The sequence below is a fragment of the Canis lupus genome, chromosome 2 (genome assembly GCF_003254725.2).
Source record: "Canis lupus dingo isolate Sandy chromosome 2, ASM325472v2, whole genome shotgun sequence".
Taxonomy (NCBI): Eukaryota; Metazoa; Chordata; class Mammalia; order Carnivora; family Canidae; genus Canis; species Canis lupus.
Window position 1 is genome coordinate 50,570,897 of NC_064244.1, and position 72,089 is coordinate 50,642,985.

At 41.9% G+C, this 72,089-nt stretch overlaps 1 long non-coding RNA gene across 1 annotated transcript; it reads left to right on the top strand.

The window, feature by feature from the left end:
• Nucleotides 1–16,453: 16,453 nt before the first annotated feature.
• LOC112660383 (uncharacterized) lies at nucleotides 16,454–25,617 on the top strand. Its single transcript, XR_003136879.3, has 3 exons — nucleotides 16,454–16,961; nucleotides 18,177–18,308; nucleotides 23,364–25,617. It is a non-coding gene; the product is annotated as an uncharacterized LOC112660383 (long non-coding RNA).
• Nucleotides 25,618–72,089: the final 46,472 nt, after the last annotated feature.

The following is a 72,089-nucleotide window of genomic DNA, read 5'->3' on the forward strand; positions in this document are numbered from 1 at the left end:
TGTGTGGCAAAAGAAAAGGACAGAGGTTATGGCATCTGGGGGAGGCCCACGCCCCATTTAAAGGGGGCAGCCACTGCTTGGCACCAGCCCATTGTTTTTTCTTTTTCTTTTAAATTAAGTTTTAAAATTTGATTCCAGTACAGTTGATATACAGTGTCATATTAGTTTTGGATGTATGATACCGTGATTGAACAATTTCATATATTACCCAGGTGCTCATCACAGGAAGTGCCCTCTTTAATCACCCAGCCAGCCCACCTCCCCACCTCCTCTCTGGTAACTACCAGTTTGTTCCTTGTAACCAAGGTAACCATCCATTTTTTTTCCCTATAATTGTTTTCTATAGTTATGAGTCTGTTTCTTGGTTTCTCTCTCCTTTTGTCCCCTCTCTCTTTTTAGCAAAAGAAGAAAGAGAAAGAGAGAGAGAGAGAGAGAAAGAACGAAAAAAAGTTAACTTCAATAACAAAAAATAGATGTAGCATAAGTTATCTAATCAAATAATAAGTTAATGGTTAAATAGGTTATGCTAAATCTGTATGAATGGAGATGATGTTTACAAAGGGTTTTTAATGATATGGAAATAGCGCTGTGTGATGTCAAGTAAAAATAAAGATACAGACATGGTGCATGGAGACATGGTACATATCCCTACGTCTATATATAAGTAGAAAAATAATCCTGATCTTGAGATTACTTTAATATTTATACTTTTCTACATTTTGTTTCTTAAATTCAACAGATGAGTGAAGTCACATTGTATTTGTCTTTCTCTGACTTATTTTGCTTAGCATTATACTCTCTAGAGCCATCCATGTCATTTCAAATGGCAAGATTTCATTCTTTTTGATGGCTGAATAATATTCCACACACAGAGAGCCCCGTCCCGGAGGAGCAGGAGCTGCACCGACCTTCCCGGGCGGAAAGGGGCTCGCGGGGAGGTGGAGCAGGACCCAGGAGGGCGGGGATGCCCTCGGGCTCCCGGGGACACTAACAGACACCTGCGCCCCGGGAGAGTGCGCCGAGCTCCCTAAGGGCTGCAGCGCGCACGGCGGGACCCGGCGGGACCCGGAGCAGCCAGGAGGGGCTCGGGCGGCGGCTCCGCGGAGGTGACTGCGCGGCCCCGGGAGCAGCTCGGAGGGGCTCGGGCAGAGGAAGAGGCTCCGTGCAGAGGGGGCTGCGCGGTTCCAGGAGCAGCTCGGAGGGGCTCGGGCGGCGGCTCTGCCGAGGGGGCTGCGCGGCGGCGGCCCGGGAGCGCGAATCCACCAGCGCAGGCCCCGGAGCACAGGGCGCCGGGACACAGCCCAGGATCCGGCCTCCCCCGGGACAGGTAGAGGCCGGGAGGGCCCAGGACAGCGAGGACGCTCCTGCCCCAGCTGAGCAGATCAGCGGCCCCGCCCCGGAGCCTCCAGGCCCTGCAGACGGAGTTCCTGCCGGAGCTGACTCCAGGTTTCCAGAGCTGCCCCGCCACTGGGGCTGTTCCTCCTGCGGCCTCACGGAGTAAACAACCCCCACCGAGCCCTGCACCAGGCAGGGGCACAGCAGCTCCCCCAACTGCTAACACCTGAAAATCAGCACAACAGGCCCCTCCCCCAGAACACCAGCTAGACGGACAACTTCCAGGAGAAGCCAAGGGACTTAAAGTACACAGAATCAGAAGATACTCCCCGGTGGTTCTTTTTTTGTTTGTTTGTTTTTGTTTTTGTTTTTGTTTTTGTTTTGTTTTGCTTTTTGATTTGTTTCCTTCCCCCACCCCCTTTTTTTCTCCTTTCTTTTTCTTTCTCTTTTTCTTCTTTTATTTTTTTTTCGTTTTTTTTTCTTTTTCTTCCCTTTTTTTTTCTCTTTCTCTTTTCTTTCCTTCTTTCTCTCCTCTCTTTTTCTCTTTTTCCCAATACAACTTGCTTTTGGCCACTCTGCACTGAGCAAAATGACTAGAAGGAAAACCTCACCTCAAAAGAAAGAATCAGAAACAGTCCTCTCTCCCACAGAGTTACAAAATCTGGATTACAATTCAATGTCAGAAAGCCAATTCAGAAGCACTATTATACACCTACTTGTGGCTCTAGAAAAAAGTATAAAGGACTCAAGAGACTTCATGACTGCAGAATTTAGAGCTAATCAGGCAGAAATTAAAAATCAATTGAATGAGATGCAATCCAAACTAGAAGTCCTAACGACGAGGGTTAACGAGGTGGAAGAACGAGTGAGTGACATAGAAGACAAGTTGATTGCAAAGAGGGAAACTGAGGAAAAAAGAGACAAACAATTAAAAGACCACGAGGATAGATTAAGGGAAATAAACGACAGCCTGAGGAAGAAAAACCTACGTTTAATTGGGGTTCCCGAGGGCGCCGAAAGGGACAGAGGGCCAGAATATGTATTTGAACAAATTCTAGCTGAAAACTTTCCTAATCTGGGAAGGGAAACAGGCATTCAGATCCAGGAAATAGAGAGATCCCCCCCTAAAATCAATAAAAACCGCTCAACACCTCGACATTTAATTGTTAAGCTTGCAAATTCCAAAGATAAAGAGAAGATCCTTAAAGCAGCAAGAGACAAGAAATCCCTGACTTTTATGGGGAGGAGTATTAGGGTAACAGCAGACCTCTCCACAGAGACCTGGCAGGCCAGAAAGGGCTGGCAGGATATATTCAGGGTCCTAAATGAGAAGAACATGCAACCAAGAATACTTTATCCAGCAAGGCTCTCATTCAAAATGGAAGGAGAGATAAAGAGCTTCCAAGACAGGCATCAACTAAAAGAATATGTGACCTCCAAACCAGCTCTGCAAGAAATTTTAAGGGGGCCTCTTAAAATTCCCCTTTAAGAAGAAGTTCAGTGGAACAGTCCACAAAAACAAAGACTGAATAGATATCATGATGACACTAAACTCATATCTCTCAATAGTAACTCTGAATATGAACGGGCTTAATGACCCCATCAAAAGGCGCAGGGTTTCAGACTGGATAAAAAAGCAGGACCCATCTATTTGCTGTCTACAAGAGACTCATTTTAGACAGAAGGACACCTACAGCCTGAAAATAAAAGGTTGGAGAACCATTTACCATTCGAATGGTCCTCAAAAGAAAGCAGGGATAGCCATCCTTATATCAGATAAACTAAAATTCACCCCAAAGACTGTAGTGAGAGATGAAGAGGGACACTATATCATACTTAAAGGATCTATTCAACAAGAGGACTTAACAATCCTCAATATATATGCTCCGAATGTGGGAGCTGCCAAATATATAAATCAATTATTAACCAAAGTGAAGAAATACTTAGATAATAATACACTTATACTTGGTGACTTCAATCTAGCTCTTTCTATACTCGATAGGTCTTCTAAGCAAAACATCTCCAAAGAAACGAGAGCTTTAAATGATACACTGGACCAGATGGATTTCACAGATATCTACAGAACTTTACATCCAAACTCAACTGAATACACATTCTTCTCAAGCGCACATGGAACTTTCTCCAGAATAGACCACATATTGGGTCACAAATCGGGTCTGAACCGATACCAAAAGATTGGGATTGTCCCCTGCATATTCTCGGACCATAATGCCTTGAAATTAGAACTAAATCACAACAAGAAGTTTGGAAGGACCTCAAACACATGGAGGTTAAGGACCATCCTGCTAAAAGATAAAAGGGTCAACCAGGAAATTAAGGAAGAATTAAAAAGATTCATGGAAACTAATGAGAATGAAGATACAACCGTTCAAAATCTTTGGGATGCAGCAAAAGCAGTCCTAAGGGGGAAATACATCGCAATACAAGCATCCATTCAAAAACTGGAAAGAACTCAAATACAAAAGCTAACCTTACACATAAAGGAGCTAGAGAAAAAACAGCAAATAGATCCTACACCCAAGAGAAGAAGGGAGTTAATAAAGATTCGAGCAGAACTCAACGAAATCGAGACCAGAAGAACTGTGGAACAGATCAACAGAACCAGGAGTTGGTTCTTTGAAAGAATTAATAAGATAGATAAACCATTAGCCAGCCTTATTAAAAAGAAGAGAGAGAAGACTCAAATTAATAAAATCATGAATGAGAAAGGAGAGATCACTACCAACACCAAGGAAATACAAACGATTTTAAAAACATATTATGAACAGCTATACGCCAATAAATTAGGCAATCTAGAAGAAATGGACGCATTCCTGGAAAGCCACAAACTACCAAAACTGGAACAGGAAGAAATAGAAAACCTGAACAGGCCAATAACCAGGGAGGAAATTGAAGCAGTCATCAAAAACCTCCCAAGACACAAGAGTCCAGGGCCAGATGGCTTCCCAGGAGAATTTTATCAAACGTTTAAAGAAGAAATCATACCTATTCTCCTAAAGCTGTTTGGAAAGATAGAAAGAGATGGAGTACTTCCAAATTCGTTCTATGAAGCCAGCATCACCTTAATTGCAAAGCCAGACAAAGACCCTGCCAAAAAGGAGAATTACAGACCAATATCCCTGATGAACATGGATGCAAAAATTCTCAACAAGATACTGGCCAATAGGATCCAACAGTACATTAAGAAAATTATTCACCATGACCAAGTAGGATTTATCCCTGGGACACAAGGCTGGTTCAACACCCGTAAAACAATCAATGTGATTCATCATATCAGCAAGAGAAAAACCAAGAACCATATGATCCTCTCATTGGATGCAGAGAAAGCATTTGACAAAATACAGCATCCATTCCTGATCAAAACTCTTCAGAGTGTAGGGATAGAGGGAACATTCCTCGACATCTTAAAAGCCATCTATGAAAAGCCCACAGCAAATATCATTCTCAATGGGGAAGCACTGGGAGCCTTTCCCCTAAGATCAGGAACAAGACAGGGATGTCCACTCTCACCACTGCTGTTCAACATAGTACTGGAAGTCCTAGCCTCAGCAATCAGACAACAAAAAGACATTAAAGGCATTCAAATTGGCAAAGAAGAAGTCAAACTCTCCCTCTTCGCCGATGACGTGATACTCTACATAGAAAACCCAAAAGTCTCCACCCCAAGATTGCTAGAACTCATACAGCAATTCGGTAGCGTGGCAGGATACAAAATCAATGCCCAGAAGTCAGTGGCATTTCTATACACTAACAATGAGACTGAAGAAAGAGAAATTAAGGAGTCAATCCCATTTACAATTGCACCCAAAAGCATAAGATACCTAGGAATAAACCTCACCAAAGATGTAAAGGATCTATACCCTCAAAACTATAGAACACTTCTGAAAGAAATTGAGGAAGACACAAAGAGATGGAAAAATATTCCATGCTCATGGATTGGCAGAATTAATATTGTGAAAATGTCAATGTTACCCAGGGCAATATACACGTTTAATGCAATCCCTATCAAAATACCATGGACTTTCTTCAGAGAGTTAGAACAAATCATTTTAAGATTTGTGTGGAATCAGAAAAGACCCCGAATAGCCAGGGGAATTTTAAAAAAGAAAACCATATCTGGGGGCATCACAATGCCAGATTTCAGGTTGTACTACAAAGCTGTGGTCATCAAGACAGTGTGGTACTGGCACAAAAACGGACACATAGATCAGTGGAACAGAATAGAGAATCCAGAAGTGGACCCTGAACTTTATGGGCAACTAATATTCGATAAAGGAGGAAAGACTATCCATTGGAAGAAAGACAGTCTCTTCAATAAATGGTGCTGGGAAAATTGGACATACACATGCAGAAGAATGAAACTAGACCACTCTCTTTCACCATACACAAAGATAAACTCAAAATGGATGAAAGATCTAAATGTGAGACAAAATTCCATCAAAATCCTAGAGAAGAACACAGGCAACACCCTTTTTGAACTCGGCCATAGTAACTTCTTGCAAGATACATCCACGAAGGCAAAAGAAACAAAAGCAAAAATGAACTATTGGGACTTCATCAAGATAAGAAGCTTTTGCACAGCAAAGGATACAGTCAACAAAACTCAAAGACAACCTACAGAATGGGAGAAGATATTTGCAAATGACATATCAGATAAAGGGCTAGTTTCCAAGATCTATAAAGAACTTCTTAAACTCAACACCAAAGAAACAAACAATCCAATCATGAAATGGGCAAAAGACATGAACAGAAATCTCACAGAGGAAGACATAGACATGGCCAACATGCATATGAGAAAATGCTCTGCATCACTTGCCATCAGGGAAATACAAATCAAAACTACAATGAGATACCACCTCACACCAGTGAGAATGGGGAAAATTAACAAGGCAGGAAACAACAAATGTTGGAGAGGATGCGGAGAAAAGGGAACCCTCTTACACTGTTGGTGGGAATGTGAACTGGTGCAGCCACTCTGGAAAACTGTGTGGAGGTTCCTCAAACAGTTAAAAATATACCTGCCCTACGACCCAGCAATTGCACTGTTGGGGATTTACCCCAAAGATACAAATGCAATGAAACGCCGGGACACCTGCACCCCGATGTTTCTAGCAGCAATGGCCACGATAGCCAAACTGTGGAAGGAGCCTCGGTGTCCAACGAAAGATGAATGGATAAAGAAGATGTGGTTTATGTATACAATGGAATATTACTCAGCTATTAGAAATGACAAATACCCACCATTTGCTTCAACGTGGATGGAACTGGAGGGTATTATGCTGAGTGAAGTCAGTCAGTCGGAGAAGGACAAACATTATATGTTCTCATTCATTTGGGGAATATAAATAATAGTGAAAGGGAAAATAAGGGAAGGGAGAAGAAATGTGTGGGAAATATCAGAAAGGGAGACAGAACGTAAAGACTGCTAACTCTGGGAAACGAACTAGGGGTGTTGGAAGGGGAGGAGGGCGGGGGGTGGGAGTGAATGGGTGACGGGCACTGGGTGTTATTCTGTATGTTAGTAAATTGAACACCAATAAAAAAAAATAAAACTGTAAAAAAAAAATATTCCACACACATATTTTTTTTTTTACCTAGTGTCAGTCATATTATTCATACATATATATGTACCATATCTTCTTTATCCATTCATCTATTGATAGATACTTGGGCTGCTTCTCTGTCTTGGCTGTTGTAAATAATACCAGCCTATTGTTTTGATGAGAGAATCCAGGCCCTTGTTCCTAGATCTCCTGAGGTTTCAAGAGAAGCTATATTAAAAATATACAAAATATCCCAATAAAAAAAGTATATTTTAAAAGAGGAAAGCAAAAGAAAACACCAGGCTGATGAAAACAAAACATGTCCATGGCCTCATTATGGCCCGTTGGCCTCTGCAGTGAAAGAAGATTGTCCCCCCATCCCCCAAAGATGTGTCTCTATCCTAATTTCCAGGGCTTGTGAATATGTTATGTTACATGGCAGAGGAGAATTAAGGTTGCAGATGGAATTAAATTGCTAATTAGTTGAATTTGAGATGAGGAGATTATCTGGTATTATCTTGGTAGATCCAACGTCATCACAGGGATACTTAAAAGTGGAAGAGGGAAGACGGAAGAGTTGGTGTCAGAGTGATAGGTGTGAGAAAGAATCAGTGCAATGTTGCTGGTTTTGAGGGTGGAAGGAGGCCAGGGGCCAAGGAATGTGTGTGGCCTCTGGAAGATTGAAAGCACAGGTTTGGGACATCTAGTTCTGTCCTTGAGGTGTTTTTGGAGCAACGAGCCACAGGATCTCTGGTCAGTTGTTATTAGCTTATCATGACAGAGATCACACAGTTCTCACTGTCATCTGTAAGACCGGCTCTATTTCTCAGCCTCCTTTGCAGCTGGGTTGGGGCCACAGGGTCAACTGGATGTGAGCACGAGTGGTATAGGCTATTTCCAGGCCTGATGCTTCGATAAACCCAAATGATCTCTAGCTCCAATCTCTCTTTTTCTGTCTGTCTCTCTCTCCATGGTGACCCTGGAGGCCTTGCATTCTAGATGAATTTAGCTACAAAATGGAGGAAGGCTGTCTCATCTGTGTGGTGAGCAATACATGAACTTTCATTTTGTTGAACCAGTAAGATTTTAGGAATATCTGTGGCAACATTACCTACTCAGCAGTTACTGAGTCCAACCATGAACCAGACAGGATGAAGGGAGTGACAGATAAGTGACAGATGTGGACAGATAAGTGACTTGGGAACCCAGGACTTGGGAGCATGTGCGTGCTGGTTCAGAGCAGGACCCTGATTTCCAAGTGTGACCTATAAACCACAATAGGACCTGAGCATATGTAGGGGGAAACAGATGGAACACTTTTAAACCTTTAATAGGCATACATTTATTTGATGATACATTAGAAAAAATTTTACCATGTGTGTGTGTACGTGTGTGTATAATTTCACAGATACTCTTTGCTTCGAAATAAATTAAAGGTAGACTTAAAGAAAAATATTAAATTGTAAATATGTAAACAGTACGTGGGAATGGAATAAAACTGTGAAGGTGGCATTTGAATTGCTGAAATTTAGGGACCATGAAAGTAGGCCATAGGAAAACACAGCAGGCTTGGAGTATATTTCTGAAAAGAATGGGCAGCTGCCATGGCTTTTGCTATGGGTAAGTCACATATTTAGCTCTAACATTTTAGGACTTAAGGGGGATCTAAAATAACCAGCTTCTTTTTGCCTTTATAATGACGTCTAACTTCCGCAGGCTGGCATTCAAGACCTTCTAGATGTCTAGCATGTAACAGTAACTTAACTTGCCAGTTGAATTTCTGTTGGCCTCTGTCCATGACTCTACCACTTAATTCCACCCACCTTGCAAGCCACAGCTCAAATCCCATTTCCTCTACAGAGCTTTACCTTACTGCCCCCAAATAAAAATGATCTCACCCTCTTTAAAAGTCTTAGGGCAGCTATTCCGGGTAAGAACCAGACATACTGTCTTCACATAGAGTTATTTGTATAAACATCTTGCCTTCTCATTTTACATTGCCAGCTCCTGGATAAGACTGATCTTAGTCTTACAACATTTCTTTGGATCTTGCATGCTTCCAGATAATTTTCAGTAACACACAATCAACATATTTGTTGTAAGTTTTTGTTGTAAAACATCTGTTTCTCATGCTTCAGAGATTTTCAAAGCACAAGCCAAGAATTGCTGGATGTAACAGCATGGAGTTGTCCTATGACACGAAGGTAATTTAATGAGCTTTCTGTCTGAAGAAACTTCTAGGCTGTAATGAAGACATCTATCGGGAGTGTCATGAGGTTTGCTAGTACCTTGTTTATTCAAATGGTCATGTTGGTGAAATGTGTTCAGGCAGGATGTTAAAGTAATGGTAGCTGCTGGAACAAATAGATTTCAAAATTAAATAACAGAATTTTATTTCTCACTTAAATAATCGTCAAGGCAAGCCAGCTTTCCTCGTCGCAGTTCCTTGGGGACCAAGATTCCTTCCAGTATGTGGTTCAGCCATTTTCTTCGGTCACACGATCATCTGCGTCCAGTTGACAGAAGATAAAAGGGAACGTGAAGCAGGTACTCCCACTTTTCAAAAACCCTGCTTAGGAAATCCGCACAGACGATTCAAACTCACACCCTCTGGGTGCAAACTTGTTGCGTGGTCACATTTAGATGTCAGGAGGATAGGAGATGTAAGCCCTAGGGGCTTCCTAGCACAATTTTAAATTCTGGATGGGAGAGCACGGACTCTGGGTGGATGACTTAGCTATCTGCTGCAACAGCAAGGCCCAAGTTTAGCTGCCACTTAATTTGATTTACAAGGAAATGTGGAAGCATTTGTCAAATCATAGCAACAACAGAGGAAACGCAGTGGAATATGATAACCCGAGAAGTGAGTAAAACATAAACAAAGTCCATCTGGGTCCCTTAATTATCATCTTCATCTCTTTAGGAGATGAAGACAGGCCTAGCACAGGTACTGCAGCCCAAGTGTGTCGAATTCTGGAATGGGCAAGCGCGGTGGAGTGTGGCTCTTCTAACCTGTGGGCTTCTCTGAAGAGTCATTTTGGGATTTGGGCCAAGTGGAAAATAGTGCCAGGCACTTCCACCTGACTGCTGGCCAGGCTCTACTGCTCTGTGGCCACTGAGTGTAGGAGAGAACTGATAACTCTCACTGGCTTTGAGGGAGAACACTGTGTTTTTTCATTACAATTTTCTTTTTATTTTTTTTAAATTTTATTTATTTATTCACGAGAGACACACACACACACACACAGAGAGAGAGAGAGAGAGAGAGAGAGAGATGCAGAGACACAGGCAGAGAGAGAAGTAATCTCTACTCAGGGAGCCGGACGTGGGACTCGATTCCGGATCTCCAGGATCACGCCCTGGGCCGAAGGCGGCGCTAAACCGCTAAGCCACCCGGGCTGCCCTTATTGCAATTTTCTTATTCGAACTTTGTAGTAATTTGGTTTAAGAGGGAATATGGCCTTAGTAGACTAGAAAATGAGATGTGGAAATGACCCAAGACCTCCCATGAGTGTGTGAGTCAGGACTAGACCCTACATCTTCTGACTCTAAATTCAAGTCCCAATTCATTACAATACAATCTCCCTGCCTCCCCACCTCCTCCGAGGGTAACTCCCCACCTCCTCCCAGTGACTTTTGGTAAAAGTGCAAAATAGGTCATTCCTGTCCAGTCTTCTAGGTTCTTTCTTCTATGACCTTTTGCCCTTGCAAATATCAGTTGCCTATTTTTTTTCTTTTTTTAAAGATCTTATTTATTTCTTCATGAGAGACACACAGAGAGAGGCAGAGACACAGGCAGAAGGAGAAGCAGGCTCCCTGTGGGGAGCCCAATGTGGGACTTGATCCCAGGACTCTGGGTTCATGACCTGAGCTGAAGGCAGATGCTCAACCACTGAGCCACCCAGGCATCCCTCAGTTGCCTAATTTTTAAGCAAAACTTGCTGTTGTGTGCTAACTTGTGCCTTTCCTGGAGGTATTGGCCTTTTTTCTTGGCCTAAATATAAAGAGATGTGGTTCTATTAGTAGACATCCTGTAGGAGGATGTTGGTGAGCATGTGGGCCCATCTGAGGACCCAGGAAACACAATTAAACAATCACATGCTCCATAAAGCTAGTTATGGCCTCAGCATTGTCTTAACCATAATTTCTTGCCAGAGCATAAATCACACAAGTCAAATTTTACAGCAACAAAGGATCTTAGAAATCACCCAATCTAGCTGTTTATGTTTGGGTAATAAATACACGAGTACTTGAAAAAGCAGTTACTTCCACTCCTTTGCGATCAGAGCAAGGCAATTAAAACAATAGGACAGGGACACTTGGGTGGCTCAGTGGTTGAGCATCTGCCTTTGGCTCAGGGCATGATCCTGGGGTCCTGGGATCGAGTCCCACATACGGCTCCCCACAGGGAGCCTCTTTCTCCCTCTGCCTGTGTCTCTGCCTCTCTATGTCTCTTATGAAGAAATAAATAAAATCTTTTAAAAAAAAACCAATAAGACAAAGTTTCTCCCTATCAGATTAACAAAAACATATCCGATATTAGCAGGCATGTGGGAAAATTTTGCTCTCTCATACACTGTTGCATGAGTGTAGATTGGTAGCAACCTTTTGGTGGCAACAGTGGCACATTTCAAAACAAACACTGAAAACAGTAAAAAAATTAAAAAGCAAAAAATTCAATGGATCCCATAAATTCACGGGCAAGAATTCCTATGCCTTGGGAGGATCCCGTAAATTCATGGGCAAGAATTCTTATGCCTTGGGAGGTATACAAAGTTCTGTGATCATGAATGATCATGAAAAAACAGAGAAAATTTAAATGTATTTCAATAGAGGAGTGTTAAATTCATCATAGAACATTAATATTGCTATATTGTGGGATATTATGAGATATTGTGGGATATTGTGGAGCTATTAAAAAGAATGAGTTGGAAAAGTAAAATGGTACAGCTGCTTCGGAAAATGCTGGTAGATCCCCAGCAAGTTGAACAAAGAGTTACCATATGACCCAGCAGGATATAACCCAGAGCACTGAAACGTATGTTCACACAGACACTTGAACATGAACGTTCACATCAGCATTATTCCTAATAGCTGAAAAGTGAAAATGGCCCAAAGGTCCATCAGCCGATGAATGCATAAGCAAAAGGTGGTATATCAGTCCATACAATAGAATACAACTCAGCTATAGAAAGGAAGGAAAGCATTGATTCATGCCACAACATGTGCAAACTTTGAAAACATTGCACTCAGTGGAAAAACCAGACACAAAAGGCCATATATTGTATGACTCCTTTATGTGAAATGTCCAGAATGGGCAAATCCACAGAGGTGGAAAGTAGAATGTTCATTTCCAGGGACTGGGGAGAGGGAAGGAATGGGGAGTGACTACTGATGAATTCTGGGTTTCTTAGGGCAGCGATGAAAATATTCTGGAATTAGGTAGTGGTAGTGCTGATGGTTGCAAAACTTTGTGGTTGCAAAACTTTACTATATTTACTTTACAATATAGTAAAAGCCACTGAATTGCTTACTTTGAAAGGATGCACTTTATGGCACGTGAATTATTTTTACAAAGTGTGTTAGATCTATTTGTCTAAAATAGAAGTTTGTCCCTGATAGACTGTAGGGTTAAAGAACAAGTAGTTGAACAATATATGGCCTACTTATGTAACATGATATAATAAAACAAACCATATCAGTTATGGTCCAGCCAGAAAGATATAAAGCCCTATAAATATTATAAGAGAGCGAACTTAATACAGGGAATTCTTACAAAGGTGAAAAGCACATTGACACTAGAGAGACTAAGTGAGGAGAGTGTTAGCAGAGCCCAGGTGTTAGGTCACCCATGTGGAGGTTGGTTCCATGGGGGGCTGAAGCCATGCAGGAATTGTTCCCACTGCCAGAGATGCCACTGGAAGAAGAGTGATGGGGAGAAAGACCTTGGCTTCTGTCCTCCCAATCTCCAGTCTTCTCCTATCTCTACTTACTGATCATTTCTACTCAGCAGTTGGAGGAAAGGGAGGCTAGGGCACATTGTAGCTCCTGCAGTACAGAATAGAGCAAAAGAGGAGCAGAGAGCGGATGTTGAGCAAACAGGCTTGCCCTATTGAGTATATTTCTTTTGCAACCTGGCATCCATTCTGTTCTATCTGACAGGAGGCATGTGTCATAAAAAAAACCAAAAAAAGTTCTCACCCTCTCAACAAGGGGACAGCCAAAGTCCCATCAGTTGTCATTATCCATTTTGAGTTCAGCTTTCCAGTTGATATGATCATTCCCAGAGGTGTGGATGTGGCTTCTCATAGTCTGGTGGCTCATCAACTTAATTGTAAAGTTAAGCACCACCCACACTTATCCTAAAAAAACAGGAGAAAATGAAAGAAAGAAGAATAAACTGAATAATATAAACATAACAAAATATTCCTAACTGCTGGAGTCATCATTTCTGTACCTGGTCATGAGACTATATTTGATATTTTTCACAGTTAATATTTATCAGTCTGCCACCACCCATCCCCTATTGCCTTACCCTTAGCCTGGACTCCACGTGATCAGGGTTCTTGACCCATGGAGGTGACTAGAATCACAATTCCTAGAGGTTCTGAGTCTTAGTGGCCACATCATTATTGAATTGCTGTATTCTATTGATTTTCATTTGGATGCACTAAGAGACATCCGAGATTATCCTCTGGGCTCCAGTGATGGCTTCTTTCAACAGCCTCCCCTTGGCAGTTGAAATCAAACCCATTCTCTGTCTGTTGATTCAGGTACAAAGAAATCCAAATAGCTAGATGGCAGTCTCCCCTTCCTCTTCCCTGTGGAAGACTTGGGGAAAATCTCCAAGATTGCAGGGGCAGGAAACAAACCTCTGGAAATGGATATAACAGGGAATGGGACTAATCCTCAACTCTTGGTTCTCCAACCCATGTGGCCTGGCTCACAGGAGAAAGAACACCAGCCATTTATTGCAGTTTAAAACATATATAATAAATAAATAAATAAATAAATACATATATAGCATCCTACAGGACAGGACCCATGCTTGCGGGTGTTGTCTCCCATCTGGCACTTGACTGGGTCTGTAACAAACCATTCTTCTGGGCAACTGAGGTATATGTTAAGGTCACTGAATTAATTCCGTGGGTGTGAAAACATCCCTGCATTTCCTTCACTATAAAATGTATTACCTGCTCAGAATGTATGAAATACCATGTTGATAAATGAGGCATTCCCTAAATCCATGGACATTGGCTCTGACAAATATGCAAAGCTCATTGTACCAGGGAAGTTGGGGCACCCTGATGTAAATGAATGTAGGCAGTTGCCCAAGTTTCAGTCAACCAATCAAAGAAATGGTTGGAACTGTTTTCAGCTGTGTGATTCAGAACCTCAAGTCTGGAATCTTGAGTGTGTCCTTATTGACAAATTCAGCTTCATCTAATATGATTTTCTTTTTCTAGTTCTTTGGCTGTCACCCTTAGAATCTGATTGCACACTTGTTCCCCAGGTTCCCACTCCCAAGAATTAGCAAGATCTTACTTTTCCTGTGGTGTAGAAAGTATCTTTTCCCAGAATGCACCTTATGATTGCGCTCCCAGAGTACCGTGGGATGGGATTCCCATTTATCTCACTGTCCAGAGGCAGTAAGAATTAGTAGCACTGAGTCTTGAGGAGACTAGTATCCCATTGCAAGGAGCTTCCTGGGGTAAGATCATTATATTACAGAGACTTTGAGTAGGAGAAATCTTGTTTCCACAGATAGGGGAGGATGGACTGCCTCCATAGGACAGGGAGGTTCAGAGGGTTTTCTTGGTTCAAGGTTCTTTTTTTTTTAAAAAAAGATTTTATTTATTTATTCATGATAGACATAGAGAGAGAGAGAGAGAGAGAGGCAGAGACACAGGCAGAGGGAGAAGCAGGCTCCATGCCAGGAGCCTGACGTGGGACTCGATCCGGGGACTCCAGGATCAGGCCCTGGGCCAAAAGCAGGTGCCAAACCGCCAAGCCACCCAGGGATCCCTTGGTTCAAGGTTCTAAGTGTGTCAGCTCATCCAAATGTCCCCTCTCAAGGGTCAGGACCCCAGTCATTCTCAAATAACGCCCGACATTAACATATGAGACAGGGCTAGGTTTTGTGTTCAGCTTGCAATGTGATTCTGCAACTCGTGCGATTAGAGTTGGAGCCAAATGTTCCCACGTGTCTACCCAGTGGCTACTAGAACTGAGAGCTTCTTTCAAAACCACTGACGTAGCTCAGTGGTTCTGTACCTGTGTCTGAGCTCATAGTTTCCTTTCGTAAGCTCTCCGCACCTTTGGAAGCAGTAGGTCACCTAAGAGCTTAGACCAGTTGAGGACAGGAGTTAATTGATTTTTCCCAAAGCCTGTGGTAACTGGCCTATTATCGCAGGCCAACTACGGGTGGTCATTTAAGTAAGGAGACTGCTGCCGCCTGCCACGTATTACTTCCATTTACAAGGTGATCATCACTATATTCATGATCTTACAGGTAAGCAACCCAAACCAGAATTCTATTATGAGCATCTGTTTCTTAAAACCACTCTGCAAGCTACAGGAAAATAGGAAAATAGAAGCTTCTCTAGTTTTTATTTATTTATTTATTTATTTATTTATTTATTTATTTATTTATTTATTTTATTTATTTTAATTTTTAAAAAATTTTTATTTATTTATGATAGTCACAGAGAGAGAGAGAGGCAGAGACACAGGCAGAGGGAGAAGCAGGCTCCATGCGCCGGGAGCCCAATGTGGGATTCGATCCCGGGTCTCCAGGATCGGCCCTGGGCCAAAGGCAGGCGCCAAACCGCTGCACCACCCAGGGATCCCTTTTTTTTTTTTTTTTAATAGAATGAATCTACAATACGATGAATATCCTGCACACCGCTGAACTGTACACTTAGAAATGGCTGAGGTGATTTTATAAGTGACTCTAATACAGAGAATTGGCTTCGTGAAGTGGAAAAATAGAGGAACAAGTAAAAGATTTTGAGCTCATCTGGGGATGAGTGACAGTGGGAAGCTGTTCCCTTCTCTCTGCTAGAGGCATGAGGAGAGCAGAGGGTGACAGGCCTCAGAATCAGGGTCGCGCTCTGGGAGTTGACAGCCGCTGGCCTGTCACAGGGGCTCGGAAGCTACGGAGGTGATGCCCCAGGAAGCCGAAGGAGACTTCTTTCCACCTCCTTCCACCGGGGCCTTCCATTGGCAGAGCTGACAAGGCGCCGCCCAGAGGAGCACAGCAGGGGAGGGACAAAGAGGCAGTTGAGCTGTCCATGCACCTCTTTTTAGGTCTGTAGCAGTGCAGAGTCTGGAAGCAATAGAGCCCAGTAACCAACTGGACGTATCCGTGAGAGGGGTGCAGAGGGGTGCAGAGGCTGCGGAGCGCCCGGCCGCAGGGCCAGGGCCAGAGGCCGCTGAGGGTGGGCAGGCGCGTCTGCCAGAGGAGGGGGGCGCGGGCTGGGGCTCTGGGGTGCCCAGGGCTCTGCACGACGCCCTGTCTTCTGTGATGCAGCTCTGCCCTGGTGTGAGGCGGTTTGATGGCCTCTTGGGCTGGGGGGCAGAGTGCGTGCTGGAAGGGCTGAGGGGCAAGCGGAGGAGAGGAACAGCCGGATACAGACCCACCCCTGCCTGTGTGTTAAATCCCAGCCCATCTGTGCTCCTCAGGATACAAGAAGGTGGTGGTGGGGGGAGGGGGCAGTCAGGGCAGGAGTGTGGCTGCCTCAGAGTATCTGGGCCTCCTTCTGTCTGTCTGTGTCGGCTTCTGCACGTTCCCCCTCAGACTGGCAGTTGACAATGTCTTTTACAGCAACGCAAACCGGTATCCTACCGGGTCAAGGCCGAGCGGTCATTAAGTGGCCGCCTCGGGGAACTGGGTGCAGCACTGTCATCCAACTGGAGCCTCGCTGTCAAGCAGGCCCAAGGCCAGCCACAAAGGCGCGGTTGTTTCACGGCCCAGACTCCACCGCAGGGAGGGACGGAGGTGCCCTTGGAAACCCCAGCCTTGGCTCTGCGGAGCTCAGCGTTTGGCCTTCATTGAACTATGTAAATACTCATTTTTTAAAAAATGTAACAATGAGGCAATTGCTTGAGCAGAACACACACACACACAATATATATATATATAGTGTGTGTGTGTGTGTGTGTGTGTGTGTGTGTGGCTTTTTCTCCTCTATGTTTAAGGGGTCATGGCAAGGCAGTCCTCAAATACTTTGCAATCTTGGGGGTGCCCAGAATAGGAAAAGTGTCTGCAGGGTAGGAAGGAGTCCCCTCACGTTGGCAGGCCTGTGGAATCCCTCCAGGGCTTAATTACCCTGCTCCTAGGTTCCTCCGTGGCTGGTCAGGAGCTGGGGGGTGAGGACGGTCTGAGCCTGTGCCTTTCCATTATGACCCCAGTTAGAGAGGAAGTGGCTGTTCCCTGGGCCCCAGGGAGACCGGGGAGTGGGGGAGGGAACGGCCCAGCCTCCCCCAACCCCGGCGAGGTGGCCTACTGAGCCCTGCCCGTCTGCCACGCTGCCTTGGTTTTAACGAAATTGGGCCCTGTTCATCCCTAATTATCTGCTCCGGCCTGGCTGGCTGACGTGTTTATTTTGTGGCTGCCAGACTTGTGGAGACGGGTCTTTCATAAAGAATCACATTCCTTTCAAGTTTAGTTTTCTTTTTGCCCATCATTTGTTTTTGCAAACATTTCGGGATTAATTGAACACTCTTTCCCCTTCCAACCAAAACACATGCTCGCCTTCCCTGTGCAATATGGCAATCTTGGCATTTGAATATGTGCACTCTTTCGTTTCTGAGTCGCCAGTGCTGACAAAAGACTGGTCTCAAGTCACCCCGGGCTGCTGTGAGGGGGAAAAAAATGGTGCTTCGTTTCAGATTAGCCTCTTCACTTTCTGTCTCTGAAAAGCTCATTTTCTATAAATCTAGGTTTGGCTATCTTTGGGCTCACCTCGAGCATGCGACTGCATATCTTTTGCTCATCTTTTTAATTATAACTATGGGTTTGAAAGCCTTTATATAACATGTCATGTTTTGAGTAACTGAAGAAGAGGAAAAGAGTCAGCTCTGGGCATCTTTAAAAGGTGTCAAGTAAAAATCATTCTTCTCTAACAGTTTTGCTATTAAAGACTCCACTGGAGAAAAGGAGCTAGGAATCGAAATGAATCGTCTTCTTTATTTCAACTATGGCACACCTCATTAAAAAAATAAAACAAAACCCCAAAACTCATAATTCCATTTTCATCTTCTTTCTCCTTCTAGTGTTGCTTAATCCTGGCTGCTCAGGAAGGTCACCCGGGGTGTTAACAACTGTATGCAGGTGTGGTGACCTAACAGCATCCCAGAGATGGTCCCGTTCCACCCCTGGGGACTGCTGCCTTGCCTGTGATTAAGGTAAGGGTCTTGCAGTGTGGAGGCTGTCCTCCATTATCCAGTGGGGGCCTCCAGGTAATCCCGAGGATCCTTCGAGGTGGAAAAGAAGGCAGAGGAAGAGAATAAGAGGGATTGTAACTCTGGAAGGAAAGAACAGAGATGCAGTGTTGCTGGTTTTAAAATATGAACAGGGGGGTTGCCTCTCAGAGCTGGAAAGGGCAAGAAAACAGATTTTCTTTGAAGTCTGTAGAAAGGAACAGACACCTTGATGTTTAGCCTGTGTCAGACTTCTGACCTACGGAATTGTGAGATAGATCTGTGTTGTTTCAAGCCATTAAGTTTATGGTCATTTGTTACAGCAGCAAGAGAAAACTAATGCGTCATGCAAATTCACCCTGGTCTGATCAAATCCCAATTTGGGGAGGTGAGCCCGGGCATCAGTAAGTTTTCAAAGCTCTGCAGGTGATTCTCACATACAGTGGGATCGAGTACCAGCGAGCTGCACTGTCTCTGTGTCCTTACCCTTCCATGCTCCTGGGTCCCCTGCAATCTGGCCACTGCCCCCACCACTCATCTGAAACTCTTCTTACACACCAGCCACCTCCTTGTTGACAGATCCAGTGGTCACTTCTCCCCCTCACCCCACACTTACTTTATTCAACATTTGACACCATCAGCCATTTCCTCATGCTGGCTCCTCTGTTTGCCCTTTTACCTCTCTGGTCTTCTTGGTGATTCTCTTTGGCTACTGCTTTGCTTCAGCTCAATCCTTAGTGTTGATGCTCTGAGGGTTCCATCCTCAGGTCCCCTCACCTCTCACTCTGGACACTGTTCCAGCAGTGTTTCCTTTGTCACTCTAGCTTCTATAATGATCAATACCTAACCCACATCTTTTACCTAAATCTTGTTTTTTTTTTTTTTTTTTGCTTTCAAAACCATACGTTCAACAATCTCCTTTAAACTCAATACATCCAACACCAAACTCATTTCCCCCACTTTAATTCCCCTTTTCCATGTATGGCATTATTCTCCACGCAGAAACATAAGCCAAAACCTGTGAATCATCCTTTGTCCTCCTTCTCCCTCACCTCCTCCTTCCCCAAGTCTAATTAATAACGTCTTTCTATCTACTCGGTATTGTCCTGGCTCAGGTTACTTTCTTCTCTCCCTGATTATCACAATGGCCAAAGCCATTTCTCAAAAGTGAAAATATCGTAACTCTACATAAAATATTTTAACGTGTCTTTCATCCTTAGGAATGAACTCCGAGCTCTTCACTTGTCTTGAAGACACAGTGTCCCTCGCTCCTGTTTTCCTGTCTAACATCATCTCCTCCCATTCTTGGCCTCTTTCTACCTGCCCACCATCTCTCCAATTCTGCGCTCCAGCCATTTGGACCTACTTTGGTTGTTAAATTTATCATGCTTCCTCTTGTCCCAGACTCTGCACATGCTCGTCTTTCTGCCTTGAACACAATCCTTTCCCACTTCAGGACTAGCTAAGTCTTCCCCGTGAGTCAGCTTCAGCTTAGCTGTTGCCATGGACTTTTGTCATTTTTGGGTGCATTCAGCCTTTCTTTAGCAATCTAATTGCTTTCTGGATAATTAACCCTTTTTTCCCTTTTGTGTATCCTTGTTAGATGGTAAAATGAAATGTCCGCTCCTATCACAGAACCCGAAGGGAGTTAGCTCTTTCTCTCATGGCCCCAGTATAATCAGGTAGATGAGCTGTGACCTAAGCTGCTCAATCAGATGTTTTCTTCCAGGACTTTGAGTCTTGTATAAATAGTGCCAGATGAAAGAAATCAGAGTTCCTCCCTGCCCCTGGCAGGGCTCCCCCTGGACTGTTCTGGCTCCGAGACTCTGCCTGTGTTCTAGTTTCTAAGCTCTTCAAAACCGCCTTGATTTGTCTCCATACACCTGTTTCTCTAGCTGCTCCATTGATTCTGCTTGTATTCAATACCCTTTCACTAAATGTCCTAATTTTTAAGTTAAATTTGGATTCTGTTGTTGTTGTTTTTAATCTATAAAGTCTTTTGTGGCTCCTTAGACCTTCTGTGGGCTTATCCTTAGTATAGTCCTTACTACAATGTATTAAAATATTTACATTTCTGTCTGTCCTACCAGACCATAAACTTCTTGGGAGTAAGAATAATACCTTGTTCATTAATTGTACACCCAGAAGCACAGACAGTGGCTTATATATAATAAACATTTAATAAGCAATTGAGGAATATGTGAGTGCAATTCATTCTTTGATAGGAATAGAATAAATGTGGAAAAGACTCATCATCTATTGATTTCAGTGTTTTCCAAACAGGCTATTGTCACCTTATATATTGTCACCAGAAAGTTTAATTAAGGCTTCCATATCTACCAGGTGGCAAAAACATGCTGATTGTTTAATTGTGTGTGATCTGCACAATTAAAGCCCAAACCAAATCGGATCAGATTCAAACTAAAAATACCAAAACAAAGACTTCCCCTTCTGGGTAGATATAGAAGACCTATTTTTCTCTGTTCTACCCCTCAGAACAACAAACCTTTCTGGGGAAAGCTCACTAATCATTAGGAAATGAAAATCAAAATCGCAAGATATCACCTCACCCCTGTCAGAATGGCTATCATCAAGAAGATGGGAAATAAGAAGTGTTAGCAAGGATATGATGAACCTGGAGCTCTTATGCACTGTTGGTGGGATTTTTAAATGGGTATAGTCATTATGGAAAACAGTGAGGAGGTTCCTCAAAAAGTTCAAAGTAGAACTGCCATATGACCCAGAAAGTCCACTTCTGAGTATATATCTGAAGGAAACAAAATCACTATCTGAAAGAGATAGCTGTCCCCTCAAAATCTTTGCAGCATTATTCACAATAGCCAGGACATCGAATCAGCCTAAGTGTCCATTAATGGGTGAATGAATGAATAAAGAAAATGTGAGATACATACACACATGGAATACCAGTCAACCATAGAAAGAAGGACATTCTGCCATTTGTGATAACTTGGAAGAAACTTGAGGGCATTAAGCTAAGTGAAATAAGTCAGAGAAAGACAGATAGTGTATGATCTCATTTATATGTGAAATCTAAGAAAATCAAATCCCTAGAAACAGAGATCAGATGTGGGGTTGCTGGACGGTGGGGTGGAGGGGGGTGGAGAGGGGTCTGGGCACTGAGGAATGGGAAGGTGGCCAAAAGGTATGAACTTCCTTACAAAAAAAGATAAGATGAACTTCACAACATGATGACTATAATTAACCATGCTGCACTGCATAATTGAAAGTTGCTAAGAGACTCGATCTTAAAAGTTCTGATCACAAGAAAAAAAGTTGTGAACAGGGGAGGGGATGGATGTTAACTTATTGTGGTGATCATTTCATAATGTATATATGTATCAAATCATTACATTATATGCCTTAAAATTACACAATGCCATACATCAATTATATACCAACAACACTGGAAAAAACATAAAAGTGTAATAGTATTCATTAAAAATCATGTGTAATTAGTCATTAGGGAAATGCAAAATCATAGTGCAACACATAGCCATGAGAATGGCCAAAAATGGAAGTGTGGAGGAATTAGCATTCTCATGCATTGCTGGCAGGAGTGTAAATTGCTACAACCAGTATGGTAAATCAGCAGTTTTTACTGAAACTAATCACATACATGCGTTAGGACTCTAAATAAATGGAGGGATGTACCATGTCTCTGGATTGGAAGAGTAGGTTCTCCTCAAACTGATATACAGATTTCATGTAATGTCTATCAAAAGCCCACAAAAACTTTTTGGGTAGATATAAACAAAAATTTTTTAAAATTAATATGGAAAGGAAAAGAAATTAGAATAGCTCAAACATTTTTGGAAAAGAATAAAGTGGGAGGGGGTTGCCTGGATGGCTTAGTGGTTGAGCATCTGCCTTCAGCTCAAGTTGTGATCCTGGGGTCTTGGGATTGAGTACCATATCAGGTTGCATGCAGGGAGCCTGCTTCTCCCTCTGCCTATGTCTCTGCCTCTCTCTCTCTCAATTTGTATCTTTAATGAATAAATAACTGAAATCTTTAGAAAAAAAGAATAAAGTGGGAAGAATCAGTCTACAATGATCTCAAGATTTATATAACTATGGTCACCGAGTTCGTGTGGTATTGGTGGAAGGATAGACCCACAGATCACAGACCCACAGAATAGAGAACTCATAAATAGACTCACATAAATATGCCCCACTGAGTTGGATGAAGTTTCAGTAATAATTTATTTAATGAAAGAAATAAAGCCTTTCCAACAATGGCATTGGATCTTGGATATTTACAGGCAAAAAAAAGAAAAAAAAAAAAAAAGAAAAGTCTTATCCCCAGTTTCACACTTCAATACAAAACTTATCTAAAGACATAGATAATTTAAAATTTAAAGAGATAAAAAAGATATATGATATAAACAATCACAAAAAAGAGAACTAGAGTGGCTTTATTAATATCAGACAAGGCAGACTTGAGAATAAGGATTACCAGCAGCCAAGCATCATTATATAATGAAAGAAGTATCAATTCACCAAGAAGAAATAATTCTTTTTTTTTTTAGAAGAAATAATTCTAAATGCATGTTTAGCTCTCATAGATTGACAAAATAACAAATTAGTCATCATCATTATTATTTTTAACAGCTTTGGCATTATAGGCAGAGTCTAAAAGAACAAGTCTATCAGAAATGAAAAGTCACACTTATTGTATCCTGTGATAGCTTCCAGAAAGAACCCTTAGTTGTTTCTCAATCAAACATCCCTTGGAATCATGTATTCTTCTGTCATCATATAGGGTAGAAATCTTGAGCAAATATGGCAAATGGCTTCTGACAGGCTGGCTCCTGATTTCTGACCCTAAAAGGTATGAATGTTTGAAGCTATAAGTCAGAACTGGAGTGAGCAATCATAAATGACCTCACACTTACTGCCCTCAGTCCCAGGATGCAGCATGCTTTCTGTCTTCCGACTTAATGAAAACTCACACACACACATAACACCTCTAGAAACCAAAGCAATAACTTTATAAATTCTCTGAACTCCCTGCCTCCACAGCCCCCTCCTTACTGGCAGCAGGAGGCCTTGATGGGTTGGGTCATCATCACCTGGCATGTCACTAGGAGGCATTTCCTAAGTTTCCTTCCATCATGGGATGGAGAGGCACCTGATTCTGATCCCTTCTGTATTTCTCCACAAGGTAAGTGAGAAATCACAGGCCAGTCTATTGACTGGCTTTTGACCCATCTGCCAAATGTGTTCTTTATGTTATTTTTTTCCAACTGTGTCTTTGAATCACAGAATAGAATGTACGGAGGAAAATCTGTAATCAAAAAGATGTTGGTAGGTTGCTGCAATAAAAACCTTAAGATGAAATTATCAGGAATAATCATCAAGTCCAATATTTACGTATAAGAGATTAGTTTGGTTGTAATAAGCATGAAGGAGGCCAGTGTGAGAAACCCATGGTAGCAGGGTCACCATCTGACAGCAAAGCTAGTAAAAGTCAACTTAAAATGGATGAGGACATGTGATGAGACGAGCACTGAGTGCTATTCTATATGTTGGTAAATTGAATTTAAAAAAATTTTTAAAAAATGGATGGGGACAAAGAGTACACATGGACACACATGTACACACCAACTTACAGACTGGCCTTACTCTTGACAAGCAATGCAAGAGGCCCAAACAAAGTATGTGCCAACAGATAGCATGTTAAAAGAGTGATAACATGTGACCAAAGGAATTTATTACATCAGTACAAGGTTGTTTCAATATTTGTATGTTTATTAATGTATTTCACATTAATTGATATAAATAGAAAAATCATATGATTATTTTTATGAGTGTTGCAAAGGTTTTGGAGAAAATTGAACACCCATTCTCCATTTTTTAAAAAAAGAGTTTTGACAAAATGTGGATCAATTGCTATTCTATTATGCAAAACCCAGCATTATGCACAACAGAGTGGAAGCGTTCCTATTGAAATTGGGAACAAGGAAAGGACACACTATTACTTGTATTATTTCTCATGGTCTGCTGGTATTCTTCAGCACAATGAGAGAAGAGAAAGAAATGAGTGGTTTAAAAGTTGAAATAGAGGACATGAAATTACAGTTATTATAGTTATTAGCAGATAGCATAACTATTTGCCTCAAAAACCCAAGGGAGAGTACATTGAAATGCTGGTCCTATCAGGGAATTCTGAACAAAGATAACTGAACAACAATCACACAGGGAAACCAAGAGCTTTCTCATGTGCAAACTATAATCGATCAGAACAAGCGATCCCAAAAGCAAATACAAAATACAGAAAATACTTATGAATAAACTTAATAAGAAATGTGCAAAATCTATAGAAAGAAAACTTTTTAAAAAAATTTAATTTATTCATTTGAGAGAGAGAATATGAGCAGTGGGGAGAGGCAGAGGGAGAGAGAGAAGCAGACTCCCCGCTGAGCCAAGAGCCTAACTGGGGCTGGATCCCTGGACTCTGGGATCATGACCTGAGCTGAAGGCAGATGCTGAGCCTTCAATAAAAAAAAAAAAAAACCTTCAATACTAGTGATGATCACAATAGGACATTTGAGCAAATGAATTATATATTGAATGACTAGCTAGGGAGTTTTATCACCATAAAGGTACTAATTCTCCCTAAGATATGCTAAAATCGTACTATACTTTCAATAAAATCCAAACTGGTTTTTTGGAACGAGGCAAGTTAATTTCCTAAAATTTGTATGGAAGAAAACAATCCAGGAAAACTAGGAAAATTCTGAAAAGGAAAAATAATGATAGGAGACTGTCTCTACCAGGTATGGAAAATAATATTCAAAATATTGTGACACTGAACTTTAAATAGACTAATGGGGGGAAAAACGTCTAGAAATAAACCCTCACACATGCAGAAGTTTACTTTGTGATAAACATGGCTTTTCCAATCAGTGGGTGGGATGGTTGTTAGCATTCTGCTCCATTCTTGACATTTGTGGCTCTCACATGTTACAAAAGTCATGGCTGGAAGCCACTGCCCAACATTTCCAGACTTCCTCATCATCTTCCTTTGGTTCAGTTCCATGAACGCGTGGCTCTGTGTCCATAGTCATTGGATGAGGTATTTTGGAATTGGATAGCCCAGCCCCATTAAGCCAATGACTGCCGCATTGGCCAATGATGTTGTGAGAAGCAGCAAAGCAGAACCAGTAGACTGGGCTCCTCTAAAATTCTATCTCACAGAAACTGTGAAACAATACATGTTATTTTAAGCTATTAGGTAGTGTGGTAATTAGTTAATGCAACAATTGATGACTAATGAACTTGCTCGCTCCACTCCATGGTGAGCGTGTGGAAGTAGGCACCCTCAGAAATTGCCAGTAGGAATATAAATCATATCAAAGCTATGGGCACATATAAGGCAATATTAATTATAGTAAACATGTAATTTCACATCTAGAAATATATCCAGCGATGTCCTTGCAGAGGTGTGAATTGTTAAACATCTGTTATTTAATAAATTTATATTTTAAGATGGTAATACATTCAATAAAAGTCCTATTTGTGGTGGCGTTGTTTGTAATGGCAAAGACTGGAACCTAAATGCATTATTGGGACTATTTAAACACAATACATCCTTGTGACAGAGTTCTCTGCAACTGTTAAAAGGAATGTCATTCTATAACAAGAACAAAACACTACATATGACATACTACCATTTGTGTAATACAAAAGAAGAGCATACGTGTAGATATTTTTGAACGGTAATGCAAGAGACTGATAACAATGGAGATGGGTATCAGGAGTGGGAGAGAACTTTTCACTATATGTTTTTTGGGGGATATCATTTGAAAAAAAAATCTTACCATGTACAAGTATTGCCTATTCAAATTATTAAATAATTGAAAAACTAAAATAGATGAGCAGTCATCCACTTAAGAGATAGTTTCCAAATGTGCAGCTGATGTAGAACTGGAGAACTTTTCTGCTACAATCATGATAGCTGGGAGAGTATCTTCAAGCCTGGACTCTAACTTCAGAACATTATAACCTAAGCCATTATGTTTTCTTCTGTTTAGAGAAGGAATAGGTTTATAGGAAGTGAGTAGTCTGCTTTAGAGTCTAGATAAAGAGAAATTGGAGAACAAGGAATTTGTCAATGTTTATCCAGACCATGGGAGAAAGGCAATATTTAGTAGACAGGCATACTTAAGTATTGAGAGGAATATATATATATATATATATATATATATATATATATATTCATTCATGAGAGAGAGAGAGATGCAGAGACACAGGTAGAGGGAGAAGCAGGCTCCATGCAGGGAGCCCGATGTGGGACTCAATCCCAGGACTGCGGGATCACGCCCTGGGCTGAAGGCGGTGCTAAACCACTGAGCCACCTGGGCTGCCCTTGAGATGAATATTTTTTTTTTTGAGATGAATATTTTATAGAATTTGAGAATATTCAGTTCCTTTGGTTTAGATTCTGTGCTCAATTGAGCAAACTTTTAATGACTAACTAGGCTTCCCCAGGTTTTTGCAGGAGATCCCTTACATATTAGATACCAGTATTGTCACTATAGCGCTGTAGACCTCACTGGAAATTTTAAATGTTTTAGGTTATACATCAATCTTAAGGGGGTTAGATTTATCTGAATCAGGCCCAAGAGCTTGAACATCCAAGACTGCTCTGATACCATGAAGTTTCCTAACACATAATTGAGAAGCAATGCCCTCTTAGGTGCCATCGTCCTCTGACGCCAGTGGAGTAGCCAACCCATCTCTCTTTTGGAAAGATAAGTCTCCTTTTTCTTTTCTTTTCTTTTTTTAAGATTTAATTTCTAAAATAACTTCTACATCCAACGTGGGGCTCGAACTCACAACCCTGTGATCGAGTCACATGGTCCCCTGACTGAGCCAGCCAGGTGCCCCAGATGAGTCTCCTTTGTTGAAATGTAGTAAGCATATGCAAAGCAAAAGGGAGAGAATTCCAACAACAGTTCATACGAAAAATCCTTGGGGCACTGGGTGGCTCAGTTGGTTAATCAGCCCGACTCTTGATTTTGGCTTAGGTGGGGATCTCAAGGGCATGAAATGGAGCCCCATGTTGGGCTCTGAGATTGAGATTCTCTCCCTCTCCCTCTGTCCCTCCCATGCATGCTCAATCTCTCTCTTTCTCAAATAAATAAATCTTAAAAAAAATAAAAGAAAATCCTTGTGTGATCTGATGGCATGTCCCAGCTAAGAAAAGAAGATTGAAGGAAAGCTCAGTTTCACAGTTGTCACAGGCATCAGATAATGAGAAATCGCCAGTTTGTGGGATTGTTAATCCATTTAGAAAGTGTTTCACCTTTATAATTTGAGAGGAATATGACCTAAGATCTGGGAAATTTCCTAGAATTTCTGACACCATGATATGATATCATTTGCTTATAAGACATATGCATAATAAAAGTCAAATTGAGATTTGAATATTGGAGTATCAGCTAGGACACTCACGGGCTGAGCGATTTAAATGACTTAAATGTCATACCAACCTGGTGGCATCAATCCAGAATATTTTTTTTTTTTTTTGCCATAAACCAAAGGACAAATTACTATAAGGTATGGGCCTTCAGAGTCAACATGATTAGTTAAAACTTCAAGTGTTGACGTGGTGATTGTCAAAAGTCAACTGTTCTTCGCCCAGTTCTGGGCACCTCGTTTAAAGAGGATTGTTGACTTGAGAGGGCAAGAAGGCTAATATCTGTGTCCATTCAAGCATTTGGGTCCCATCCATTCACTTATTGATTTATTTAACTTACATTTATTGAATATATCCTGTTTGTCAAGAGCCGTAGCATGTTTTTTGGTAGTCTCATAGGGGAACTCTAGATGTACTAGCCAAAGAGAAGATTTGAAGGGGACACGGAGGGCACCTGGGTGGCTCAGTGGTTGAGCATCTGCCTTTGGCATGATCATGATCTCAGGGTCATGATCTCGGGGTCTGGAGGTCAAGTCCTGCATCGGGCTCCCTGTAGGGAGCCAGCTTCTCCCTCTGCCTATGTCTCTGCCCTTTTCTGTGTTTCTCATGAATAAATAAATAAAACCTTATAAAAAGAGGGGGTGCATGGAAACTGTGGGAAGAGTGAGGAGGCTTTTACGTGTTTTTTTTTTTTTTTCGGGTGGAAACAAGTAGCAACTGAGAAAGAGCACCCCACTTGGGCACAAGTTGCAGAAGAACCTTTTGACTTTGAAACAAGCTTAGCAACATTGGAGTCCGCTGCCTGGTCACACAGTGATCTTCCAGCCGAGCAAAGGAGCCGTCAGGACACAGACAGGGAAGGTGAGGCCCAGTAGGACTGTGTGACCCGAGCAAGAGCCCACGGCCAGTTAGTGCGGCAGGGGGCCTGGCACCTGGAATCCCAGTCAGCCCAGGCCAGCCAACACTTAGCTTGTAACGATTTCACTGCTGTTCTCTCAAACTCGAAGCTCCACTATAGGTTGTAATTTATCATTTTGATGAAACACAGGCTTTGAGGCGAACATGTGGGAGTGAGTCCCTGGGCTGGCAAGCAACTACCCACATCTCAAAGACGCTTTGAAGTTCTAGGCTCATAGAGTACACAGTAATAATTCTTGTGATGTATCCCAGTTTTTCCATTACAAAAAGTAGTTGATGCTTCTGATCATGAGCAAAAAGTGGAGGTTCCTATCGGCGATATGAAATTTCAGACAAATTAGCATGGCAGGCTCAGTTCAGTGGTGATGCAGATCCATGATGTGAAATGGTTTCATGGACTGTCCTACAGCTTTGGCAATCTGTCACAGAGGCGGATGGGGAAATGTTCGAGAAGGACAAGAACAGGGGTGCCTGGATGGCTCCGTGGTTGAACATCTGCCTTCAGCTCAGCTCGTGATCTCGGGGTCCCGGGATCAGGTCCCACACTGGGCTCCCTGCATGGAGCCTGCTTTTCCCTCTGCCTGTGTCTCTGCCTCTCTCCCTGTGTGTCTCAGGAATAAATAAACCTTAAAAAAAAAAAAAAGGACAAGAATATATTGTTCTCATTCAACTATAGTCCACTCTCCCTTGATCTTTTTCTCTCAATAATTTGAGCAACACTGGTTTTAAGGAAGGAGAAAGGATCCCTAGTAAAATCTTACCATTCAGGTAAGAAGTGTGTGGAAGGAAGTGCACGGAGTCTCATGATCCGTGGCTTCCCTGCAGGTCTGTGCAGGCAACTGGAGAATCAGGCCCTGTGCGGCTTGACCTGGGGTGGGGTGCCACAGTACGGGCACCAAGTCCGAGACATTTCTGTCTTCCCTTCAAGGAGCAGGTCTCTTCCTGTCACCTCTAGGCCTGAGGAACTCTTTCAGCATCAACTGTTTCCCCCAGGATACCACAGGCAGTTCAGGCTTAATATTGAAGACATAACCAGATTTTCAATGGATGAGTCCAGCTCTACACAACCCTCCCCCCGGTTTTCCTCATATGAAGGTTCTTAAAGTGTAATCCCTGGACTCCCAGCATCTGCATCACTTGGGATCTTGTTAGAAATGCAAATTTCCAATCCTCCCTACTCTGTCCCTTCCAGATGTGCTGAATAATGAACTCAGGGGATGGGGGTGGGGGTTGGTTCTTAGCAGTTAGTGTTTTCACAGGCCCTGGCAGCGATGCTGACAAGTGTTCCAGGTGAGGAACCGTAAAGATAGGCAAGACCCAGAAGAGTGAGTTGGGTTTAATGGTTGGTTGCTGTCCAGCCAGGCCTGCCCAGGCTCCGTCTCAGCAGAGAGGAGATCCGATGGAAGCCAACAGCCATCAACACCATTTCTCTTTGCATCCAGAATCTACTGGGTTTCCTGGGGTTCCCAGAACTCAGAACTGTAAGTAGAAAATGCTGTAAGAAGCCTTTTGCTTGGCTCCCCGTGGCCTTGCCGAGGCTTAAGGGGCACCCAGGTTCTTCACAAATGGAGAACGGAGATGTCAGCACACCCATGATAAGTCATGAGCGCTGAATCAATTTGCAGAAATGTGCCGAGACCCCCAAACCAGCTGCCTTTTTGCATATTCCTACCTGCAAAGCTGTCAACACAGCATTTTTGCCAGCACTAGTTTTACTCTGGAAAGCCAAAGCTTTCTGACCATTTATATGATTCATATCTTTTATTCCTAGAACTTTACAAATGAAATGTTTCATAACTAAGGTAACATACTCTGCCTGTGTGTGTGTTGGGTGGTGGTGGTGGCAGGTGTATGTTGTTCACCTGGTAACGATTTCGATCGTGGTCATTTTCCTCCTCCCTTTGTCACTTGGTTCTTGTTTTTTTTTTTTTTTTCTTTTCTTTGCTACAGGCTGTGTTTATGTGACAGCTGTTTTACATTGAAATAAACACTCACACCACTTCAGCAGAATAAATGTCAAGAGAACAGCAGGAAGTCTGTTTCTTCCTGTTGCAACCTCTCCCCCCGTCAATGTGTGTGACCACTAATGAAAAGTCACGTTTTGCAGAGTCCACACCTGGAAGCTAATAGGTTGTGCACCAGGGATGAGGGAGGCCCGAAGTCCAAGCCCCGAATGGACCTTACATAGCGGCACTTGATCCCCCCACCTCCTTGTTGATGTTCTCGGTGCGTTCGGGGAGGTGGTAAACAGGGGAGAGGGAAGGAGATGCTGACCAGGGGGTGTGGTGAACGGGAGGACCTGCAGCCCATGGCAACACCTCCACAGTTGAGCCTTTTGTGATATGGGGGAGAAGTCACCAGCCCTGCTGGATCTCACCTGCTTGAAAACAGACTATTTGTCAGTTCGGACGAGTCCTGTTTCCAGGTGGTGCTCTGGTTAGCAGATGGTTAACTGCTTAGTGAAGTCATTTTCTCTTGTTATTGACGGGGCAGCTGATTTCAGGCCTTAACCCTGAAATCTCTGCTCTTTTTCCTGTAGTTTGTAGAAAGAAGGGGGAAAGAAAACACCCAAATTCAGATAGTAGGCTCAGAAATTGTTATTGTGGGGGAACTGAATACATGTTATAAGTGGAAAATAAACCTTAAAAATTTGAGATGTGGGGCACCTGGGCAGCCAGATGGCTGAGCCTCTTTGGTTCGGCCGTGATCCCAGGATCCGCATTGGAGCAGCGAGCCTGCTTCTCTCTCTCTGTCTTCGTGGATAAATAAATAAAATCTTTTAAAAAATTTTGAGACGTGGTTCCCTCTGGCTGGAGAGGGGTGAGGGGCTCTCCTGCATGCTCCCCATCTTCTCTCCTAGGTAGGGTGCTGGGGGCCAGATGGGGAACTGGCCCCAGTACAGCTGCGTAATGAATGCCTGTTGTGTAAAGTAATTCTGGGTTTATGGATAAAAGTGGGCCTCTTCCTATAAACCTCTGTCCAGTCGTTAAAGAAAGGGCAATCTTGAATGAATAGAACAATCTGGGTTGGCCTTTACCTCGTTGGCAGATTTCATCCTGGTAGTGTGCTTGTTTTTATACAAAACCTCTGTGTGCTAAATAAAGGTCAGCACAACAGTAGGCAGCCTGTTCCGTCCCATTATGTCCTTGTCTCGTCTCAAACCAGTTTAGCCTCCAAACCTTCCTGACAATACAAGGCTTTGAGAATGGCTGTGCCACAGAACTCCAGGTGGCAGAGCTGTCCCACTGCTCTATTTACAGTCATTTCCTGCACAGCCTTCAGGATCCTGGTGGGAGCTGGGGTGGGTGAGATTGTAGCTAAGTCATGGGGACAGAGAATGACTCAAGCTCCTGGAGGGTCCTGTGTCCCTACAGGCAGACCTGGCATGGACACTGTCCCCTCCCAGACAAAAATTGGGGAGTTGGGGCTGGGGAGCTGGCAGGGAGTTGGTTGGAGGAAAGATTCATGACAGTATATGGGTTATGAAACAGGAGATCCCTAAAGAAATGGGGGGGGGGGTGCAGAGCAAAGCGGTGTATTATGGTTCCAAATATTTCACCACATTAAATCACGTTAGGATGAATGACAAGGGAGGGGCCTGAAGGTCACCTGTACTGAGCACTTGCTGTGTGGTAGGCATTGTTCATAATACGCTGCGTGCATTGTCTCTCAAAACAATGGATTCTCTCATGTAATCCTCATAATAATCCTTTGATGTAGACAGTCTGATCATCGGAAATTTCCCCAGAATGAATGGAGGTTAAAGAACATACCTAGGGTCACCTGGGGAGGGGGGGTGGTATAAGTGGAGAACCAGAGATTCTAATTTACGTGCTATAAATCCAGCCTTTACACTGAACTGCTGTTAAGAATGAGTTTCAGACTTTGATGTGTGTCCAGGTCACCTGGAGATCTTATAAAAAGCAGAGACTAATTCCATGGGGCTGAAGAGGGTCCTGGGATTTGGCATTTATTTATTTTTTTTAGGTTTTTTTTTGTTGTTGTTAATTTATTGTTGTTGTTAATTTTTAAGGAATCTCTACACTCAACATGGGGCTCAAACTCCTGACCCTGAGATTGAGTCACATGCTCTACTGACTGAGCCAGGTGGGAGCCCCTGGGATTCTCTATTTCTATGAGGCTCCCAAGTGGTGTTGCTGGTGGGCTGTTCCAGGCTTCGGGCCACCCTTAAGCAGGAGAGAAATGATATGCCTAAGGGCCTGGGGCCTGGACTCACATCTCCAAGCAGAGCTGCATGCTTCACATTGTGTCACCTGCCCTGGCCACCCTGTGAACCCAGGAAGGACACAGGGGAAGGGACTTTTGGAATTTCCACTGTGACACTTGCTCCCAGCTGCAGAGAAAGCCTTTGCATCCATGACCAGTGAGCTACCTACTGCTTCCCTATTTAACGACCCTAGGGGCCAGAGTGTGCAGCAGCAAGAACATAAAAGCCATGCTGCTTAGAGCTGTAGAATCACATCCTCCATCCTTACCCTCGGCTCTGCCCTTGGAGTCTAAATCCCATCTTATAGCCACAAGAAGACATTTTTGTGTGTCTCCTGTTTGTACTAGTGACATGGAAACAGCCCTGGATTGGAGGGCAGGGGCTTGAGTACCGTCCTGAATTTACATCTTCATTTGGTCAGTGATGGGAGGCTGGAAGCTCAGCCTTTCTCAGGCTTCATTTTCTCTATTGCTAAATGGAGCTAATAAAACTAATGCTCAATCTGTAGTTTAGGAATGCTCCAAAGATTAAGGAACTCGCATTTATAAAGCAATTTGTGCTCCCTTGGAAATAAGTTCTTATTATGGAAATGTATAAATAATAATATAATTATGGCCAAAATCTGTGAATGCCTTCTGTGGCATTCAGCCATTCGTTAGGCTTAATGACCAAGCCTTTCTCTTTGGTTTTAAAAACCTCTTCTCATTACAGCTTTTCCCTGAAGTAGTCAAAGGAAACAGCCTGCCTGAAATCCACACTCAATTTCACCATCAGTCAAAGCCCACTTAAGTACCAAGACACGGCATTTTTCGAGAGCGAGTCCTGCATCCAGGCTGGAGCAGCCTGTGGCTGGGCTTCCCCAGGGAAAGAGTCAAACACGGGTTGCACTCCATGTAGACGGGTTGCAAGGGAACCCAGATTGTCTCTTTATTTCCCAGAGTGCAGCCAGTCTTTTTGGCCATTTCCCAGCAGGTGCACGTTTGCACCCCCAGTGTCTCAGGCTGCATTAGTTGCAAGAGTCAGGAGAGAAATCTCTCGGCGGGCATCCAGGGCCGGGGAAGGTAGGGCAGGCTGTGGGGACACGTCTGACAGGCACTCTGAATCCCTTATCTGAGGTGCCACTTCTCCCCTCCTCCGCGATCCACGGAGAAATTGTTCTTGTCTTGGGGCGAGATTGCTTTATTCCGAAGGCGGCAAGTTCACCCGGCGCACCGTCTGCCTGGGAACCAGGCAATCACGTCGGGACCATGTTTTATCTTGTACACGGGCTGTCTTGACAATCTTTCCATCACTTCATTACCATGTTTTACTTCCCCCGGCTCCTGACACACAGCGTGGGGTCCTCCTGTCTTTTCCCATTTGATTCTCATTTGCTCCCCTGCCACCTGCTTTAGGAAATGAGGGGTTCGGGGTGCTGGGGACCAGGCCGGTGGGTGGAGGGCTCGGAAATCATTTCTACACCGTCGGGCAGGGCGGCACCAATGCAAGTGCACTCGGAGCCCCAGGAGGTTGATGGGTTGGTTTGTTTCCTGCCAAACAGATGAGCTTTGATGTTGTTGTAAAGGGACAGAATGGTGAGTGGGGTCCTCAGCTCCCTGGGGGCTCCTTAACTTTCCTCCTCTCCTGGATCATCCCCTGGCTGCCCCCTCTGGGCCGCTTCTCTCATTCCTAGTTTTACTCTTGCCCTTCCTACCGGTCCCCTTCTGCTTCCCCTTCTCCCTGCTTTTGTCTCTTTTTCTCTTCCCAAGTCTGTGCTCTGTATCTGGAAGAGCTGCGCCTTGTCCTTGCCTCTACTTAGGATTCCTGTTTCCACACTGTCCTCAGGTAACTCTCATCAAAGAAATCCAGGTGAAGTCCGCTGTGGCATCCCAGTGCGACCACCCCAATTGCCCTCTGCCCTTGAGTCTCCAGTCAAATCAGAATTGACTGTTCCCTTTCTCCGTGGGTTTGAATCCCTCACGGGGCCAGAAACAGGAGAAGGTGCCTACGGCTGCGGTGGAAACCAAATCAAACCCTCTTGACGAAGGGCAGAAGTATCCTCACACCTAATCTGATCGCCGGTTCTGTCTAAACTGGCAGGTGCTCGGTTCTCCGACCCTGCCCTCCCCGTGTCTCCGGGGACCCAGGAAGCTCAGGCCCAGGGGGAACTGGTTTATCTCCAGCTGCCCACAATCTGCCTCCTGCTGGTGATGCTTGCTCAAGTTGCTGGCTCCCTGCCCCATGGAAACATGGGTTTTACAACCAGCGGCTAGGTCCTTCTTCCTCCTGGCTGTAAGATGGGAACGATACCATGCACCCCCTGGGACTGCTGGGAGGCTAGAACAAAATGATCTATGTAGCATATTGAGTACAGAGTCTGGCATCTATTATGGAAATGATCGTTGATTAATTATTTCGGTCATCGAACACCTATAAAGCATGGAGATGAGTTCCATTTGTAACACGAAAGCACCCTCGCCCACCCCTCCCCGACAGCAGCCCTTTGTCACTGTCCCCAGGGAGCTGCATGAACTACCAGTTCACACATCAATACCCTCCCCACCCCGTAACTTTTGCTTTCAGTCCTGGATCCTGATTTTTTCCAGCAACCTGAATAGAGATGGCTTTGACTCTATACAGTCCAATCCCTGGAAGAAAATATCTTTTTCTTCAATGTATTTTTCTTTTTTCTTTCTTTCTTTCTTTCTTTCTTTCTTTCTTTCTTTCTTTCTTTCTTTCTCTCTTTCTTTCTTTTTCTTCTTTCCTTTTTTTTTTTTTTTTTTTTTTTTTTTACCAGTAAAGAACCATAAGAATCATCATTGTTATTACATGAACAAAACCCTCTCAAGGACTTTTGGAGAGGGCTTTGCTGGAGTGACTTTGAAATGCCACCTTTAGAACCACAAACAATTGACATTGAGCAAACAAAATAATTCGCATTTTCCTCACAATAAGACTTTGTCTTGCTTATCGAATTCAATGCAGTTGGCAAAATATGTTTTCAAGAGAACTTTTCTAATGCAGAAACCAGCTGCTGGATAGTTTATACTTGGTCTTAATAAAAACACACAGGACACTGGCCTGACTCCTCATGTGTATGTTCTTGCTGGTAACATATACTTAAGAGGCACTATTTCATTTTAAGTGCTTTGGATTTTAGAGAATTAAGCTTTGTTTAAATTTTTTTTTTTTTTTTTTTTTAGATAGGAGTGGGGTGTGTGTGTGTGTGTGTGTTTTAGTGCCTGCCAACCGGTTGACCCTCTTCGCTGCCTCTTTCCTTTCTTCCTTTATATCTATTTTTTAAGGCTTCTTTTCCCAAACAAACGAATGATAGCTATATGTTTTTCAAACACTCACTAAGATTCAGCATCTTTTCAGCTCCACAAAGTCCCTCTTATACTTGTTTAAAATACAGATGCAGAGAGCACGGTCTAGTGTCACAAGACCTGTTTTCACTCTAAATCGGGTGATTCAAGGATCAATATACTGACCAATTGCAGGTCAATTGCTCACAGTCCCCAAGCCCTTTATTTGATTTGACTTACCTAGATCAACATTTGGCTTCAAATTGAATTGTTTTGCAATTTAATATATTGTTTGTTTCTCTACTAGTCATGGCTGTGGAAGCAACCCATTAGAAAAGAAAATTATTGAATAGATGTACCAGGAGAATGCTTCTCAACCTCTCTCTCAAAATTGGAGTCACTAAAAAAAAAAAAATTGGAGTTACTGTCAGAACCAGTCAAAACTGCTTTGAATGAAATTCCTGGGTTGATCGTTTTTTTATTGATTTGACTGCTTACTTTGGTCAAAATACCTATCACCTGACCAAGTGACCAATTTGGCCGATAATGTATATATGACACTGAATTTACACCATAGTTTATTCAAAAATGGTCACTATAGCAACTGCATTTATTCACTGACTCACGCCTTCAACATAAGTTATAGAGCATCCTATTTTGTTCTAGGCGTTCTGGGAATTGGAGATGCAATGAGGAACAAAACTGTCCCTGCCCTCAAGGAATTACAATCAAGGGGAAAAATAGACAATAAACAAGAAAGTAAACAATCCACTTAGCAATTTTAACAGAGAGAAGTGCTCTAAAGAAAAATGAAGCAAGAGATTGGAGAACAGTCAAGGGGACCATTGGTCCTCAGTGGTAAGGGGTAGGCAGCCTGGGAAGGTGACATTGGAGCCAGCCATCTTTAAATATGGTGAGCTCACTAAGCTCTTTTCTTCTCAGCCTCCCAACCCACTTCTGGAAGGAAGCCTGGAAATTTAAATTTTTAATCAACTTCCCTTTCATTCAAAAGAAACTACTTCTTCTAAGCTGGTCTACCACTGCTGTTTCTCAGAGTTTTCATTTCTGTGGGTAGAATATGGTATACATGAGCAGATCTTTCAAGAAGCCACAGAAAATATTTTATTACCTCCTCTTTGTTCATTCAAACATGACTTCTCTACTTTTTTCCCTTCTTTTTTGATTTAAGAGCTCCTTTTGTTTTCCCACAAAATAATGGCCACTGTAAACAGAATTTAAGCAAGTACTCAGGCAAAAATCCATTTCAGGATGTAGAGATGAAATAGTTGTACCACAAATAAAGTCTCTTCCTTCCAAATCCTGTTTCTCAAATAGCATTTTAGTCCAATCCTCCAAACCTTGCTCCAAAAAAGCAAATGCCTTTGAAATTCTTCAAGTTCCAACCATGAAATGTGTCTGTTGTGAGTTTTTGGTTTCATTTCAAAGATTTTTTTTCCTCCCTCATTGAAATTATCTAAATAAAGTATCTGAAGCAGTTGGGATTTTTTCCAGTTTGTTTAGTTGAACCGAAGATGCTAATTGAATTTAGGAGTTTTTCCAAGAGGAGATCATGGTTGCATGAATGCATCATTGCCTGCCCATGTGGATTCAACACATCTAAAGAAACAAGACTCAGTTCTGTGGATATAGACAGATTTGCCCAAGGCCTAGGTTATTCTTCAGAAATAATGTTAGCAACCAACATCTATTAGTCATTTTCATGTGCCAGGCATTGTTCTAAAAACTTTTAAAAACTATGTTTTACAATTCTGTGATGATCCTCATTCTATAGATCAGGCAACTGACACAGAAGAGTTTAGTAACCATCTCAAGATTATAAATCTAGAAAGTGGCAGAACTAGGGATTAAACCCAGTAAGACTGGATCTGAAACCTCTTAGCCTCTACCTGAAACTGCTCCTCACTGGTAATCAGTGGTCTTGGGAGGTCCAGCCAGTGTATAATGGTGTGGCTTTGCAGGTTGATTATGTCCTGGCATCCTTCCTGACTGGTTGGTTGATGGCCCATTCTGAGTGGTTGGTGCCCATACTACATTGATTGTTAAAAATTCTAATTCTATGGCAGCTTTATCCCATTTCTTTCATTCTTCAGGTAGAGAAGGAGAGAAGTTTTGTTGCTTTTTTTTTTAACGATTTGTTTATTTTTTGAGAGAGCACAGAGAGGGAGGCAGAGGGAGAGGAAGAGAGAAACTCAAGCCGACTCTACGCTTAGCATGGAGCCCTATGCAGGGCTTGATCTCATCACCCTGAGATCATGACCTGAGCAGAAATCAAGAGTCACTTTTGGGGACATCCAGGTACCCCCAAGAAATTTTTTTTGTTATGTAATGTTCCATCAAAGCATCTTGAGATATTGCCAAAATGGTTGATTTTTTTTTTTTATACAATTGCTCTACCAATCTTACTGATGACCCCTCTCTAGTCTTCTGTGTGGCTGCATTCCCCTACATATTTTATCTCTGTAGATAGGTAGGTATAGATACTATATAGTAATATATATCCATCTATCTATTGAATATATAATATATTGATGCTCTCCGTGAGTCAAACCTCATCCTACTACTCAAAGAACGTATTCAATGGACATCTGGGTGGCTCAGTGGTTGAGTGTCTGCCTTTGGCTCAAGGCATGATCCCGGGGTCCTGGGATCGAGTCCCTCATCAGGCTCCCTGCATGGGCCTGCTTTTCTCTCTGCCTATGTCTCTGCCACTCTCCCTGTGTCTCTCATGAATAAATAAATAAAATCTTTAAAAAAAGCAAGAATACATTCGAGCACATCTTCCTGGTTAACTTTCAGCTGACCTCGCTTCATTTAACCACTGATACATGAATGATCTATATCTATTTCCAGGCTCATCTTCTCTCCTAAGATACTGAACCTTATTCCCAGCTGTCTGTTATATTGCCTCCATGGCTCAAACTCAACACATCCAAAAATAAGGTTCATTACCTTCCCCACAAATCAATTCTTTTTATAATATCCTTCCTCTGTAAATCTCATCTTGGTTAATGCCAACATTATCTTTTTTATTTTTAAGATTTATTTATTTTAGACAGCGAGAGAGAGTAAGGGGGGTGGGGCTGAGGGAGAGAAACTTCAAGTAGACTCCCCGCTGAGCATGGAGTCCAACCAGGGGCTGGATCCCAGGACTCATGAGATCATTACCTGGGCCAAAACCTAGAGTCAGACGATTAACTGACTGAGCCACCCAGGTGCCCCAATGCCAACATTATCAACCTGGCATTCCAAACACTGACGCCTGTCTCTCTTGCTCACCTTCTACCAATGATCAAGTTTTAATGATTTTACTTCTGAAATCTGTGAAATCTGAGGACTTCTCCCCACTTCAATATTAATGCAGGGCTATTCATCTCTCCTATCTCTCCTGGATTTCCTTTTAAAATGTTGAAGTATAATAAGCATATAGGGAACAACTGAGATTGTTAGTGTACAACTGAACCCACCCGTGTGACCAATATCAAGGTCAAGAAGGACAATATTACATCACAGCCTTGCTTCCTTCATGATTGGGGTCTGAAATTATACCACTGATGTTTATTTTTTTTAATTTATTTTTTATTGGTGTTCAATTTACCAACATACAGAATAACCCCCAGTGCCCGTCACCCATTCACTCCCACCCCCCGCCCTCCTCCCCTTCTACCACCCCTAGTTCGTTTCCCAGAGTTAGCAGTCTTTACGTTCTGTCTCCCTTTCTGATATTTCCCACACATTTCTTCTCCCTTCCCTGATGTTTAGTGAGGCTAGGGCTCTGATACTTAACAAAATTCAAATATCCAAGGTGGTGTAGCATTTCAAGGCACCATTAGTTTTGTATATAACATATGTGAATCCTTTAAGAACACAGTTTAGAAAATGGAGAAAGGGAGAGTATAGGCCACTGTAATTGAGAGATGACAATTTACCCAAGGGGTGAAGGTTCTGAGAAACATGGTTGGACATGCAGCTCTTGGGTGCCAAAGACAAGCTGCCCCCACCACGAATTTGCTGGGGTCAGGCTGTTATGGGAACTAAATAGGGTAACGAAACTCTTCCCCTCACATATCCTGTTCCCTACTTGGGTACAGTCATCTGTTGTAAAACTTGAAGGAGTCAGAAATAATAATAGCAGGACCAAAAGTCAGGGTAAAGCTCATGGGGTCTTCGAAGTCAGAGTAGGTAAGACCAAAGAACTGAAAACCCACTTTGGTGAATTTACTTAATTCAGTTTAGATCAAATCCATTCTCAGTCTCATAATACATCAAAGTAAATTCTCTGAATTGAGCTGTATGTGAGGCAAGATCCTGAAAGGTATGCTCTGTATCCTTAGGTCCACAGGAGAGATCTCTCAGAGCAAGCCTTCTCTGAAGTTCATTGTTGCTCTTCAGGAGGGGCTCTTTCTCTAACATTAGGATCACAATCTACACCCTCCACTAGACTTAGGCTTTTGGCCCTTACTGCCACCATTCCATTTAATTACACAGCTATTTGTTGAGAAAAACTCTAGCCTTCTTTATAGCCGTTAGAAGAACATTCAGATTTATATTTGATGACCGGAAATTAGAATAAGAATACTGGTCAAAAATTGTTAAAAAGAACCTCCCTTAGGCTGCTTGAATGTAGAGAACAATTGTTACCATTGTTGCATGTCATGGAGTTATGGCATGGTTTTTAAGCCCTACTGAATGGTGAGAAGAGATTTTCAAATGCAATTCTGTTGCTCCCAATTCTATCAGGAACTATTCAGTTGCCCTTGAACATGTCAACAAGCAACTCAATTGCATCCGATTTCTTCAGGAACAATTAGATTGCTCCAGAGTAACTCAACTGACTCACTTTCTCAGAGTTCAGTTGTACAGAAAATGAAGGGCATGTGGTTAAAGAAATACTCAGTGGATGTCAGGCAAGAACTCATCAGAAGCCTTTCTGCAGAAGCCGTTGAGCTGGAGTAGGGAAAGAAAATGTGGAAGATGTGGTAATACTTACGTACCACACATTTATTCTTGCCTTAAACAGACTGCACTTGCCAGGTGGTGTTCTAGGGGGTAAAGGTGGGGCTAGGTAGAAAGATCATAGTCTTTTACTTCCACAGCTCAATTCTTTTTGTGGTTATGGTGTCTGACTTTTGTGGTGAGGAATCCACCCTCCATTCTGGATCTATGCAGTTTGTTGGGGGTTTCCAAAGAGGGCTTTATCCCAAGTTTTAGAGATGGAAGGTCTGATCATGGTTTAAGCCAATTACTTTGTCCCATTTCCCTGGCCACAGTGATCGATTCAAGAGATGCATGTGACTTAATCCAGCCCAATTAGAATGAATCTTAGCTTTTTTTTTCTTTAAGAAATTCTCTTAAAGAATTCTCTTTCAGAGAATATTTATTTATTCACAAGAGACACACAGAGAGAGGCAGAGACACAGGCAGAGGAAAAGAGGCTCCTCACAGGGAGCCCCATGTGGGACCTGGGATCACTCCCTGAGCTGAAGGCAGATGCTTAACTACTGAGCCACCCAGGTGTCCCGAACTAAATGCCCATCTAAAAAGATCCTTGTTTTTTTGTCCACATGAGAGGTTTTAGCTTCTATGTACATTTAACCACCACACAGAGAGAGAGCTCAAGCTGTCAAGGGTCACCATGCAGTTTGAGCACTAAGCCAGTGGAGCAAAAGGCTCAGCCAAGGGATGTTAAAAAACAGTTAAAATCAATTCTTTCATCCCTGAGTCTAATTGTACCTGGAGCCAGCCCTGTACCCCTTATACCTTATAAGTCCCATTCTCAACTTTTTAGTGAACAGATGAGGTGAAATGCTCAGTGGATCTTGACCAAAAAAAAAAAAAAAAAGTGTGTCTTCAATCTGAATCAACCCAGGATCAACAAAATTGAGGCTGATAGGAAGAGAACAATAGAAATAGAATATTTTATGGGGGAAGGGGTGGTTGGATTCTTTCTGTGTGTCAGGATGATAGTGACTCAACTGGATGGAAAATTTAAAAACAAGAGAGTAAAGATTTCCAGCTATGCACCCCCACATAATCAACATGGTTCCCAGGTCTTTAGTGAACTGATCCTTTATATGGCAGTGACAGCCACTACCTTGTATATCTATGTGTGTGTGTGTGTGTGTGTGTTTAAATATAGATATAAATCTAAATGCCCTCGTCATTATTATCATTATTATCTTCATCATGGTGGGCAATATGGGGGATTGCACTCAACTTTTCATTCTTCTAGTTTGCTTTCCTATTCTTCAGAGGCTGGAAGCTACAACTGGCATTTTGCTAAACTCCCTTACATAAGTTCTTGAATAGATGTAGGTTTCTACAGCTAGATGCACCCAACTGAAATTTGAAAGGCACAAGTGACATATTGGATATCTTCTTCTGTTTTTGCAATATTTTGCTGGTTCACACACTTGGGGAGGCACTGGGTTTCTCTGCAGCAAGTTTCCAGTGCCCAGTCACTGGCTTCATGGGTTATTGAGAGGTAGATGATAGAGCATCTATTTTTTTTCCCCAAGTTCAGATCTAGTGGGCATTGGTATAATCTTAAAGCTTCCACTTGCAACAGCATTAACAGCTTCCTGATTCCTAAATCAGGTGAGGGTGCTATTTGGGAAGTCAGAAGAAGTTGCATTTGGAGTCTTGCATGTGCCTACCTTCAAGACTAAAGCAGCATCTTCCCTGATGGCTGGATCTGCACAGCTGTTCTTGGAGGCCCAGCTTTCCCCCACTACTTTAGGCTTTTTTTTTGTGAAGCTGCAGACATCCATGGCCTTCTATTAAATCTGTTTCTACTTAAGATAGCTAGAGTCATTTCTGTTTGCTGCTACTGAACCCTGATTGAGACAATCTCCATGATCAAAAGCATTTACAAAGGGCTCAGTTTTGAGTAATATAGAAACACAAAACTCTTGCCTTTCCTTTGAGAAATTCATACTCTAAGATAACACATATATGCAGATTTATATAGGATGAAAAGCAAAATTGGAATATTATGTACAGGTCAAGGAAGGAAAGTTAGAGGATCAATGGGAGAGGGGAGAGAATACCAAGACTGTCTGAGTTTGGTGCCCATACTGAGTGGAGTGAGAAGAAATACTTCAGACCAGGAAATCCACAAGAAAAAAATGACGTTGGATTCTTACCTTATAACATACACAAAAATTAACTTGAAATGAACCAAAGGACTACATGTAAGACTAAAGCTCTAAAATTCTTAGAAGAAAACAGGGGGAAATTTTTATAGCATTGCATTTGGCAAGGATTTCTTAGATATGATACCAAAAGCAGAGACAACAAAAGTAAAAATAAAGAAGTTGGATTTCATCAAAATTAAGAAGTTTTGTATATCAATGGAAAATATCAAGAATGAAAACCTACATAATGGGAGAAAAAATTTGCAAGTCATATCTGATAAGGGGCAATATCCATAATACATAATGAACTACAACTCAACCACAAGAAAAAAACACGATTTAAAAAAAATATTTTATTTATTTATTAATGAGAGACTCACAGAGAGAGAGAGAAGCAGAGACATAGGCAGAGGGAGAAGCAGGCTCCATGCAGGGAGCATGATGCAAGACTCGATCCCAGGACCCCGGGATCATGCCCTGGGCCGAAGGCAGGCGCTAAACCGCTGAGCCTCCCAGGGGTCCCAAACATAATTTAAAAATGACAAAGAGTGGGACCCCTGGGTGGCTCAGTGGTTAAGTGCCTGCCTTTGGCCCAGGGCGTGATCCTGGAGTCCTGGGATCAAGTCCCACGTCGGGCTCCCTGCATGGAGCCTGCTTCTCCCTCTGTCTGTGTCTCTGCCTCTCTCTTTCTCTCTTTCTCTCTCTCTCTCTCTCTCTCTATCTCTCATGAATAAATAAATTAAATCTTTAAAAAAAATAGACAAGGAGCTTGAATGGACATTTCTCCAGAGAAGATGTACAAACGGCCAATAAGCCCATGGAAAGACGCTCAACATCACTAGTCATTAGTGAATGCAAATCAACACCACAATGAGCTACCACATCACGCCCATTAGGATGGCTATCATAAAAAAAAACAAACAAACAAAAAAACAAAAAAACAGAAAACAACAAATATTGACAAGACTATGGAGAAATTGGAACATTTATGTTTCGCTGGTGGGAATGTGAAATGGAGAAGCCCCTGTGGAAAACGGTATGGCGATTTCTCAAAAAATAAAGATACAATGATTATATGATGAAGCAATTCCACATCTAGGCAGATACTCAAAATAAATGAAAGCGGGGATTTGAGCGAACATAGTAGCATTATTCACAATAGCCAAAAGGTAGAAGCAACTCAAGTGTGTATTAATGAAGGGACATGTAAGATGTGGTATGTACATACAATGGAATATTATTTAGCCTCAAAACGGAAGGAAATTCTGACATGGTACAACATGGATGTACCTCGAAGACATGATGCTAAGTCACAGAAGCATAAATATATGATTCCACTTAGTTCAGGTACCTAGAGGAGTCCAGTTAGAGCAGAAAATAGAATGATGGTTGCCAGGGGTTGAGGGGAGGGAGGATGGGTTGGTTTGTGGTTAAAGGAGATAGAGTTTCAGTAGTGGAAGATGAAAACATTCTGGAAATGGATGGTGGTGATGGTAAATACAGTGTGAATGCACTTAGTACCATAGAACTGTATGGTTAAAAATACTTAAAATGGTAAATTTTATGTGCAACTTACCACATTTTTTTAAAAGGAAAAATTTTAAAGCTGAGTTTTTGTTAGAAAACAGTGGAAGAGGGATACCCCAGGGTGGTGTGTAGAGAAAGGAAGAATTAGGCAGAAATCAAAGTAGTGGGCGATATGTTTAGGGGCTAGCTTGAGGGATGGGTTTTACTATTTCAGAGTTGCCTTGTTTGAGATTCAGTTATCTCTAACCTTTCAAAAAAGCAATATCTGTATATACTTCAGTAGTATTTTCTTTGTAAATGATGAGTAATACCTTCACACAATGCTGATGATGTATGTTACACTCAAGGCAGGATTTTGTGAATCTCCTATGTCCATTTTCAAGTCTCAGGTTTAATTCTACAGTAGGATATTTTAAAATCTATTTTACGATGTAAAGTAATAAGAATAACATTTGAAAGCTGGCTTGGAGTGGTTATCCACGTCACCTCGTAGTGGTTCACCATGTATTTTTCTTGCTCTAGTTTGTCTCAGTGACATCATGGTGAAAGTTTGATTCACTTACAGAAGATTATCTGTTAGGAAGAAGTGCCAATGATGTTTGTAAAAGGAGCTGTGTGTTCAGGAATACTTTGATTTCAAAGTAATTAATTCCAAGTGGAACATTTCTGAGATGAAATAGGGAGGTTATTTGACCATGAGAGCTTTCATAGTCATGAAGAAAAAAGGAAGCACAATTCTTTTATTAAATTGACATTGCATCAGGAAAAAGGCCTAAAAATGATTGATTGCAAATATAATGTAGAGGATAGAAGCATCTGGTTCAGACATAAATAACAAAGGCTCTTCAACATATGGCACTAATTTGCGTTTATGCCTATGTAATCTCACCTTTTCAAATCACTATGCCTTTCCCAAGAAGGGCTGTTCTGGGAATCAGTGTGGAGTCCTAGCAGGGGAGAAAAAGTATCTCCTTGGCCTGTTTCTGGAAGGAAAAGGTGCTCAATCTTATTACAGGGACTTGTGGCAGGTGTGTGTTTTTGGCTCCAATTCATCCAGGATCACAGCTGCAAACCCAAGAATGGGGACGGCATTAGTTCTAGTGGCCTTGATTAGAAATCAGACTGCAAGTGCTAAGTGCAGAAGCACTTCAAGCTTTAATTGAGGTTTAAATTCTCCTTATTTCTAATGCAAGACCAAAAACCTAGCTTTGGCAAAGCTGGAAAAGCTGGGAATTTTTTTAGGCCTACATCTCCTTAGTGAAAGGAGTTAGACTGGGTTTAGCTTTAAGGAAACCACAGAGGACTCAGCAGCTCTTTCAAAACTGGTGGGAGTAAAGAAATGTTATTAGTGTTTTTATCATAGTAAATTTATACTGATTTTGATGTTTTAGTTTGTCTACAACATGTTTTCCTTTTAAAACAAAATGTATTTAATTTCAAACAACAGCAAAAGTAATTAGTGTATTTTATAAATATTTTCAAATGTGTTAAATAAAAAGTAATTGAAAAAAAGAAAAAGAAAAAAGAAAAGATCCTTTCGTTGGTGTCTGATCGAGAAGAGGGGCAGCAACATTTTCTCTCCTTTGGGCTTTGGGGGTAGGCTGGTCTTTAGGAATTTGAATCCCAGGCATCCGTGTGAGCTCTAGGCCTTGGTCCTCTGCACTCTGCTCCGAAGAGCTCACAGAATAAGAAAGCAGGAGAGATACATTTGCAGAGAGGATTAGAGCTATCCAGTAGCCCTCACGTAATGGAGAATAATCTTGCCTTTGTATTTAACTATTGAGAAAATGGTCCTTCACTCTTTTATAAAATGCTACATTTAAACTTGCCTTGTCTCAGTTTTTGGAAGAAAGGCCTCTAACCCCCGGCACTGTCCAGAGCGCTTCACTCTCACCTTGACCCTGACTCAGGGCGGCTCAATTACTCAGCCCATGGCCATCTGCAACCCTAACCTTGTGTGTAATTGCAGGCTGAGATTTCATCTTTGTGAATAGCAAGTCTTGTTCTTATAAACATTCTGTTTTCTCCTGGAAGAAACCATTCAACTTTTCATGATCCTCTTCTCATAAATCTCTTTTTTATATTAAATTTTTCTTAAATAAAAAAAAAAATAGTTGCCTTCTGAGCTAAACGGTCCTTTCCTTCCCTCCAGCCAGCTGCTGGTTACTACCTGGAGCAAGAACTCTGATGTGATGCTCCAAGTATCTAGGGCTCACCCTCAAGCTTTACTAACTCTAAACTGTTTTATATAGACTACTTCTAGCTTTCAGAATAAATATTTATCTTTTCATTTTTTAGCTTCCTTGCGGATACATTCGAATTTTCTTGATGATTGAATTCCAAGTCTTATCTCTTTGCTGGGACAAGAGCTTCTATTTCATGTTCTGATCTAAAGAAACACAGCAATTGATTTAATAGAATTTTTCTCCCTCGGAAATGGCTTAAGTAAGTGGGTGTTTCAAGATTGTGTAGAGAGATACAGCGTATAGCTCCTCTATTCCTTTCATACTTGAAAAACCTCATTTTAGTGTCTAATAAATTTTAAATACTGATTTTTTGCTCAGATCTTCTAATTAAGAAGCTCATCCCATATTCTAAATTTATCTTCCAGAGATTTGTAATCTCCATGAAAATCAGTCGGCTGAATAGTAGATGAAAAATGTTTGGGACCCATAATAGTTCCCTGCTGCAAAGAATATAAACAACCAACCAAAATGCAAACAAACCGCACCATTATGTCCAAAATATTTCTTCCTATAAATGCGATGGTCGCTAAAACGGTTCCATTCCTCCAGGAAACCACTTTTCTCAAAGAGTAACCCCCAACTGGGTGAGAAGGAAGTCAGAGATGAAGTAAGGAATGTTTTTGAGTGAAACTCTGTGTGACTAGTCTTACTCTGGAAGCCAAACTATATCTACCCAAATTATAAAAATTGTAAAAAGTGGTTTGCATACATTTCTGGCAAAATTTCGGAAATGCCAAATTTTTAGCAGTTAGGACTTTCAGACTGTAGACTGGGAAACATAACAGCTACTTTTTGTCTCTGTGGTAGCAAAGGCTCTGGAAACATCCACAGGGAGAAGGAAGATAAAAGGCTCTGGGCACTTAGCGTTTTCCTTGATGGAATCATGGCTCCGTATAAGACTTGAGGAAACCAGACGCAGTTGTCACCATGGGCGTGGACCACACTCAGTCTGAGCTTCTTTCATTGTGATGCTTCATCTGAATTGATGCTTGACCTTTGATTTAATCTAATGGAAGGAGTTTTTTGTTTTTAAGAAGTAAATGTTTGTTATTTTTTCAGGGGTTTGAAAGGTTATAAAGATAATCATTGTTACCATTGATGACTATTCATTCAGTTAGTATCTGGGAGACTTTATAGGTCTTCTAGAGGATAGAGAAAGCACCCCTTCTTTTATAAGATGTTTAAGTCTTTTTTTTTTGCTTGTTCTTCTCCTTAGCATTTTTTTTTAAAGACACTAAACTGAAAGATAATGGCAGCAGGATGTTGGCATAGTTTGTATATAGACAGCCCGAAAATATGGGGAAATACAGGTAATCAAATTAAAAGATAACTTAGGTAAATAATCAGCAATAGATGAATCCTGGAGTAAGTTCTGTTTACTTCCTTCTAAATGTACTTTTGCTGTTGGGTCTCTATTTCATTTCCCCCAGGTTGTCTTTTCTCCTTGTCTTTACCTGTTAAAATGACATGACAGCACAAAACATGAACCTTTCAGAGGCCAGACATGATCTCTACCTCAGATTTCTGTAGAACCTAATTTCTGTGCCACTTACCCTGCGATGGTTTGCATGAGAGTTAACATGACATAGGTCCTGATTTGACTGGGAAATCCAGATTAACTATTTTTCCTAATATCCCTTCTTATTTAGCATTTGTTCCAGGTTTTTGGGTTTTATTTGTAACAAAATCTTATTAATAATGGCATTAAAATAAGCTGGGATGAATTTGATAGACCACCACTTTGCACTTCCATCTTCTGCCCACGTCTCATCTGGTAGTGTGTGAGATATACCTGTGCTCAACAGAGTTCTCATTCTAACATATAGTTAAATATAAAGATGACCAGAAGTAACCTCTCTTTTCCTGCACTTTCTTACATACGGTGTTGACTAACATTTCCCTTTCAAGGACAGCAAGCAGGACAGTTATTGATAAAAGCAAGCACTTGGGAATGCAAGTAGTGAAGGACAGCTTGCTCATATTAGCCTGTGTTGGTGATCAAAGTGATGGGCACTGTTGCTCTAGCTGGACAGTGACATACCAGCCGGTAGTGCCATGACCTCTAGCAGCAAAGGTCAAGGCCTCCAGGCCACTTGGCATGAGGGTCAATGGGAAATTGAGAAAGCTATAGGCTGTACCACAAATAAGTCCAGAAAATAGACTGAATAATCCTGCCACAAGACACACAGAGAAGATTGTTGGAATCCCTTTGTTCTGACATTTCTCTCATTTATTATATGATACAAACCAACATTAGTTTATTACTTGGCATCACCTTCTTCTTGCAAAAAAATCTTGTCATTGCATAAGCTTTATTTTTTAAAAAGATTTTATTTTATTTATTTGAGAGGGAGAGAGCACAAAGTCAGAGGTGGGGTTGTGGTGAAAGCAGGCTCCCCACTGAGCAAGGCCCCTGAGCAGAGCTGGATCCCAGGACCCTGAGATCACAATCTGAGCTGAAGGCAGATGTTCAACTGACTGAGCTACCCAGGCTTTATTGTTATTAATGAGATATGAACCACATAAAACTCACCATTCCAACAGATTTAAAGTGCCATAGTCAATGGTTTTTGGTGTGTGCACAGTGTTGTGAAACCATAACCACTGTCTAATTCTAGAACATTTCTATCACACCAAAAAGAAACACTGTGCCTGTCAGCAGTCACTTCCAACTTTTTGCTCTCCTTCTATTGTCTGGCAACTGTCAATCTATTCTGTGTCTTCATGGATTTGGCTATTCTAGATATTTTAAATAGGTCATAGTACATGAGGGATTTTGTGTCTGGCTTCATCTCTTAGCATCATGTTTTTTCACGTTCATCCCCATTGTAGGAGGTATTGGTACTTTATACCTTTTTATAGTTGAATAATGTTTCGTTGTATGGGTATACCACATTTTGTTTATCCATTCATCATGTAATGGACATCTGTATTCTTACCCTTTGGGAGCTATTATAATTAATGCAGCTATGAGCATTTATGTGCAGGCATACCTCAGAGGTATTGCAAGGTCAGTTCCAGACAACTGCAATAAAGTAAATATTCTAATCAAGTGAGTCTTATAAATTTTTTGATTTTCCAGTGCCTGTAAAAGTTAGGTTTACATATACTTTAGTACACTCATATTAAGTGTATAGTAGCACTACATCTAAAAAAAGAATGCATGTACCTTAATTTTAAAATACTTTATTATTAAAAATTTCTAATCTCATCTGAGCTTTCACCAAGTTGCTATCTTTTTGTTGGTTGTGGGTGCTGTCTCAGTGTTGGTGGCTGCTGAGTGATCAGGGTGGTGGTTGCTGAAGGCTGGGGTGGCGGGGGCAACTTCTTAAAAAAAGACGAGAGTGACGTTTGCCATGTCACAGAGACTCTTCCTTTCACAAATGATTTCTCTGTAGCTCGTGATGCTGTTGGATAGCACTTTACCCAAAGTAGAACTTCTTCCAGAATTGGAGTCAATCCTCTCAAATCCTCCTGCTGCGTTCTCAACTGAGTGTATGTTATATTCTAAATTCTTTATTGTCATTTCAGTAATTTTCACAGCATCTTACCAGGAGTAGATTCCACCTCAAGAAATGACTTTTTTTCCTACCCATAAGAAGCAACTCCTCAGCCTTTAGGGAATTGAAGAGAGGCTCTTGTTCTGGATTAGGCTCTTGTTTAAGAAAATGTTGTGGCTGGTTGCATCTTCTATGCAGACTACTAACATTTTTTCCATGTCAGGAGTAAGGCTTTCTTATCATTTGATTATAAACTGGGGTAGCACTTTTAGTTTCCTTCAAGAAGCCTTGATTTAGACCTATTGCGATGTTTGACATGCTTTCCTCAGTAAGCTTAATCATTTTTAGTTTTTGATTTAAAGTGAGAGACATGTAACCCTTCTTTTCACTTGAACACTTAGAGGGCATTCTAGGCTTATTAATGGGCTAATTTCAATAGGGTTGTGTCTCAGGGGATAGGGAGGAGGAGGAGAAAGACAGGGGAAGAGCAGATTGTTGGAGCAGTCAGAGCCACACACAACATTTTCAATTAAGTTTATTGTCTTATCTAGGTACAGTACATGGCACCCCCAAAACAATTACAGGAGTAACAACAAAGAGCACAGATTATAAATGACCATAACAAATATAACAATAAAAAGATTTGGAATAGTGTGAGGATTGCCAAAATGTGACACAGAGACTTACAGTGAGCAAATGCTGTTAGGAAGATGGCGTCCAATGGACTTACTTGAAGCAGGGTTGCCACAAATGTTAGATTTGTAAAAAAAAAAAAAAAACAAAAAAACAAACAAAAAAAAACAATTATCTGAAGAGTGAAACAAGGTATGCTGTCTATACCGTGGGCATATACTTTGGAGTAGAATTTCTGGGTCATACGGTTACTTTTCAAGGAGCTGCCAAACTGTCTTCCAAAGTAGCTACACCATTTTACATTTCTGCCGGGGATGGAAGAGACCCAACTTCTCCATGTCTTCATCAGCACTTGTTATCGTCTGGTGGTTGTTTATATCCTAGTGGGTGTGAGCTGTTTTCTCATTTTTGGTTTTGATTTGAATTTACCTAATGACTAATGAATGATGTTGAACATCTTTTCAAGTGCGTATTAGCCATTTGTATCTCTTTTTGGAACAGTATGTCATAAAATACCTTGCTGATTTTTTAATTAGGTGGTTTGTCTTTCTATTATTGACTAGTAAGTGTTCATAATATGTCCAGATATTTGACCTATAACAGATAATTACAAATTTTTCTTCCTTTCTGGGAGTTGTCTTCTCAAGTCTCTTGATGGTGTCCTTTGATGTACAAATGCTTTGCGTTTTGGTAAAGATCAATTTATCTTTTTTTTTTTCTTGTGTGGTTTTCAATTTTGGTGTCATATTGAAGAAACCATTGCCTAATCCACGGTCATGAAGAACTACACATAGGTTTGCTTCTAAGCTTTTATAGTTTTAGCTCTTAGATTTAAATCTTTTAATTATTTTGAGTTAATGCTTATTTATGGTGTGAGCTAACAACATAATTTTCTTTTTTTTGCATGGGGATATCTGGATGTCTCAGCACTGTTTGTTACTTTGTCTAGCTAATTGTCTTGACATCCTTTTCAAAAATCAGTTGGTCATGGTTATAAGAGTTGATTGTTCAAGTCTATCTTTATGCCAGTACCACAGTATTTTTATTACTATAGCTTTATAGTTAAGTTTTGAAACCAGGAAGTGTGAATCTCCCAGCTTTGTTCTTTTTCATGATTGTGTTGGCCAAGGTTCCTGAAAACCCTTGGCTTAGTGTTTAGGTAATGATGGGACCAGGATTTCTTTCAATGCCTAGAAATGAAGAAATCTCCTAATCTTTGCAGAGGGGCTTTGTGTTGGGGCATGAACACTTGGACAGGAATTAACAACCCTGTCTCAGCCTTCACTTCTTGCTTCTGTAGGCCCCAAATTCATTCAGAGGGGAGGTCTTAGAGCCTTCTCCTGTCTTTTCTGAGCCTGAATGCAGCTGAACCTGAGTGTGACCTGGGCATGTGTATGACTTCCTAAATTTCCTGGGATATATCAGAGCTTTCCTAAGCCCTTATTTTTTAAAAACATCTCACTCCAAGACTTCCCTCCCAAGTTTTTTGGTTCATTTGTTGTTTGCTCCAATGGTTACTTATTGAATTAGGCAACAGGAACTAAAAGTTTGCCTATAAATGGTTTCCACAGTCCCGGCCCCCCTTGCTTTAGCACAAAGTGAGAGTGCCAGTCACCAGTGCCAGTCAGGTCAGAGAAAAATAAACCTTTTGAGAAGTTCCTCCTGAGAGCCACCAGCTAGATCAACTAAAGACAGTATGCAATGCTGTCTGCTCTCTGCTCTACTGTTACCATTAAGGTAGAATGTTATTTTCAAGGCTACTGTTGAGCTAGGGACAAGGAAATGGGAACAAAGTGAGTTAAAGTGTCATAAGTTCATTGTTTTTACTGAGATGCAGGCACTTTTCTTGAATAAGCACTTCCTGGGGTGCTGCAAGCTTTTGGTTAGTTTCCAATGGTCCAAGAAAGTTGGTTATGCTTTTATCAGTTTTTTTTTTATTGCTCTAATGGATGAGTTGGCTTTTGCAATTCCTTATGCCCCTATTTTGTGTAAGCAATGAGCTTTTCACGTACACATGTTTAATGAAAAAAACTGAATTTTAGTTTCTCAAAAAATCAAACATGTGATACAAGCCAAAAAGATTTTACCATTCACCATGGAGTCAGTTGTGACATCTTTGTCCGCTAAAAAAATAGGAGACACAAATGTGAAGAACTATCAATATCTACTTGAAAAGTTGGTCGTTATTCTAAGAATATCATGTTCAAAGACAATTGAACATGTATAGCTGCAGAAAGTATATTTATACATCACTTTGTGAAGTATGACTTTTCTTTGGATAAAATGACTTGTTATAAATTAATTTCTTTCATTTTTAATTGCAAATTCTCTTGTGCCTATACGAAACAGATGAAGCAATAACTGTCAATGTGTTGCATCCATTAGCAAAGAAAGAATTTGCAAGTGGAAAACTGATGCCTGTTTTATGTCCATGACATTAGATGTTTCAGACAAAATCAGTTAATATTTGTAAGGCTTCAGTTTTTTTCCCCATAAAATTAATGGAGTCAAAGTAAAGCTTTTTAGAAGTTCATTATGCGGACTTTGAAATATCTGACATCATAGTGAATTTCACTTATAACTACAGTTCAAAGATTTACCATTGAAGAGAACATGATTTGTTTTTGTAGTCATAATACAAATACAAATTTTGGTAAGGCACAGAATCATAGCAATAACAATGTTCTTACTAAATTAGGAAACTATAGAGCAGAAATGTATTTGGAATTGGTTGCATACATGCATAATTCATAATTGTGTGTTCAAACAAGCCGCAGTACTCTATCAATAAAAATAGAAGTTGTAGTTGTTAAGATTTACAAATATTTTTATATATGCATAAAGGAACTGAGCCACAAAGTTTGTGTGTGTGTGTGTGTGTGTGTGTGTGTGTGTGTGTGTGTGTGACAAAGCTGGTGCTGAATTTAGAAAGATATTTCAATCTGGCTGTATGTGTTCTCTCTTTATTGCCCATCATCAAAATCTTGAGCCTTTGGAGAACTACAAATCCACACAAGTGACCCATGATGGTATTATATTACTTTGTAAATGAGTCCTTTAAATCATGTATGCATTTCATTCATAAAATAGCATTTCTTACCATAAAAATTACTTAATCATAAACAGAGACAATATACTTGACAAGTTTTACCCTATAAAATGATCAAGGAAAATTATTCTGAATTGAGCCAAAAAGGAAGTACATGTGAAAATATGGGGCTCAAATATTTAAACATTTCAATTTTAAAAAGTAGAATGGGGAGAACTTGGTTGGCTCATTTGGTAGAGCATGCAACTCTTGATCTTAGGGTCATGAGTTCAATATTGGATATGGAGGCTACATTAAAAAAAAAAAAAGTAGAATTGAGAATATCTTCCATTTAGTAGAGTTTGCAGTGAGCTTCCCATCTACTTCAACCCCTGTACAGAGTGTATTTTCTCATTTAAAATATTATGGCTCAGAGAGAAAAGTCAACAATTGCAAATTTAGTAACTATAAATATAAATAGCTGAGAATGAACAGCTGGACTCTCCAGGGCTTTCTGTACCCTGAACAGCCACTACTGAAAACACTGAATTCTCAGGCCCTCTGGCTCTTCCTCTATCTATCGACCACATTTATACTTCCTGAGGCAGAAGATTAGAATATGCTTCCTTGGGGAGATTGAAGAGCTACAGAAGAAAGAACTACAAATATTGACAGTGAAACCCTCTAGTCAACAAGCCCTGCCTAGACCCAGAGTTTTCAAAGCAGCATTTTAGTGTCTCTCTCTCACATAGGAGCAACTGTATTGATCAGAGTGCTCCAGAGAAATAGACCCAATAGATTGTGTGTGTGTGTGTGTGTGTGTAGTGTGTGTGTGTAAAAAGATGATTTACAACGAAGTAGCTCACATTCTCATAGAGATGGGCAAATCTCAAGATCTGCAATGTGAATTAGCAAACTGGAGATTCCGAAGAACCAATAGGTCCAGTGTGAATCTGAAGGCTTGAGAACCAGGAAGGCCAGTGGCGTGGTTCCCAGCCAAAGGCCAGTAGGCTCAAGGTCCAGGAAGAGCTAATGTTTTGGTTGGAGTCCAAAGACAGAAAAGAATTCCCTCTTACTTGTGGGAGACTTAAGCCACTTTGTTCTATTCCCGTTTTCAGCCAGTTTTATTCAAAAAACATGTAGTAATTCCCAGGACTGACGGACTACATCTCTAGACATAGAGGGTCCATCAAGTTCACTGCCAAAAGAATATTAATAATAATTTTAAAAAGATAAACATCAGTGTATATTTTAAAAGGAAAAAAGTAGGTCCTATACAAAAGATCAGGAGTCAAAATGACATCAAGCTTCCCTCAGCAGTACAGAAATCTTGAAGGCAATGGAGCTAGACCTTCAAATCCAAGTAAAGGTGACTATGGGTCTAAAAGTCTTAACCCTACTAAATTACCAATCAAAGGTGGGGTAGAACAGAGACATTTTCATTCTATTCCATTCACCCTGTCTTAAAAAACAACTAGAGAATGATCTGTAGCAAAATAAGGAAGTAGATCAAGTCAGGATAGGATGAGAGGCCATTGAAATGGGTCCTAGGAGAGCAGTGAAAGCACAGCGGCGGGCAACCATTCCCAGTAGCTGGGGGGTGTAATCCAGCTCTGACTGGACAGAAACAGGGGATGTCAGGAAGGAGGTTTCCCAGGAAGAAATGGAACAAGGGAGGACATGGTAAGGCTGACCTAATAAAGAACATTGAGTGATTCTGTAGAGTTGTCAGAACTATAGCAAGAATCAGTGAAGGTTTTGTGGGAAATTGAGCAAATAGAAAAACAATGAGGTTAACAAAAGGAAATTAGACATATTAGTTGGCCCAGCAATCCACAGTGTTTATACATCCACAGTCATTGGGAGCATGACAGTAGAAGGGAGGCGCCAAAGATAGAAATATATGTTTGTGAAACACTCAACAGCACTTTCCAGCCCCCAGGTGATGAAGTTGGTCCTGCAAAGACCGTGTAGCCTGAAGGCTGAGATGGAAAAGTAACTTGTGTTAGTAGGATGCTTCCAGCCTTTCCTCGAACCCTTGCTCAAAAAGGAGTGGCTCCTTTTTGGAAAGCCTTGATTGTGTCAATGAAGGGCAGTTTACCCTTGAAAAAGGATTTTTGCATTTTCCCCAGGGGGTCCTTGTCATCGTGAGCTTCCATTCTTTACCTATTTGTTTACACACCATTAAGTGTTGCAGACTGTGAGGTATTCCTGGAATTCTAAATTTCCTCTTCTGAGAGGAGATAGAGTACTGTATCTTTTTAATTTCTAATATGCTTCCTCCATTGCTGCACTGTCCCTTCCCTGCTCTGTACCTACCTTCTGGCACAAGATCAAAGCTCCTTCCTTAAGTCTCTGTGGTTACAAGAGTTCCCCTAACATTTGTTCGAATGAGACACTCATGATAGGCCTCACAATGAGGCCTATCTGAGCCACCTGATTCAGAAACAGGATGCCTGTCCTGTTCAAACACACAATTGAGAGGACGTCTGGTGAGGTTTGAAGGTGGATGACATTCTCAGCAAGAGAGGACATTTGGTTAAAAAAAACAACATGTTAGAATAAAAACATTAGAGCTCCCCCTTAGAGGAGGGAATCTAGGACATCACTGCCCAACAGAACTTTCTGAGCTGATGGGAATTTTGTGTATCATCCAGTACCTTAGCTGTGGCTCTTGAGTACTTGAAGTAGAGTTTGGGAGACCAAGGAGCTGGAGTTTAGATTTCATTTAATTTTAACTTATTTCAGTATATATTTGAATAGCTATGTGTTTCCGGTGGCTACCATATTAGACAATTGGGTCTAGAAAGAAGTTGTAAACATTTCTGGTTTCGTAAATTACAGATACATCTTTTTAGGATTTTCTGAACTCGTTATTTCCTCCACCTTAGGGACAAATAATAATAATCTAGAACTACCCGAGTCAGATTGATTATTTTAGGGAGCATGGAAAGAGGTAGAACAGAGATAAGTTTAGAGAATAACATATTCTCCAAATATGTTACTTGGGGTAACTGTGGTTGCCACTGGAAATTAGAATGACCTAAGTAGTAACTCTCTTTGGAAGAAGAGAGGCCAGAAGGCAGGAAACGGTGTTTAGAAAACCTGTCAGGGGTGAATAAGAGAGCCAGAGGGCCCCGGGCTTTCCAGTTGCTAGGGGCCCAGGCTACTGGGAAATCACACTGCAAATAATGTGACTAATTCTTTCATTCATTTGATCAAAACCAACCACTCCTTTCAGAAACACCTTCCAATTTAAATACTTAAATTTACCATGAGTAAATAAAACATGTTTTACCTCAGCAAAGTGTAATCAAGGCTCTAATTCTTTTTAAAAGTAATAGGTGACGTCTAATTAAGTGTTTACTAATGAATGGTTTGAACATCAAAACGTGTGCACAATGGCAAATGTGCACATATAGTGTTAATCTTACCTTACGCCTCTTCTGTACATGATCTAGATCCTTGCTTAATTTATTGACTGAAAGAAAGATCCCAAGGAACTCCCTGTTAGTTCTCTAGAATGTGTGCAGTCCTTCCCTCGACTTACTGGAAAGGGCTCTACCCTGAGTAGTTGAACATATTTCACACACACGTGTGTGGACAAACGTGAATATCCTGCTTCGTTCTTTTCGTTCACCTTTAGGTAAATGAATAGGTGACCCAAGTCTTTTGGAGACCTACTTTCTCTCAGAAGATATAACCAGTTTCTTGAGTCCAACTTTGGCCAAATGTCTTTTGTCTTAAGTATCAATATTTACTCTGAACTATCACAGATCTGTAAGTCCAGGACCTGAAAGATATTCCCCATGCAAAGTAAAAAGTAATCATTCAAATAATTCACATTTGACTCACAGCATTACGAGGAGGGCTCATTGCTTCAGTGGAACCATTAGTATATCATACCGCATTCTGGGAAGAATTCCTGAAAACTTTGCAGATTGCTGAGAAATCACTGACTCAGGGGCGTTTATTGACTATGAACAGAAGTAGCTATACCAGTACTCAGAATAACACACTTGATTATATTTAGGACTCTCAACTGGGTTCTGAAACCCTTCTCTGAAAAGTCACAACTTGATCAACAATTCTTTAAAGAGCTCTAGAGATTGGCAGGTTAGCAAATTTCAGCTGGTTAGTGAGAAAAAAAAAAAAAAGCACCATTCAGGGAAAGAAAAAGATATTGAATAAAATGTTTTTCAGAAAGCCTAGAGGGACACCTGGGTGGCTAAGTGGTTGAGCATCTGCCTTCGGCTCAGGTTGTGATCCCGGGGTCCCAGGATCAAGTCCCGCGTCGTGCTCCCCGCAGGGAGCCTGCTTCTCCCTCTGCCTGTGTCTTTGTGTCTCTCATGAATACATAAATAAATAACTCTAACAAAAAAAAAGAAAGCCTAGACATTTTATCTTTCCTCCCTCAGCTCTTTCAGTTCTCATATGAGAGGATTACAAGTGTCCAGGTACCCGAATAGTCATGTACGTCGGTCTGTCCGTGGCATTTGTTGGGCTTGTCCTCTGTGCAGACGGATGAACCAACGTGGTCCCAGGGGTTCAGAAGAATACTGCGTATTCAGATCTTCCTCGCAAGGAACCGTATGCGACAAGAAATGAGAGCATATTCACAGAATAATATAGTGAGAGCACGTGAATAGAGTAAAATCTCTAGGTATGCAATTAATGAAGGCTCGTTGAGTAGAGAGATTAAGAGAATTGGGTCAAGTTAATCAGAGAAAGTTCCTAGGGGGTGATTTTGGAGCCAGACTTGGAAGGTGAGAAAGAGAGTAATAGGGTGGCACGGCAATCCCTCCCCTGCAGCCTGCCCCCCTGGCCCGAGGTGGGGGTGACAGAGACTTGCCCCTCCAGTGTGGCCCATGTCGGTTGCTGGCATGACCCAAGCAGGGCAGACTCACACCGCGGGGACTTCAGATCCGACACGGGGCCGGATCCTCCTTAGGAACAGAGGCCGTTGAGGGCAGGGAAGCGCACGGTGTGTTTTGCAGCAGATGAGCTGCCGCAGAGCAGAACAACTTGCAGGTCCCAGGAAAGGAAGCAGGGTCCTTGGGAGGGACAGTGCCCTGGGTGGCGGAGGGAGTGCTAGGAAGCCAGGTGTTGCCAATCCTACGGGGGCCACTCTGAGTACCTGCTTCCTTAAGGTAAGGTGCAGGCTGCTTTCAAGCAGGGCCCATGGGCGGGGATGGAGAGACCGAGCTCAGACGGCCATGTGCTGTAGCAGGTGCCCCGACAGAGCGAGAACACACCGGGACCCCGGTGCAGTTTCCCAAGGGCTCGTGGGAAGACTTCACGGAGCTGTGGATGACAGGCACCTCTTGCACTGAGTCCCAAGGACCGGGGGTGGTGGGCTTCGAGGCAGTGGGACGAGCTGGGAAGAGAATAGAGAAGCGTGAACAGGGGTGAGGCGCCCTGGGAGCCTGAGCTCTGCAGCGTGGACGGAGGGCCCTTCTCAGGGGCTGGGAGAGAGGAGAAAGACACTTGGGTTACCAGACCTGTTTGCCTCAAGCCCCAGAGAGAAAGCAGCTTCTGTTTTGCAGAAAATCTCCTGGGCAGGAGAACAGGTGGGCCTGGACCAGCCGCCAGCTGCCGGCCCCATCCAGGCGCAGCGAGCTCTGGCGGCTGAGCTGCGGGGTGCTTGGACAGGAATTCTAAGAAGAAAAGGACTGGGGGGGGGGTGTCTGCAGGCTGGAAGAGGCTTAAAACACACCCTTTCTTTTTACTAGGCAAGCCTAAACTATAGCTTTTATCACTTGGGTGTGAAACGATAGAGGAATCACGAAAGTCTTCTGTAAAAACTAGAGTGGTGATTCCTTGGAGGGGGAGCTGGGGGGCAGGAATGGAAGGGCTCCTGGCTGGGCCCATGAGGGGGCTGCCGGGGCTGTTTATAACCCTAATCGGGGGGTGATAGGGCTGTTTGCCTTCATCGTTTGCTGGGCCAAACATTCATTGGGTGAGGCTGTCTGAGTTTTCTGTATGAGAAGTTTTACTTTTTATTATTTTTTAAAGATTTATTTATTTATCTTTAAATAACACAGACACACAGAGAGAGAGGGGGTGGGGGGGCAGAGGGAGAAGCAGGCTCCATGCAGGGAGCCCGACGTGGGACTAGATCCCAGGTGTCCAGGATCAGGCCCTGGGCTGAAGGCAGGTGCTAAACTGCTGAACCACCGGGGCTGCCCTGTATGAGAGTTTTAAAATGAACAATGCTTTTCCAGGAGCAAACCAGCTTTCAGGCAGAGGTGGGTGTTGCATATGGAAGAGATCTGGCCGCCACCAAGCCCAGCTCCATCCTAACGGAGCCAAAGTGACAGCGACGGGTGACACGGGACACGCTGACTGTGACAGGGGTCAGCGGTGCCGCCCCCTGGTGCTCGGAGCTCAGGAGCTGAAGGCATCGCATGCTCTGCTTAGGGAGCTGTTACCTTCCACACTCACCTTTCCAAGAACAGCAGCTTGTGTTTAAAAAAGCAAAGCAAAACAAAACCAAAAAAACCCCACAAAAAACAAAAAACAAAACAAAAAAACAACCAACAACAACAAGAGAGTAACAAACAGTATCCATGACCTGAGTTTCTCTTGGCCAAAAATCTCAGTTCTGTGCAACCTCCCTTGGATGAGTAACTTAATCTTAGTTAACTTGGCTTAGACTACATCCCTTCCCTCTTCCGTTTGCATTTTAAGAATGGGATCATGTGGTTCCAGGGCTGGGGGAAAAAAAACCCACATTCGTGAAAACCTCCTGCTTTTTCCTTTTACCAAATCGTCTATGCATCGTGCAGGCTCGCTGTTAAGTTTCAGATCACATCTCCCGGTCCCCGAGACGCTCACACATGTTTCTTTCGAAGCAAGGAGCTGAGCATCTCGGCCCCTGGATTCCAGCGCTGGGTGTACACGACCGCAGCGACATTATCACATTAAACAGGAATAATAATAAAGCAGCAAGTCATGCGGTCAAGCAAATATGTTCCCAGTTCTCTTCGTCTTCTTCAAACACCAAGTGCCGATGTCTCTGGCCTTAAATTAGCCAAGCGCTTTGCTCCTCTGTGCGTGCATGGTGCTTTTGATACTGGTCCCCGTGGTAATTCTGGCCTCCTCGTTTTAATGAGTCAGGCCTGGACCTTGGTGTCCCCATATGTATATTAAGTCATCACACAAAGGCGGGGTGGATATGGTGTGAATAACAAATCAAGGCTCAGAGGCTTCAGGTCAATAGGACCCTCGCAGGCACACACCGTTCAATGTTAGAGCCAAGGTCGATTGAAACTGTAATGCCGCTCGGTAAAGGGAGACAAGACCAAGAATGAACCTTCAGAGTTGGAAAGGCATTAGCTATCGAGAGTTAACCAGCATGTGTTAGCTATTTTTATAAAAGAGAGCTCACTTTGAATAGTTTTCATGAAGAAAATTCCATTCCTGTATGGAATTCGTGGGAGAGTAAAATCTGTTTTCTGAAATCTCATTGCTTTTTGGGATGGGTCATTTCAGAGAACCAAGCAACCTGAATAGCCAGAAATTCATCTAGTTCAACACAAACCATGTTAGAACCATATTGGTGGAACAACTTTCCGGAAAAATGTGTCGCACGGTCTCCTGAATGGCCAGTAGGAAGCATACACGCTTTAGAGGGCAAGAGACGTGGACTACTTAGAGCCCCATTTACTCATTGAGTGTCTTTGGTTAACTGTCCTTACTGAGTTTCAGTTTATTAATCTGTAACAGGAGTATAGTTGTGCTATATGCTAAGTATATATAAGTTCATCGTACGACATGGTAAGTACTCTTAGGTATTGACTTTTCTTTCTTTTTTTTTTTTTAAAAAAAAGATCGTATTTATTTATTGATGAGACACACACAGAGAGGCAGAGACACAGGCAGAGGGAAAAGCAGGCTCCCTGCAGGAAGCCTGATGTGGGACTCGATCCCAGGACCCCGGGGTCACGCCCTGAGCCGAAGACAGACGCTCCACCGCTGAGCCACCTGGGTGCCCAAGGTATTGACTTTTCTGAGGCCACTAGTCTGGCTCTGATCTTCCAGATGTTAGATAAACATCTGGGAAAGCACCAATACCTAGGAGGGGCACGGAAAGGATAGAAGGATCCCGGTTTGAGAGTCTCAGAGGAGACTGGGGTGCTTTGGGTAGGGCTGGCACTGGTGGCTGAGTCAGCAGCCTGTTTGTGATATGATTGAGAAGGATCTCCTGTCCCCACTCCCTCCCATCTACCTAGCATAATCAGGGTGCTCATTCGAGGTCAGATCTTTGATGCTTGAGAAACTTCCTCTTAAACAGAATTTTGGGGGATGTGCAGACATGACAAGTCACCAAACAGGTGCCCCTGCACACAAGGTCTTGCCACCCATCTTCACGGAGTGTAAGTAGTTGTAGCTTCCAGCTGATTTGAAAAAAAAAAAAAAAAAAGAATTTCTGTTGTTTGTAAGGCACCCCAGCCTGTGGCATTTTGCTATAGCAATGGGACAGACTAAGGCACCGAGAGTGGGGCAGGGACCTCTACCTAAGTGAATGAGGACAAAAAAGGGTGGTAAAATTTCTAGGCAGCCAGGGAATGGCTCTAGAAGCTGCAGTTGTAGGGAAGAGGGTGGGCGCTGGTGAACGCTGTCGTCTTCACCACAGGCTGAGGCCTGGTGTTGGAGGGATCCCCTTGGGGACCTGGTAATCAGACAGGAACACACACAGATGGAAGGGAGCAAGGCAAGCAGCTGAATAGTGCTTTACGTGGACGGTCTTCAACCTTGCAGCAGCTCTACAAGTTTGATACAAATGAGAAAAAAAATGAGCCTCATAGGAGTCAGGTAACTTGCTCAAGCTAGTAAGTGGTGCAAGTCTGTGTGATCATGGATCCCTTGCCCTGAGATGTCTCTGGGAAGAGGGAGATGAAGATTTATTCCTTTTGTTGTCTGCTCAGCATCTTTAGCCTTTGGAAATGGGCTGTCACGTAGCTTTACCTTTCTCATTATGGGGATGAGGGAGTGGAAGAGAGGGGATGGACTTGGCTCGGCTCATCAGATGACTCCGAATCCTTGGGCCTAGTGAATTCTCTGGAAGAGCATGTGACCCAAGGGAGCTCTAGTATTTTCAGTGATGGATGTTGGCAGGGTGGGGAGAGGTTCTCTTTCTTTTAACTGGGATTGGAAACCAAAAGGCAGTGTAAGCCTGGAGCTACTGAGGTCATTTTTCCTGCCATACCAAGAGAGCGTATCTGAGAATAAAGCCATCATGAGGATATAATTTGAAGATACTTTTTAAAAAATATTTTATTTATTCATGAGAGACAAACAGAGCGAGGCAGAGACCTAGGGAGATGGAGAAGTAGGCTCCTCGCAGGGAGCCTGATGCGGGACTTGCCCCCTGGACCTGGGATCATGCCCTGAGAGGAAGGCAGATGCTCAACTGCTGAGCCACCCAGGCATCCTGAAGACACTTTAGATACATAAGAAAAATGTATTCTTTTTGATTCCTTGGGCTATTTTGAATCCCTTCTATGTTTTATTACCATGTATTTTGACTAAGACCATGCCAGTTGCCCAAATCTATCCTGTTACTAAAACCGATATTGCCTCTGAAAAGTGTTCAGCTGCTAATCAAAAACTAATGTGATTTTTTTTGAAAACTAACATCTGTTTCTAAAGAGGATGGCCTAATACTGTTTACTTTTTAACAAGAAGCCAATTATAAACTCATTTGTGGGTCAAAAATAGCAATTTCTCTTAGATTTGTCAGGTTCTGTAATATCTTATTCTGATGTACGCTATTCTATCAGAGAAATATCTAAATTTTGTAAAAAGGCAAGCATTAAACAAACCTACTAAACAAACCTACTTGAAATGGGACCGTTGGGTAGCAACACGAAACTGGATTTCTCAGGTTCTGAGAAAAAAATGAATATGAAGATGTTTTTAGATTCTAAACCTGTCCAGACTTCTGTGCTTCCTTCTGATAAGTTGGAAGAATGTCACTCTTTGAAATTGCTCATTAAGATGGGGAGAAGTAGACATCTGGGAAAATTGTCCCAGGAGTTAGTCTGCCTAGGAAATGACTTGTTAGTGGCAGTACTGCCAAGGCTCAGGTCTTTCCTAATTTTAGAAAAAGTTTTAGGTGATTCCATTCAAAGGAACCCATCAACTTAAAAACAACTACCGTTGTGGACAGATACTCTGTAATCTTGGAAATGGAGTGGTGTAAGGTCGAGTCTTGACAATTCAATACAGAATATTAAAAAAGAAAGGTTGTTGAATATTCATCTGGATCTGTACATGGGATGAAGATATTGTCTAAGCCTGAAATCCCAGACTCTAATGACTGGCTTAACACACTTCTCCAGGCTCCTTCAGGCTCCCCTGGGCCCTGCTTCATGTTTCATTGGCTTTGTGAGACAAGTGCATTCGCTGCTGGTTAACATGGTTCCACCTTTGGGCAAAGTGCTCCCTCTTTCCCTTTGGTTCTAACATGTCTGCAGGGGCCCTTGAAAGTGCCTTCTGGCACTTCTTATTTCAAAGATTTTGATTCCTGTTGGATGCAGGTGCTCTGTCCCCACTCTCTCGGCCCCTATCCCTGCCACAAAGTTTGAGAGATGCGTTCAGTTCTTGGCTCATGTGTAAAACCTGATCCCCCACTGACTTGCTCATTCTATCGAGTTCTCTGTTCTGTCCTTTCCACCCCCATCACATTACAGCACTCAACAGCTTGGTTAATGTGTTAACTAGTAATTACTGTGCATTCATAGGTACCCGGCCTTGTTTTAGGTATTGAGGCTGTAATGGTGACAAGATAGGCAAGTATCTGCCTTCTTGGATAGCTTGCAGGCAAATACAGGTCGACAGGTGGAGAAGGCCCTCAACTAGTTGCCCCACCTCATTCCATAAATAAACTTTTCTATTTGCACACACATCCTTCCCCTCCTTTTCATGGATAAGCTGTCCTTCCACCTCTTCAAAGCTTACCTTGTTACCTGAGATATTTCTTATCCCCTCCTGACTCCTCATGGCATTTTCCTCCTTATTCAGTTCCTCTTTCATGAATTGTGGCCTTCTTTACTCTAGCTAGTTTCCCTTTGCAGATATATACAAGCCAAATATAAATGAAAGCCTTGCACAGTCTTTGGTTGGTGATGTAACATGGGAACGTGCAACAAGGGGAATACAGGTGGTGATTGCATGTAAGCAAACACACCTGTACAAATCACAGACCTTGAATGCATTTTATCCTTGGTTGTGCTTTATTAATCAGTTTCCTAGCACCCTTCCTGAATGGAAGAAAACTAAACTCTTGACAAACAGTGATCCCACAAAGACGCTATCAACTGAGAGTCTTTCTGAAATAATCAGCTCTCTCCATCTATTTGGCTCAGGCTGCTATTACAAAATACCATAGATGGGGTGGCTTAAACAACTGACACTCATTTCTCATTGTTCTGGAGGCTAGGAGGTCCCAAGATTGAGATGCTGGGAGATTCATAGTCTGGCTCGGGCCCTTTCTCCGGCTTGCAGGCTGTTGCCTTCTTGTAGTTTGTTCACACGGGGAAGAGATAAAAAAAAGCTAGTTCTTTGGTCTCTTATAAGGGTGCTGATCCCATCATGCATGCCCCACTCATGACCTCTTCTAAACCTAATTATCACCCAAAGGCTCCACATCCCAATATCATCACACTGAGGGGCAAGGTTTCGACTTGGGAATTTTGAGGGGACACAAACATCTGTCCATAGCACCATCTCCTGGTAATTCTGTCTAAATTTCCTTTGTATGTATTGAGACTATGTTGTTAGATGCATATTGATTAAATGTTTTTTTTAAATTTTGTTTACTTTTTTTTTATCAGAGCATAATGTCCTGTTTTATCGCTAATATTATTGCCTGAAATTTTATTTTGTCTGACAACATTGTTACCTGTCTTTTTTATTAGTATATTTTTAATATATCATTTCCATCTTTTTAAACTTCCTGTGTTAAGTTCTAGGTGTGATTCTTTTTAACAGCTTACAATTGGATTTAGTTGTGATATTTTTAAAAACATAACCTGAGTATTCCTGCCTTTTAAACAGAGCATCTTAGCCCCTCTCTCTTTGATGCAAATTCTTGTATATTTGAATTGATTCCTGCCTGTTATTTTGTGTTTTCCATGTATTATTCTTTGGCTTTTTTTTTTTTTCTGTTTCTTTTTCTGATTCCTATTGAATTTCAATCTAAAAAAATTAACTCTTAATCCTTTTACCGGTTTTGGAAATTAAAAATTTCATTTATATTCTTGTGGGGGAGGTTTTCTTTAAAATTTTTAACATGCACAGTTGATTTAAAATCAGTATTATTGTTGCCCAGTATTGTGGTTCCATCCTGTTTTTAAGAACTTCAAAATCATTTATTATTATTAAAGCATATTTAATTTGCCCACTGAAAATAAGTCTCTTTGCTCATCATTGCATCCAACTCCTTTTTGGAGTGAATTGTACACTTTTCCAGTATTTGTTTCAGAATGTCCTTATTCTGGCCTCACTCTTGAATGATAGTTCCTTTGTGTATAGAATTGAGGGTTGCCTGTTATTTTTCCCTCAGCTCTCTGATTTGATCCTCTTGGTTTCTAGATTCTATGTGGTAGTGCTGAGAAATGTACTATCAGCTGTTCTATTCTAGATACTCTGTTCTCCCTGGATGTTTATAAAGCTTTTCCCTTGATTCTTGGATTCTGAAATTTCATTATAGTGTGATCTAGTATATTTTATTTAAATTTATTTATATTCAAATTGCTTGAAACTCAGTATGCTTATTCAGCCTAAAGATCAAGAATTTAAAAATTCAGGAAAATTATCTATTCTTGTCTCAGATATTGGCTTTCATCCATTATCTCTGGACCAGTGGTCAGTCAGCTATGGTTGATGGGCAAATCTGGCTACTGCCTGTGTTTGCAAATAAAGTTTTGTTGGAACACAGCTATGCTCAGTTGCTTACATATTGTCTGTGGCTGCTTTTGTTTTATAAGTGCAGGGTTGAGTACTTGTGACAGATTATATGACCCACAAAGTCTGAAAGATTTACTGTTTATAAAAATTTGCCACTCTCTGCTCTAGACTTTTACTCTGGAACTTGAATTGGACATTAAGTGGACTTTTCATCCTATACCTTGTGTCTATTAATTTTTAGTTCTACTTTTCTCCAATTTTATTTCTCTGTGCTGCACTCTGGGTAATTTTTTTTAATTTCAGAGTTTTTCAGTATTAAATTCAGTATATTGTATTTTGTGTAGCGTTTCTGTGACTATGTATTAGGATTCGGGGCTGGGTAGTTAGGTCTGCCAGTTTTCAGAACCAAAAGTCTGCCTATCCCATTAATCTAACATGCTAACTCAAACACTCATGGCAGCCATTAACAGGTAATCTAATCATCTGGTGTATTAGAGGTCTCCAGAGAAACAAAACCAATAGGATTCTTGTTTGTTTTAGAAGTTTGGCTTGCAAAATTATGGAAGGTGGTTAGTGCAAAATCTGCAGGATAGGTCAGCAGACTGGAGACCCAGGGAAAAGTCAGTTTTGCTGTTCAAGTCCAAAGGCAATCTGCTGCAGAATTCCCTCTTGCTCAGGGGCATTCGGTCTTTGGTTCTATTCAGGCCTTTAACTGATTGGATGAGGCTTACTCACATTTTGGTGTGCAATTTGCTTTACTCAAAGTCCACCAATTTAAATGTTAATTTCATCCAAAAACATCCTTACAGAAGCACCCAGAATAATGTTTGACCAAATATCTGAGCACTGTGGTCCAGCCATATTGACACACATACTTAACCATTTCAAGTGCACCTTTCGTTAATTTGGCAACCAGGTTCGTCTTCTTAAATCCATATTTAATCTCCATATAAAGATAATAATGTCATACTTCTGTTTCCCATGACACAAGTATCCTGCATGCAATAAAAAATGAAGTTTTTGGGATCCCTGGGTGGCTCAGCAGTTGAGTCTGCCTTCAGCCCGGGGCATGATTCTGGAGTCCCAGGATCGAGTCCCGCATCGGGCTCCCTGCATGGAGCCTGCTTCTCCTTCTGCCTGTGTCTCTGCCTCTCTCTCTCTCTCTCTCATGAATGAATAAATAAAATCTTTTTTAAAAAAATGAACTTTTTCCCCAGAAAATGATGCACAGTCCCTGGTGACGTTTATTCTTCTCTTTGATATCCTGTAACCGAAGTATTATGATGTAAAGTTAACAATTATTAAATACTAAGATATAAAGTCAACATAACCTTATGTTATATGATAAGGGGATAAAAGAAGAAAGGCAACAAAGATATATAGTTAAGTGTATATATATGAGTGTGTATATATATATTCAAATATATATTCATAACACCCAAATATGTTCATAACAAAATAAATATCATAACAGTTACGGTGGTCCTTGTTGCTATAACTGGTCACATAGTTGTAGCTGATAGAATGTTGTCTTTTACTACCCATTCCACATTACCTTCATTCTCAATGAGCACCTAATTTGGTCATGGTTCTTTGCTCGGTGGGATGATGCAAAAGTTCATCCCTAAAGAATCTGAGCCATTAGAAGTCCTTCTTGGGTTGGGTAGTTATAGTTTTCCATGGACTTAAATCACAGCACATGGTAACACTAAGAGATATCCTAAGGGAGCTCCTGTATTCTACGCCCTCTCCTTACTTCCATTGTGGAATAGCTGTCCACTTTCTCCTTGGTTGTCAGGATCAGTCACCCGAGCCAGCACAGTAACTTGTTTTTTTTTTGTTTGTTTGTTTGTTTTGTTTGTTTGTTTGTTTTGCTTGTTGATTTAGAGGCACAAGGAGGCCAGAATAACTAGGTCGCAATCTTCACATCTAGTTCAGTGGAATCATTATTGTGGCTCTTGGTGGAAGTGTTCCTCCTATGAGAATGAAAAAGTCTAGCCCAGCAGCAGAGCATAAAAGTTGCAGGGACAGAAAACAAAATTTTGCTCTTTTTTTTTTCTTGGGATGACACTCAAAAGTACCAATCCCATTTTTATTCCGCATTCCTGGACCTGTGAATTTTGGCTAAAGGACAAAAAATACCATATGTTGGACACCTAGAGCATGCCCAGCCTTTTGGGGGAAGTTTGACCCAGCCCCATAAAATCATGTCATCTAGCTAGCCGTGCTATAACCGAGTCTTTAAAAGGCCATGCCACTGTTCTATTGAGTCACCTGTTTCAGGGCGGTGGGAAACATCATAAGACCAGTGATTTCACAAGTATAGACTGATTGCTGCATTTCAAGTGATTTCCTTGATCAGAAGTAATGCTGTGTGGATTACCATAACGGTGGAAAAGGCATCCTAGGAGGTCACGGCTTGTAGTTTTGGCAGAAGCATCAAAGGCAGGAAGGGAAATGTATATCCAGGGTAAGTGTCTTTTTTTTCTTCCTGGTACACAATGTACTAAGTCTCTTTTCTAAAACTGTGTATAATCATAAACACAGCTGGTGGACTTGTAGGTACCAGAAATAAACTGGAACTATGGGAAGCCTGTGCAAGGCTTGACAGTATTTTAAAACAAGGAAAAATGTAGTAAGTCTATATGACACCCCTAAACCCACAAAAGTATTGAAGCATTCATATTCCAAAAATCGATCTGAGCTACAGAAATGGTTGAGGGAAACCTCTACAAATATATATACTCATTTCCCCTTGTACTAAACATAGCCATCTTTTAAAAAGAAACGCCAGTGACCCATATTTTTAAATGAAAATACTACCTTTAGTAAAAAAGTAAAGTCCTTTAAACCAGCTAATCGAAATGCCATTTCAGTAATTATAGTGGGTAACAGGATCACAAAACCACTAGCAAAGCAGAAGCTGTGTCTGAAGCTTCCATATCCTGTAAAGGACGAGTAGACTGGCCAGGCTTCGTAGACATCAGATAACTGAAGTCACCCAATGCCGTTACATCCTCACATTTCAGTGTCCTAGTTCTTTGCTGAGGAGCACTAGAGCAAAAAAGAAAAGGCTGTGGTAAGGAAAACACGCCATGGCCTCTGGTAAGGATCGGTCTGTTGGGCATAAGAGTTTAGTGTTGGTTTCTATCTATAAGCCATCTAGGTCACCTCCCAAATACTTGCATCTGTTAGTGTTTTGTGGGTGACTCTAGGGAAGGACAAGAGACACTTTTAGCTGTGCTTCATCCTTTCTGCCTTTCCATTTCTCTGGTAGCTACTTGCCTGCCTGCTGATGTGGCCTTGTGCTTCTAACTCCGTTCATTGCTCTTGATGGCTTCCATGGTTTCTCTGGCCTGTCATACCAACAGATCGGTCATATTAGTGGGACTCTGAGTCCTAAACACCCCTGACACCTGCATCCACTGTGTCCTAGATGATTTCATTGTGGAGAAACTGGCAGAGGAATATAGTCCTCAAGGTGACTGGCCTCAGGAGCACAGTGTTGGCATTCTGCTCTGCTCAGCCTTTCCATGTAGCTATTCTTCTAGGCCCTGTCCTCAACCCACTTCTTTATTTACCCTGACACTTCCTCTGTGGACCCTGGACAGTCTTATTTCCCCCTGTGGCTTCTCCCTCCATCTTTTCTCTGATGAATCCCTAGGCCATCCTTTGGGTTCCAGTCTCTGAGCCACAAGCTATAGAGGCTAGCTCAAGCAAAATGCACATTATCAAAAATAGACTGTGTAGCTCCCAGAATTTTTGGAAAAGCTAAAGAACAAGACTCAGCAAGGTGAGTGTTCCAGGGCTAGGAAGGTGCCCCAAGCCCTGCTGCCTCAAGCACTGGACACTGCCGTTGGCACTACCAGAGGGAATTTTTCCTTGGAAAATGGGTGTTGTTGGCGCCTGCAGAACAAATATTCCATTGGCTTTGTTTCTTGAAGCTGCTCATTCCTTCTTCATAGTCTCAGTTGGGTACATCTGACTGGTCAAACCTGGATCAGGGGCACATGTCCTCGCCACAAGGAGGCTGAGAAAGCAAAATCTAGCCCTTTAAGATATTGTACCAGGATGTGGGCTGTCTCTCACTGGGACTCATTCAGTGGGGAATTTCCCCCTAAACAAGCAGGAAACATGGGGAGTAAGACTAAATGAGGAGGAAAGGGAAAGGAAAGTAAAAGGAAAAACAAATGCCTACCACAGAGACATATGTCCAAGTGCCCATGTTCAACTTCATTAGCTCTCCTACAAACACCTCACATTCTATGTGTTCAAAAGTGAAATCTCTATCATTTACTCCCAAACAGTCCTCCTACTCTCTTTCTTTTCTTAGTGTCTGGTCGAATTCACCCATCAGGCACCTACCCTCGGAGTTCTTCTCGCTTCCTTCTTAAAGCCACTGGTCATCAAATCCTATGGATTGTACATGACAAATGTTTCTTAAATTCCCACTGTATTTAAATGAGATCCAAACGTCATCAATTCTTGCGTAGATTACACAGGCATGCCCTAACTATTCTCCTAGCCTCGAACATTACGCTGTGGCTCTTGGCACCATTGCTACCCCATTTGTTACGGGATTATTGACAGTCTGCCCCCCCCCAATCTCTAGTTCTACTTTCCTCTGCTCTGTTAGCACCATCTCTTCAGTTATCTAAAAGTAGAACAGTGAAAAAACCATCTATAAATGGAATTAAATTGTTTGATCACAACTTAGACTGCCGTTCTTGGCCTTTGCTCACTCTGAGGTCAAGAATGCTGCAGAATGGCAATGCTCCCCTGTAAAACTACTCGCAGGAAAGAGCAAATTGAAAAACAAAAAGGATGAGAGGTTAAGTACATCAGATTTCTTAACAGGCCATACTGACTGCTCTTGGGTCAGGCATGGTGC